The 69,991-nt window shown below is 36.2% G+C and overlaps 7 protein-coding genes across 11 annotated transcripts; 2 read left to right on the forward strand and 5 right to left on the reverse strand.

Moving 5' to 3' along the window:
* Window positions 1–1,965: 1,965 nt before the first annotated feature.
* Window positions 1,966–7,036, reverse strand: LOC117621050 (ATPase 9, plasma membrane-type). The gene is made up of 15 exons (XM_034351309.1): window positions 6,731–7,036; window positions 6,438–6,557; window positions 6,247–6,345; window positions 6,003–6,140; window positions 5,582–5,896; window positions 5,136–5,462; window positions 4,830–4,949; window positions 4,463–4,585; window positions 4,272–4,376; window positions 3,878–4,187; window positions 3,276–3,790; window positions 3,006–3,179; window positions 2,723–2,905; window positions 2,446–2,627; window positions 1,966–2,345 (listed from the first exon to the last, which is right to left on the reverse strand). The coding sequence occupies exons 1-15, from the start codon at window positions 6,785–6,787 to the stop codon at window positions 2,249–2,251; spliced, it is 2,865 nt and encodes a 954-aa protein (XP_034207200.1). The 5' UTR covers window positions 6,788–7,036; the 3' UTR covers window positions 1,966–2,248.
* Window positions 7,037–12,815: 5,779 nt separating this feature from the next.
* Window positions 12,816–13,903, reverse strand: LOC117622828 (ethylene-responsive transcription factor ERF003-like). Its single transcript, XM_034353606.1, has 2 exons — window positions 13,729–13,903; window positions 12,816–13,545 (listed from the first exon to the last, which is right to left on the reverse strand). The coding sequence occupies exons 1-2, from the start codon at window positions 13,809–13,811 to the stop codon at window positions 12,990–12,992; spliced, it is 639 nt and encodes a 212-aa protein (XP_034209497.1). The 5' UTR covers window positions 13,812–13,903; the 3' UTR covers window positions 12,816–12,989.
* A 13,175-nt stretch (window positions 13,904–27,078) lies between these two features.
* LOC117621733 (DCN1-like protein 4) lies at window positions 27,079–34,531 on the forward strand. 4 transcript variants are annotated; one of them, XM_034352285.1, is made up of 10 exons: window positions 27,079–27,243; window positions 28,853–28,934; window positions 30,079–30,153; window positions 30,240–30,276; window positions 32,200–32,283; window positions 32,401–32,461; window positions 32,584–32,690; window positions 33,162–33,227; window positions 33,997–34,145; window positions 34,223–34,531. In XM_034352285.1, exons 1-9 carry the CDS (start codon window positions 27,222–27,224, stop codon window positions 34,096–34,098), a joined length of 636 nt encoding a protein of 211 aa, XP_034208176.1. In that variant the 5' UTR covers window positions 27,079–27,221; the 3' UTR covers window positions 34,099–34,145; window positions 34,223–34,531. The 4 variants fall into 4 exon arrangements, with proteins under 4 accessions (XP_034208176.1, XP_034208175.1, XP_034208174.1 ...); XM_034352283.1 differs by having other exon boundaries at window positions 27,081–27,243; window positions 34,228–34,531; XM_034352284.1 differs by having other exon boundaries at window positions 27,080–27,243; window positions 33,997–34,531.
* Window positions 34,532–36,489: 1,958 nt separating this feature from the next.
* LOC117623614 (deSI-like protein At4g17486) lies at window positions 36,490–38,571 on the reverse strand. The gene is made up of 3 exons (XM_034354662.1): window positions 37,949–38,571; window positions 37,108–37,395; window positions 36,490–37,003 (listed from the first exon to the last, which is right to left on the reverse strand). Exons 1-3 carry the CDS (start codon window positions 38,079–38,081, stop codon window positions 36,750–36,752), a joined length of 675 nt encoding a protein of 224 aa, XP_034210553.1. The 5' UTR covers window positions 38,082–38,571; the 3' UTR covers window positions 36,490–36,749.
* Window positions 38,572–39,485: 914 nt separating this feature from the next.
* LOC117622441 (uncharacterized protein At2g39795, mitochondrial-like) lies at window positions 39,486–42,169 on the forward strand. Of its 2 annotated transcripts, XR_004584989.1 has the most exons (4): window positions 39,486–40,023; window positions 40,685–41,016; window positions 41,329–41,631; window positions 41,720–42,169. XR_004584989.1 is itself a non-coding variant. In XM_034353110.1 (3 exons), exons 1-3 carry the CDS (start codon window positions 39,760–39,762, stop codon window positions 41,489–41,491), a joined length of 759 nt encoding a protein of 252 aa, XP_034209001.1. In that variant the 5' UTR covers window positions 39,486–39,759; the 3' UTR covers window positions 41,492–41,693. The 2 variants fall into 2 exon arrangements, 1 of the variants encoding a protein (XP_034209001.1); XM_034353110.1 differs by lacking the exon at window positions 41,720–42,169 and having other exon boundaries at window positions 41,329–41,693.
* Window positions 42,170–45,643: 3,474 nt separating this feature from the next.
* Window positions 45,644–46,872, reverse strand: LOC117622723 (zinc finger protein 1). Its single transcript, XM_034353488.1, has one exon. It carries the CDS (start codon window positions 46,712–46,714, stop codon window positions 45,884–45,886), a length of 831 nt encoding a protein of 276 aa, XP_034209379.1. The 5' UTR covers window positions 46,715–46,872; the 3' UTR covers window positions 45,644–45,883.
* A 6,238-nt stretch (window positions 46,873–53,110) lies between these two features.
* On the reverse strand, window positions 53,111–57,138 carry LOC117623068 (Golgi SNAP receptor complex member 1-1). Its single transcript, XM_034353919.1, has 5 exons — window positions 56,859–57,138; window positions 55,382–55,621; window positions 54,490–54,657; window positions 54,124–54,237; window positions 53,111–53,732 (listed from the first exon to the last, which is right to left on the reverse strand). Exons 1-5 carry the CDS (start codon window positions 56,895–56,897, stop codon window positions 53,619–53,621), a joined length of 675 nt encoding a protein of 224 aa, XP_034209810.1. The 5' UTR covers window positions 56,898–57,138; the 3' UTR covers window positions 53,111–53,618.
* Window positions 57,139–69,991: the final 12,853 nt, after the last annotated feature.

Genomic DNA, 69,991 nt, shown 5'->3' on the forward strand with positions numbered 1-69,991 from the left:
GGAATTTTTTTATATAATTGTTTTAGACTTTGCGCGACCAATATGTGTTTTTCGTCGCACAAAAATTTAAAAATTTTGGCGGGTACCAAAAATGGGATGCGGGAATTTTTTTTTTGAAAAAATTATTTTTATACTTTGCGCGACCAATATTTTTATATTCGTCGAGCAAAACTTTGCGCGATTAACCCTATTTTCGTCGCGCAAAAGTGATACGGTTTTTAAAAACCGAAATAACTCCTCCACCATTTTCTCAATTTCTTTCTCTACTCTTACCTCTCCTCTCTCTTCCCCTCTCCCCAAATCCCACCCTTTCTCTCACACTCACTCCTCTCACTTAATCTCTCATCTCTCTCTTCACTATCTCTCACTCTCACTCACTCTTTCATCTATCTTTTCACTATCTCTCACTCTCTCATCTCTCTATCACTATCTTATCTAATTCTCTCACTTCTCCCTATCATTCTCACTCACTCTCAATCTTGCCAAAAGGTATATTCTCTCCAAATTTTAAATTTTTTTCATTAATATGTGTTTTTTGAGTTAGTTTTGAGTTTGTGTGGGGTTTGGGGTTGAGTAAAGGGGAGAGATTGGAGTTTGGGTTGGATTTGTGGTATAACAATTTTAGGGGAGATTATACATTCTTTTTTTTTGTTGTTGTTGTTATTTGACCATATTTGTTTTTTTTTGTAGGTAATCATTGAGACTTTGATGGCTAAAGTTGAGGATTAGGAAGCTATCAAAACATATTATCCACCACTACCACCACAATATGCTTGTATTAGGATTTTATTTTGTTAATTCATGTGTACATTTTGAATATTATATATATATAAATATTTATTGGATAATTTGATCACTATTTTTCATATGTAATTTTATTTTGAATATGTCAATTTAAATTAAAGTAATTAAGAAAAATCTTACAATTAAATTAAATTTAAAAAGTAAAAATTCGAAAAAATTAATATAATTAAATTAATATAAATTTAAATTAAAATGATTTAAAAAAAATCTTACAATTAAATTACATTTAAAAAGTAAAAATTTGAATAAATTAATATTAAAGAAATAATAAAACCAAAAGTCAAAAACCTTGCGTGACAAAATATTTTGTACCGCAAATTATTAAATTAGTTTATTTTAATTAAAAAATTTTAAAACACAAAAAATATTTCGTCGCTCAAATATTTGCGCGACGTTAGTTTTCGTCGCGCAAAACTCTAGAAATGTGGGCGGGTACCAAAAATGAAACGTGGGAAATTTTTATGTTTTATAAATTTTTTTGAGACTTTGCGCGACCAATATTTTTTCGTCGCGCAAAGTCTTTCTTCACGATCTTTGCGCGACGGATTCTGCGCGACGAAGTTTTTGTCGCGTTAAAATTTATGCGACTACAATGTATTTTGCGCGACGAAATTCTCTTCGTCGCGCAAAGTGTAAAATGTAGTAGTGAATCAAAGTAAAATATCGTTTGTATAAAAAAATTTATTCATATTCATACTTGGCCACAAAAATGAATAATTTATGATTAATGCAAACGTTATGCTTCACCAAGTATCATTTTTGTGATCATAAAAATAAAATCATGCGCGTAGCACAATGTTTTTGTAATAAGGCACATGCATATGTTGTGAACATGTATATTTAACTCTATTGTAAACACTGAAAACATATAAGAACAAACAATATTTGGTATTTAGAAAAGCAATTGCAATTTAGATTGAGATTTTGGAGGAAACTTAATGGAAAGATATAGGCTGTCTGGATTCAATCTGTCAAGTAAGAACGTGCGTTATTTATATCGATGGCTGCAACACGTGATAAAGTGTTTTTCTGTGATGCTTAGTTTAATTAGTATTGTGATACTAGTGCTAACCAATCCATTGTTATAAAAAGATTCACCTACAATGGTATTGTTGAGACAGGGAAACGATTTATATTTTGTACTCTGAACATAAGTTGATATGCTAGAAGCAAAAATAGAGAATTATCATTGAAAATGAACTAATTATTACAGAATAGCAGATTCAACCTCCTGATATCTATTTCCAACCTTAGGTTGTCTAAGACAACTCCCACGTTGGATTATTCCCAACCCCTTCATCCTTCTACAACATCAAATGAAGATAGAATAAATTTTTTATTTTTTTGGTTTTCCTTCAAGGATGAACGCTAAATTCTCATGCCTTGTGCTAGTTGTCTTTTGTCCCTCTCCAGACTCACTTTGCCAAAATTTCATGCCACTCACTCAAACAGTGTAGTGTTGTTGAATGGTGTCGATGTCAAGTCCTTTGAGTTTGACAACCGATTCGACGTGCCCCTTGAGTGTATGAAGCTCCCTCAACCTGGAAACCAAAAGCAGAACAAAGATTATGATCCATTTAAATTCAGGTTTCCATTACAAAGCCCATACTATATACTATACAAGCTTCCAGTTATAACTACCTAGCAACTTCAGCCCGCCTCTTTGCCTGTTCGGCGATTTCAGACAACTCTCTGTAGTTGTTCTTGTCACTGAAAAGCTCAGCTGTCTCAGCAGACTGCAGGCCATGCAGGGTTCGTTGAGCGGTAGCCCATTGTGCCTCCCTCTCACCCTTTCCATAATCCTTCTTTGTTGTGAAAGCAGTCTGGAGTATAATAAGAAAGAATCAAACATGAAAGAGAATGTTTTGGGATATGAAAATGAAAACATATTCTTTTAAGCATAAGATTGATCAAATACCTTTCTCTCAAGTACATTATCCCAGGCCTTGCCGCTCAATGCGTATCGAATAATGAACTTAAGAATGTCCAGAGGTATGTAGAAGACAATGCTGTAGAGCCAGATCACACCTGCCCATCCCCAACCAATACCATGGATTCTTGCAAAGCCCCAGTGTGCATAAACAGCAATGATTGTAGCAATCTTGATAAACAAACATGAACATAAACTTAGTTTGTTTTTCTTTCCAAAATATGCAAAGTTTACAGTATCAGCAACCAGAACTAAACTTTTTGAAACTTACCAGCTGTGCTATGAGAAAGGCTCCCACAAGCAAGAGACCGGGGCGTTCGATATAAGACCAGCCTTGGGACCGAGTAACAAAGATAAGTGCCTGGCTGACAATACTCACTTGAAGGTAGACAGCTGCTGTAAGCTCAGGCTCATTTCCTCTGATAGATCTTACTCCAAATTTTTCCTGCCAAATTTTAGCATAAGCATATTTGCAATAGGGATGATTTTACAATAGGGTTCAGAGTGTTTCTATTTGTTTGAATTGTAGGAATTTTCTTACTGTGAAAAAGTCAGATTCATTAGCAGCCCAGAAGAAAACAACAGTCATGACAGCCAGGTAGGTGCCAAGAACCACTCCAGTGGCAAAGATCTCCTTTAACTTCCATGAGTCGGGAAGAGGAGATGGCTTCACCCTGTCTTTAGAAATAGTCATGATTGTTCCATCATTGAGTATAGCAATAACCAGAACCATGAAAGGTGAGAAATCAAACTTCCAGATAAGAGCAAGAAGCATAAAACCAAGCACGACACGGATTGTTATCGAAACGGCATAGATGGTGTAGTTCTTCATTCTCTGGAAAATGGCTCTACTTGTCAATACAGCACTGATAATCACAGACAGTCCTGGCTCTGTGAGGACAATATCAGATGCACTTCTAGCTGCATCGGTTGCATCGTCCACTGCAATTCCGATATCTGCCCTCTTTAGAGCTGGAGCATCATTTACACCATCTCCAGTCATGCCACAAATATGCTTCTTCTCTTGCAGCCTCCTGACAATTTCATATTTATGCTCTGCATGGCTCCACATTGATTAGTTCTATTATACAACATCTGTAATTTTGGAAATAAAACTTTACGTGAAGGATTAAGTCCAAGTACCTGGGAAGACACCGGCAAAGCCATCAGCCTTTTCGATAAGCTCATCGACAGGGAGGGCAGCAATAGACTCATCCTTCGTTTCACCAAGGAGGGAAGAAGAAGGATACATGTTGGTTCCCATGCCAAGTCTGCGACCAGTCTCCTTACCAATGGCTAGCTGGTCACCAGTGATCATCTTAACGTTGACACCAAGGTTAAGGGCTCGACGAATGGTCTCTGCACTGTCATGCCTTGGAGGATCAAAGAGAGGCAAGAGTCCCACAAATTGCCATGGCGTTCCAGGGCTCTCTTTGCTTTTCTCGGGCACAGTCTGGAACCAAACAATTCATGAAGAAATTAACTTCATTTAATCATCAATAAGTAACAGTTCTTAGGAATGAGAACGAAAACTCACCTGTCTAGCAACAGCAAGAGAGCGAAGACCACGATCTGCAAACTTGCCAATGATAGCATGTGCTTTCTTCATAGGATCACCTTTTAGGTTGCAGAGCTCAATGATCTGAAATGGTACATACAATGCTGCAAGATTAAATAAAAAGGTACACATAGATTAATGACAAAAGCATTGCAGGGTGGACTTATGACCTGCTCTGGTGCACCCTTGCTAACCCGGTGCCAATTGCCTTCGGAGTCGATATATGTTATGGCTGTACGCTTCTCCACTGGATTAAAGGGTAAGAAATGGACCTCAGTTATTCCTTCTCTGGCCTGCAGCACAAAAGATGATGGTCAAATTAATCCTTAGCTGTCAAAATACAGTCCATAGTTGATGCTCCAAATCTAAGTCCAATCATTTATCTCAATTCCATTATGTTTTAGCTCCAAATAGAAAGAAAAAAAATTTGTATCCCTTCTGATTTGGTTAGCATTCCTAAGGGTTATGCTATTGTACGAGTAGAGCTCACAGCCAGGAATGACTTCATAGTTTACAAAGAAATATGTTGGCATATACCTCCTTGGGGTCACCCAACATTCCAACGATACAAGTATCGATAGCATCCTGATTCTCAACCCTCGAAGCCCTGGCTCCGAGCAAAATTAGACCATCCTTGTCCACATCCTTTACAAACACCTGTAAATGAAAACAAGTTTCATGAATGACATTTCCTTGAGCAATGAAATTATGTTAAAAAATCTTGATTTGTTTCCTTTTGTTTCCCTTTTCTGTACTTAAACCATACTGTCTTCTTCAGATTCATGAATTGTAAATCATTTTAACGTACTCTTTTTTCATGCTCATGTATGATGTATCACTGACCTCAACCATGGTCTTGTCTACTGTAAGCTTGTTGAGTGTAAGAGTCCCAGTCTTGTCACTGCAGAGGACATCCATTCCAGCCATCTCCTCAATGGCTGTCATCCTCTTCGTGATGGCGCCTTGCTGTGACAGCCGATGGGAACCAATAGCCATTGTAACTGACAACACTGTTGGCATAGCAATTGGAATCCCTCCAATGAGAAGCACAAGGAGATTGTCAATCCCATCCCTGTACTTCCTGTGCTGAATTGGATACATAACTACTATCTCTATTATCATTCCAATGGCGATGGAGCATATGCAGAAGTTTCCAATGGCAGTCAAAACCTGATCAAATACCGGTGCACATCAGAAACCAAAAGACAGCAAAATTAAAGGAATACTTGCTTGGTGTTAATTTGTGTAGTTTCAAACAAATGTTTTAGAACCTGAACTCAGAGTGGTACCTTTTGGAAGTGGCCTACTTGGTTGGTGCTGTCAACCAGGTGAGCAGCCTTCCCAAAGAAGGTATGAACCCCAGTGGCAATTACAACTGCCTCAATTTCACCTTGCTTGACGGTGGAACCCGAGAAAGCTTCATCACCGGGGTACCTTGTCACTGGCAAAGACTCACCAGTTAGGGCTGACTGATCGATTTTGAGAGGATCGCCATCCAAGAGACGAGCATCGGCTGCGATAATATCTCCCAACTTAATACTGATCACATCTCCTGGTACCAAGATTGCAGCCTCTAGCTCACACCATCTTCCATCTCTCAGAACCTACAATCGAAGAAGCATAAAAAGTTCATTCCAATGCATGTGCATGCCACAGTGTATTTCAAACATACATAAGTGCAAGACCAGCCATTTTTCGGCTAAAAATCACCTTAGCTTTTGGTGCAAGACCAGCCATAAGTGCTGCTGCAGCATTGCCTGCATTGTTTTCTTCGATAAAGCTTATCGTTGAGTTGATAATTAACAATGCAGTAATTCCAACAAAGTCTGGCCAGTCTGGTGGTCTTCCCTGCATTGTTTATTAGCATCATAAGAATATGAGAGAGAGAGAGAGAGAGAGAGAGAGAGAGAGAGAGAGAGAGAGAGAGAGAGAGAGAGAGAGATTTGTTTGTTACCTCTCCGTTTGCCATGGCAATGGCCATGATAGCTGCAAGCTCCATCACCCATGATAGGGGATTCCACATAAAACCCAAGAACTTCAGAACCTTGTTTTCCTGTTCCAAATTGTACCAACAGATCAGTTTTCTTCATTCCCAAACTAATACTTGGAACAAAAGTATACTCCAATAGTATGTTGAAAACTTACCTTCTTTTCTTCCAGCTTGTTTGGGCCAAAGACCTGAAGCCTCTTCTGCCCTTCCTCGCTGGACAAACCTTCTTTTGTGCATTGCAGTTGCTCAAATACTTCCAGCACGGGGATACGCTCCTGTGACACATAGAAACAAAGTTAATGACTCATATATATATCTCAACAACAACAACAATTTAATTGCTTGACACAGTTTTTCATTCTTCAATTAATATTTTTAAATTATACTTACAATGCGTACACAAAATATTTATAATAAAAATGAAAACAAGAATAATAAGAAGACTTACCAGGTCGATATTTTCCTTCTTGATTTCCTCCAAGCTAATGGATTTGCCTTCTGCCATGTTCTCTTTTGCTTTCTTTCACACCAAACAACCAAACCCAGAAGAGAGATTGTTCTGATTAAACACTTTTCTGCTCACACAGAAATAAATACGTATATCTATATGGTACTTCCACAACTCTCAATTTCCTCAGCGAGTAATTTTATTTTAAACTTAATAGTATACAATCTCAGTAGGCCAGGACTTTATTAATGCAAGCCAATCACACGCGCACACTTACACATACAGTGTTTTTAGTCTGGAAAACAAATGAAGTAGCTGGTAATATTGAAGGACTGAAAGTTGGAGGGTCTATTTATATAACGAAAAGGGAAATTGTCTTTTTATGGAAAATAGAAATTGAGCGAAGGAGCGAGAGTTTTGGTATTCTCTCTAGACTCTTAGCCCCGGTCATACGGCCAGTTACATCAAGCATTGTTACGCTCACTCTGCGCTTCATCATATTCTTTTTGTCTTAAACTATTAGGCCCACTCGCCTTCTGCGCCTTTGCACTCGGTGGCAGTTTGTTTCCCACGTCTCTGCATGCAAAGTAAAATGATACCCCAAAATGTGGGATACCGTTTTCACTGAACTAGAGGTGGTGAAAAACTAGTAGAAATTCTCCCCTACTCTTCTTAACTGCCATGGAGATCTCTAGGGGCTTTATTTTTTTTATGTGCTGCTTTAATATCGTTGAAAATTCATCTCACGAAATGCTTTAGCCCAAAAAATAATACTGGATTAAATCGAAATTTTGAAGAGAAAATTCGATTAAACTTAACTTTGACAGCTCTGCCAACCAAAATAGTAAGGCAACAATGGCATTATTATTTGTGACATTGATCATATATGTATGACTTTCGGATGCAACATTTGAGTTTTAAGAATGATCCAAATTAATGATATACGATTATTCAGATTTTCTTTGAGTTCCAACTCAAACAAACACTATACTCTATAACAAATAAATATCTCTTATTTTTTTTGTCAAATTCGACAAATATTATCTAGACAATCAACAAAAATCAATTTTCTTGATCCAACGGCCTAGGTATAATGCCCGATTTGACACCAAAAAATATATATATACCCGGTGCAACAAACATATACAGACAAATGAAAAAGTTACTATTGCACCAGGTTATACTAGCATATGATTTCACCCTTCAAATTCCAAGTGATCAAGTAGAAGGAAGACAGTGACGTGACAACTACAAGGTAACATGGCAAATATTGTTCCACCGTGCCATAACTTGGCTCAAGTGAAATGGCAGCTGAAAACCTACAACCAGGTGCGTGCATGCTCTCACAATCATGCATATTGAGACAAATTATTTGGATACAATGGTTGCTCATGTGAAGAAATTGGGTGAGACAAAATGAACAAAGAACTACAAGGGAAACAAGTACCAGGTATTCAGAGAGAGAGAGAGAGAGAGAGAGAGAGAGAGAGAGAACCATCTAAACCCTACATCATAAAAGGGGGTAGCTAAAACCATGTGCATGCTAACATGCATATATATGGAGGCACTCTCTGCATTTGAAGATAACATGGTTGTCCATGTGAAGGGATGGGAGTGGAGGGAGAATATAAAGAATTACATGCATGCGGCATGCCCACGTTGAGAAGAGATAGAGAGATTTGGCTGCTTCTACATGGTTCTGTTCTTTTCTAGAAGAAATAGAAAATGGGGTTGAAAGTGTTTTCTCTCTTTGGGAAGTTTGGCCACCAACCTGCAAGACTCACTTGATCCAGATATCTAAATCTAAAGATAATCGAATCCACATTAACTAGAATATAAGACTGGTGTATGTAATGTATGATTTAAAGGAAATATTTTTGCTCACCACTTTAACTTAAGGTGTACTCTCATTATCATCATTCTTAACACTTGATACGTGTTCATTGACATAATCATAGTTAGCTCTTTGCTTTGTATTCATGGAATAGTGGTTATGTCCATAAACACGTGTCAAGTGTTAAGAAATATGGTGAAAATACACCTTGAATTAAAGTGGTGAGCAAAATTACTCTCTGATTTATAGGGCTATTTGATGTCATAATTGCATCCTTATGATCAATTTGGATACATATGAGTTTCCTTGTACCATGATTAATCTTGACTGCTTTATTGCTTTCTTGAGAAAAAGAAGAAATAATAACTTCACTCATAATTTTGTGGGGGATAAAAAAAAGTGACTGTTCATATATTTTTGTTATTACAATTTCATGTGCAGGGGGGACGATTCATCAAAGTTGTTAGGCTCTTTAATTTTATTGTTAAATTTTTGTGTGCGATCGAATTCATGTTTTTGGATATTGATAATAATACTTTTGTTGTCAACCACAAAGACCAAATGTTTAGGATAACTCTCATAATAGCATTGATAGTTACCATATTGAATTGTGTGAAGTTGATAAAATGATCAGATAGATGGTTGCGGCGGGGGACAAAATCAATTCCAGAGATTCACATAATTTCAATTTCAGCAAATTTACTATAATTTTCTAACGTTTGCAACTCGAGGACAAATTCTTACTTCCATCAATTAAAAATATTAGATGATTATATTGGACACAGTGATTGAGTTATGAAAAATATTGGTGCAATTCATGTAATTAGGGAAGAGTGAAGAGGACGTGGGACCAATAAGTGGTATCAAATCCAATAGTTTGCCTTGGGACACTTGGCACATCATCATTTTAAGGTGGAACAAAACGCATGTTCAAATGGTGGCTCAATCCGATCCGCTCAAGAAAGGTGAAGTTGCACAGTGGAAATGGTATTACTTTTTTAAGGACTTCTCATTTGGGTGCTTGAGTGTCTGAGGAAGTGGTTTATCTTATTTCTCTTAATTAATTATTGTTATTGAGAGTGTTTGTGCCACATTGAAAAGATAAGAAACTTAGTTTGAATTTATAAGGAGTTCGGCTACTCCTTCCTTGTTAATTTCTTTTGGGGTGGAACCTCAATTTCCTTCAAGTGCATGGAGGTTTAACTTGCTCTCAATCTAAAACCTCATAGGGTATGCATATGTGAGTTGGTCCAGTCTGTCCTCTTGCACTTAAGTTCGAATCCTTCTCATGAGGTGTTTTTTGTGAATTTTTAAAAGTATATGGTCCAAAGTGAAAACACATTAAAATTAGGGATATGATTTCCCCATTCCCCTTTTTTCCACTTACACTCCCTTTTGCTTTTTAATCAATTTTGTTCTTTCTCTTTCCTATTCTACCCTTATCCTACATTAATTTATTTTTACTTCACTTTTATATTAGTTATTTTTCTTTATACTTAATTTTCCAATTTGCACTCCATTTTTAGTTTTTTTTTCCCTTCAACCAAGTAAGAAATTAAGTTTTTTTTTCCCTTTAATACTGAAAATGGAGTGTAAGTTGAAAGATTAAGTATAAACAAAAAGAAATAATATAAAAGTGAAGTAAAAAAGAAATTAATGTAGGGTAAGGATAGATTAGGAAAGAGAACGAACAAAATTGATTAAAAAGTATTAAAAAGAAAAATAGAGTGTAAGTGGAGAAAAGGGGAGTGAGAAAATCAGCTCCCTAAAATTAAAACAAAAATGGCATTTAACCTCATTAGAGTATTTGTTAATGATTAATTGGTCTAGTGCAAGAGACTTGTAACTTAAGTTGTTAAGAGCATTTACCCGTGTATCATAGGTTCTAGGTTTGATTTTCCTTTTTTACAATATCACTTCTATAAATTAAAAAATATGATTATTTAGTCTAGTGACACCCAATATCTACTTTATTAAAGAAAGTATTGGATCAAATTTCGTTCTTAACAGTGGTCGAATAAATAAAATAAACAGTAATTTCAGTCTCGCAATTGATTGGTAGTCTTACTTGTGGTTCATTCTATATTGAAAAGGTTAATGACAAAAAGATACAAATTTTGACACAAAGCATCTCTAATCACATTGCCTAATCTGGCGTGAGGTGAGCAAATCATTTTACAAAGACTATGACATGATAAGTTTAAAACAAAAATGACAGGTGGGCCCAAACTGTTGGGAACTGCAAGGCCTTTGTTTATTTAGCATGGAAGAGATCCACAAGCACACTCCAAAAGTAACGGAAGAAAGTGCATTTCCATGTTGACTGGTAATAATCTCTAGAGAATTATAATTTGATTATGCCTAATCTTCAAAATATGAAGCTAAAATCTCCTTTGAAGATATAATAATGATTACAAATATGCTAATTAGTGCAATAATAACATTTTCAATGGACGGTTTATCATCACACCCCCTTTAGGCTTTTGCTTTTGATATTGAACTGATGCCTGTCAGAAAACAGATATCATGTGTTTGATATATTGCTCATTGGAAAATAAATTTATCAAGTCTATAAATGATTAGCGGGCTTTTTTTTTACTAACCGGATAGCATTTGAGCGCTGCTGATAACAACAGGGTTAATTTGGCATTGCTGTGCTGTGAAAATAATCTCTGTCAGCTTTGCTGTGAGTGAAATCAGCTGTGAGATAAAACAGTTTGGTGTTTGGTAAAATTTTTGTTAAAAGTGTTGTTGGTATTGATTTTACGCATAATCAGAAAATGATTACCACATAATCATTAAACCCAGCGTCTATTCGAAACTGATTCCTGCATAATCAGAAAATAAAAACATTTTATTAGCTGCTTTTCCTTATAGCTTTCTCTCACAACAATTTTTAACAATACGTGATTTTCTTATAGTTTACTAAACGGGTTGGACTTATCAAATTTTTTTTAAAATCACTTATTAATGCTAAACGGGCACTAACTCTATCATCAAATCAATTATATTTATCAGTTTATAATCACACAATTACCAGATGTATAAATCACCTCATAAGAGTCGGATAAAACAAGAAATTGGATTGTAATTTTTTTGAAAATTTTTCCCTTTCGTTCATATGGGTCAAAAAGTGACTCTTTTGGCTAGGAATCAGTGGATCTAAGCTGGAAGGATAACAAAGTTGTCTAATCTACACATCAACTTAGAAAAGCAGTAAGAAAACAAATGAGAATGTTTCTGAAGAGAGAGAGAGAGTGAGGAAATCAAAATCTGCAAAAGCTCTGATCATATTTTGGCTGCATCTGATCATTGCGCATATATTGACTCGATATAATTGGATATTTCACTGTTGACACAATTGCCTCCGAAATTTCCAATTTGAAACCCCACCAAAATTAAACGTATGGTTGTAGCCTCTTACATATATAGAAAGCCTAGCTAATGGGCAGCTTTTATTTATTTATTTATTATTTATTATTTTCTCTTTTTGGAGAATAGTTTTGTGACAAATATTTCATATTATCATCAGGCAATTGTGGCTCAATCATGATATTTCACTCAAACTCTCTCTCTCAATTTGTGTTCTGGACTAATCTATTGAATTTGGGATTCTTGTTTGAAAATCTATTATTTTGTGATTCATGTTGAAGTTTATAATATGATGAGTGGGTACAGGACAAATTTTTTTTTGAAAATGTCTTCATCCATTCGACAATGAACACCAAAAATTCTATAACATATATGCTTTCACTCTCAATTTGTCGACTCTTTTTTCTTTTTCTTTTTTTAATTTTTTTCCTCACTTCTTTGTCTTTTCGTGTGTATTGTCCTTATCAAGAAATTCCATACGACGCATTCAAGTTTTGAATGTAATTTTCACCCTCAGAAAATTATAGGTTCCATACACACTCAAGCTGGTTTTCTACTTTGGTGTGTGCACCTTTTTTTAATTCAATAGTCTTTAATTTGTGCAATTTTGGTTTTTTTAAAAGTAAACTATTATTGATGCTCCAAAAAAAATCATCATGCATTATTTCTAGGAGTGCAATTTTCTCCTTATAATTTTATAACAGACGAGTGCATGATGACTTTTTTTGAAGTTCCAATAACAGTTCTGTTTCGAAATTGACCAAAATAGTGAAAAATGAGATCAATCTCTGTTTTTAATATGTGTTTCCATACATTACCCCAAAAGACTAAAAAAACCACTATAAGTTCTATTTCTCATAAGATTTGTGTGCTATATGTAGCTGCATATATATTTTTTGATTCTTTCTTTCTTTCTCATATAAGTTTGCAAATGGATACTAGTTAACCATTGAAACTCATCTAACTAAATTTTATTAGACATACGGCTAATAGCTATATAGCTAATACAAAAAAGTTTTAGAAGATGCTGATGACTTGATGAGTTTGTCTTGCCTATGTTGAAACACCAGGACAAATCTCAATGTGACCATAATCAAGCAGCTCCTCAATCATCTGCTCTATATGATCATCCTCAAGTCTCTCAATAAACTCCTGCTGATGCTGATGCTGATGATGCTGCTGATGATCATGTGGACTCTCGAGTACCTGATCACCATCACCAACCCAGCTCCCCTGTTCAACCCATTGCTGCACTCCACTGTACTCTCTGATCTTCTCGGGCCAATCGAAACCCGAAACGTCGCCGGTTTCGATAATGCAGGTGGCAGAAGGGGCTGCTGGCATGTAGTGTACTTGTTGCTGTGGCTCCTCCTTTGGAACTGGCTTGTTATTAGTAGTTTTGGCCATTTGCAGAGAAGCCATGTTGCATTTGTGGAGCTTTGCAATCAAAGCTGCCGAGAGAAGCTTGGATGAATGTGACATGGTCTCATTGGGATTGTATGAGAAATTGGTACGTGCCTTTGTGCCGCACATGAGCCTCGCTGCTTCATCGTATGCTCTTGCTGCGTCCTCCGCCGTTTCGAATGTGCCTAGCCAAATTCTAGTCTTCCTGAAAAAAAGAACAAAAAGAAACGCGTTTCTAGTTCAGAACTAATCAAAGTAACACAAGCATCAAAACTTCAAAAATGAAATTGCGTGAACTAAAAAACAAACAGCTTGGTTTGGTGAGAAACTGATTTGATAGAAACGTTTTGTCGGAGTGAAATAGAAACGGTTAAGATATGGGAATTACAGTAAAGGGTGGCGAATTTCGGAGACCCAAGAACCCCAATGTCTCTGTCGGACGCCGCGATACCGCTGGTGGGATCTAGCCATGGTGGTGGTTGTGGTGGTGGAAAGAGAAACGTTTCGAAAGTTTCAAGGGCCCAATGCGGGTTGCTTTGTGTGAGTGAGTGAGTGAGTGAGTGAGTGAGAACACAAGAGGAGGTGACTAGTGGGAAGGGAAAGGGGATTTATATAAGCGTTCATTTTGCGGCCTTTGGGGCATCTACTTAGTAGTGGGACCCTCTTGAGGGCTTTTAGTCCTTCCATTTATATTCTTTTCTGGTTTTGTTTAGCTTTATTATTACATGGTTATTTATATTTCTACCAAACAAAAATGGTTCAATCTTACTTATTAATGATACTAATAGTAAGGGTTGGGTTTTGGTTCATCATCAAGAATAGAAAGGGACTTATAACTCAAGTAGTTAAGAGTATTTATGTCTGCACCTCAGGTCTTAGGTTTGATTGCCTCCCACCTTCAATATCCCCTATATTAAAAATAAATAAATTATCACGTTATGAAAAAGATAGTCATATGATTGTATATAACTGGTTGTAAGGAAGACTTGTGCAAAACAAACGCAATTACTGGACCATAATTACAAAATTTCTGAAGCTTCAGTACTATCCTTGTTTTTTTTTTCTTTTTTATTCAAAAGAGGAGGAAGGCAAAAATCGAACTCTTGTTACGATTGTTAGAATAATACTCTATTACTATAATTAAAATCCTCACAATTTTATTTCTAGTTAAGACACATTACTACATCCATTATGTCATTTTTAAAATTTGTTATTTCTTGAATTTTTGGCTACTTAAGATTTTCATTGGATTGGTGAATATGATAGTTTGTAAGATATAAGTATAACCTTTTTTTAAAATGAGGACTTTGTTAAAATTGCTAACGAGCATAATTAATTGGTAAAATCTCCGCGTTCTCGTCATTTTACATAACTTTTTAACTAGTAACTATTAACATACGAAAATATACATACAAATTAAATAGAAAACAAAACCAGTATTTTTCTTTTCATAAACACTAACAAGTATAAACTGTTTCTTTATACCAAAAAAAAACAAAAAACAAAAAGAGAGAGTATAAAATAGTTGTTCTAGATCATGCATGTCTAGAGAGGGGGTTCATGGGTGTTTTTGTATTTATCGTAGTAGTTAAGAGGACATGGGTACGTGGCTTACATCACAGCTTCTAAACTTGGGAAACCTACCCATATGCCACAATGCAAGGTGAAGACACCACCCCATGTTTGATGTAATTTTCATGCCCATGCCCTCAATATCTCTCTCACAAATTCTCTCTCTCCCTCTCTCGTGGGCTTGTAGGCTAGCAGCTAGGTGTTATATTTGACCATTAATTTGTTTGTTGCATTAGGCGAAGCCAAAGTATATGCAAGGTAGTATATGCGAATGGGCTTAGTCAATGTATTCTTCATTTTACAATAAGTATAGATTCTTTTAATAGTTTAGATTAAATTAAAATAGAAGATGTTTTATAACGGCATTAACATCCAATTTGATACCTCCATTCACTCTATAAAGGCAGTAAGTAGTCATAGGTCATTCCCACTTACATGACATGTTATTTTGGTGTTATTGGTACCACTTGAATTGCCAAGCACAAGGCCTTTACTCATTACAATGCATGATTTTTAGCTGAGATGATTGATGAGGTGATGTTTTTGTGTGTGATGAAGGTCAAGGACGAATATTTGTCGCCTCTTGGATGTCCTTGGGATACCCTCGTACGGTATTATTAATTTAACCATGTTATAACGCGCATATACTTAATAATATTGTATCGTGAAGTATATGTAGAACATGTCATGTCATGTACCAAACCCTTTGGTGATTAATATTTGAAAATAAAAAAAGGTGGTAACTATGATAGTCAAGTCAACGAACAAAAATCCATAATAATAATGCAATAATTACATTATGTGATAAGTTAATATAACAAAAAATATGATACATTTTGTAGAGAGTTTACTATCATTACAAAGTTGATTTTAAATGGGATGTTCTAATTCTATCATGAATTGCTACATATTTTCATGCATCACCCAATATGCATTGTTCACGTTGAATGCTCTCACAATTGTTAATTTCTCAACACCAATTACCAACGTTTTTTTCTCCAAAAGTTTTCAGTCTCATCACTTGTTAAGTTTTAATTAGAAAACTAAACTGTGAGCTTCCACGAAAAAGCATGCATTTTACTCGTGATGATGTGGCACTTCCTCTAAGCTGGCCAAGTTATTATATAAATATGAATATATCTTGCAGCACCTGTTGCAAGCTTTGCGTGTGCGCCACATTTTTCAAAAGCCTTTATGCCTGAGAAAAGGTTTCTTTATTCTGAAGGCAATGAAATCTCATCACCCATTCTTTCTAATAAACAAACTAAAAGAATGTTTTCAGATGTCATTGTAAACACGAATTTCAAATTTCTTTGTCTACAGTCATTTTTTTCTAAGTATCTTTCTTAAAGCCTGTTGGGTATCAAGTATGGAACTCCAAGCAGCTTTATTTTTATTTTTTTTAAATTAAAAAAATAAATAAATTCGAATTTTAAGTATTTTTAATTACTTGTCTTCCTTTTGACCCCAAAAAAAGAAAATTACTTGTCTTCCCAACAGTGAAACAGGGTCATTGTATTTCTAAAATAAACATATTAAAGTGAGTGTCTGTTATTTAAAATGTATGATTTCTGATCTATTGTCAATTTTACTATTAATATAATTTTTTTCTCTTTTGATTAGATATGCAAAGGCCAAGGAGTTTTTCCTTTGTAGTTTAGTTCAAGTACAATGAAGGTAATTCAAGCACTTAACAAATTCTTACATCAAGTAACTTACATTTGCAGGGGAAGAAACTCACCCACATTTCTAACATCTATTATAGTTGAAATATAATAAATTTGGCAATTTTAGTCGTATTTCTCTTCACTTTGTTAGATGTAGTCTCAAGTTAGAATCTATCAGGATTGAAAAAAATTCAGTTAATTTTCTTTAAAAGACAACATTCTTGAATTAAAAATTCAGTGTAACCTAATTGATAATTTGCATCGGTTTGAATTGGTTGTTTTGATGGGTTCCAAGTTCGAACCATAACAAAATTTATTTTCTTAATGACATTAGTCCCAAATAAAGGTAATACACAAGGATTTCGATTGAGAATAAATTGTCGACATGTAACTTCAACTGAAAAATAATTTACCGAAAGAAAAAATAAAATAGAAAACCCTCCATCGGGTTTTCTTCAGCATTTAAAAAAGTGATTTTACACTAAAACTAATATTAGAAGGCTACAAGCCTAGAAAGCTTTAGTTTGGTAAATGGACAAATATTTATACAATTTGATTTATCTTTTGTATTTTTTTCTTATAAAAATCTTACAAGGGCTACAAGCCTAGAAAGCAATGGTTTGTGACTTACAGGGAAAAGTAAGATTACGCGTGCTTTGATATGTTATATAATTCCTAAGCTAGTCCAACAAAAAAAGCTTTTATGTTTTTTTAATTTTTCCTCAAATGAAGACATCTTTTTTTTTTTTTGGCCTTATATATGTTCCTTTCTTGACATTTACTCAAAGATACTGAGACTTTGTGATTCACTTTGGTTTGATTTTCATCCATGCACATCTAAGAATATCTGCGGGCCCATTCCTAAATCTGAGCCATTGACTTGGTGGGGGCTATACTTATTTTTAAACTAGAGCAGCTTAACTTTCTTTCATTGACTAATTTAATTATGGATGGCTTATAAATTTACTGTAATAACAATAATGATCAAATAATCAATCCGAGGAGTGGCCTCTTGTATTTAACATTTTTCTTTCTTCTAATACAAGCGGTATTTAACCGGAAAAAGAGGATTGAACACATGACACTACAAGGATGAATAAGTTTTAATTATTTGAGTTACAAGTCATTACACTATTTTTATGTGACAAAAGAAAAAGTGACATTTCTGTCATCCAAAGGCATTATCGATTTTGCAGACTAATTGTTAAACCAAAAGAGGGGGAAACTTTAAACCGACAGCAATTTGATATTGAAGAAGGGAAAACAAACAAAAACTCTTTAACCTCTCTATATATATTTGCTTATTACAAATATGATATCATTTTGCTTCTTTGCTCTTGTTATTTTCCTCGTTACATATGCTAATGTGTAAATCCAAAACTTCACAATGCAGCATTCACAAGAGTATATTAGTGTTCTCCCTACCAGTTTTTCTGACTATTTCAGCGTGTCAACAAATAAAATTCCTAGTCCAAAGTATATTAGTTTTAGGATATTTATCCTAAAATAAAATAACATATTAGGTTCTTTTCGTCCACAAATTAACCATAAAATTTCTTGATCTCCTTTGTACTCATCTCTCTTAAATCTTCTAGGTTAGTTTATAATTTTTGCATTAAAAACTCCTAAAGTTTTAACATTTCTTTCTCTTTCTCTTCCTCTTTTATTTTTCTCATTTTTTAATGTATGAGTTGGGTTCCTAAATATTGCGATTTATGAACTCTTTTTTTCTTTTTTTTTTCTATTTCTTTTCTATGTTGGAATCTAAATTATTAATTTTTAAGTCTTTAATAGTGTAGATGATGAAATTAGTATTTAACCAATTTAAAATATGAAATTCATGATAATTATGAAGAGAGACATGTTATTTATGAAGCACCCCTCAAATGTGAAATCCTAGCTCCACCACTGCTTATAAACTCATAATATTCATATTAGGTTACATCGAAACTCTAGATATGAATTTAGCTACTCATAATGTTAAAGTAACATAAGGCAATTACGATGAACCCATTAAGTTATGAGAACATTACAATAAGAGAAATAGCCTCTCCCACGCTCTTAAAATAATCACTTCCTCTCAACCCAAAGCTCAATATAGATTTCCAATATACCCAATCTCACAAGCTTGCAAACTCACAAATTTAATACCTCTAATTGTATCTCTCAATACTAACAGAGATCCAAAAACCTCAATTATTCTCTAATCTCCCAACGAAGAGAGCCCCAAAACCCTACATGCCCTAAATTTTCCCACACAAACATACATCACATAATACACTGTTTATAGACTCACACAAAACCCTAATCTTACAAGAATAAGTAAACCAAAACCTTGTCCACCAATCACACCAAAACATGGCTACATATAACTCTAATAGGAATAGGAAACGTGCAAACTACCTAGGCCAACTGGTCGTTCATCCATAGTCAATCTATTGACTTACTTAGAAAGTGATAGGTTCACGCACATGTAGCGGTCTAAACTACAGTAATTCCTTTCAAGACTATTGAAAGCTTTCTATGACGGTTGGAAATTTTTAAAACTTTATATCATTGGCCCTCAACTCCCATCCAGGGTCGCCGATGTTGCATCCAGTATGTGCTCACCAACATCACATCCACGATCGTTTCGCTGCAACCTTCACAAGAACAACATCAAAGGTCACAACGCTGCGTCGTATCATCACTCTGATCTAGCATTGTGCTCACCAATAGAGGTGTCAAACAGGTCGTGCCAGCCCGGCCTATGCTGTGTAGAGTCGAACCGTATCGGGCTTGTCCATTTATGAAAATCATCAATCTCGGCCTGAGTCCACGTCCCTAACCAATATGGGACCGGGCCGTGCTCGTGTTAGGCCACTAAACGGGTTGATATAGGCCCATACCAAATTTAACTTATGTATTGCATTATTTTTTTTTATTGTAATTTTATTTACAATTATGTATATATTAACAAGATTTTTTATTTGTTGGAAAAAGAGGCTAATATATTTATTTGAACTACATTTAAATAGAAAATGGCTAGATCTGTTCAGGTTTTAGAAATTGAAACTTGAAAAACAAAATTATTATTTTGTTTATAAAGATAACATTAAATTTTAATATATATTCTTAAAGAAAAAAAAAATACTTGAATTTAAGATATAAATATAATAATATTATGTATTATTTTTCTCTAAAGTAAATATAATTTAATAATTGGGCTTTAAACGGTGGGCTGTCCTGGCCATTAGGTCGGATTACCTTATTTCGGCTCATCCAAATATACAGATCGTGCGGTGTCGGGCCTTACATAATCAGGTCATGCTCAGGCAGTCCCTATTAGTTTGACACCTCTACTGACCTGCAGAATTGAAGAGTCGGCTTCCAACAAAGGCCAAGCCAACTCTCGACCATGTCCATCACTGACGACAAGTGAATGAGTTACGATCGGCGAAGATCTCTCTAATTTTGTTTTACAGAGAGACACATGTCAGGTTGGTTAATTTTAAGTCAATATTATGGGTTTTAATTGGTTAAGAGAGAGAGAGAGAGAGAGAGAGAGAGAGAGAGAGAGAGAGGTTCAGAATTTATGGATTTTTGTTGGGAAGGAAATGGCTGGGTTCTGGGTAGGTTTTTATTTATAAGATTTTTTATTTTATTTTTAATGTTATTATATATATATATATAATTTTTTTTTTTTTTAAGGAATTGGTTAATGGGTGGGTTTATTGTGCGGAAACACTCCAAAACCTAGTCGTTGATTGACTACATAAACATGTATGCAAGTATATTAGACGTATGCATGCATAACAATTGTTTTGAGGATATGAATGCATGTTATTATGCTCGGTTACTATGCATACCATTTAACTATGTTTATGCATATCAAATAACTATGTGGTTATTATGGTTATCACGCCATGATATCAAAAGAAAATAAGAAAATAAAAAATAAAAAAGCATAAGCATCATGAAGTCATGCGGGTGAGTACATGAAAACTCAAAACCACGTGATGACTTTAGCTCAGATAGAAAAAGAAAATTCAGATAAGGAAATAATATAAAGAGCAACATAATGCTGATAATGTGTTATAAAACTATGGGGAATTGTAGAGAGCAATAAGAGAAAGGGAAAGACAAAGAATTTGTTTTATGAACATGTATGATATCATTCATCTTTGATACCTACTATTTATAGGCTTCGAGGATAGACAAACATTCATGACCCATTATTGGTAGGTTACAAAAACATAATTTGTTAGTATGAAAATTGTATTGTTATTTCCTAGACTCTAGCATAGGTTGGGAATTAGTGTGTGAACATGTTTTACTAGAAGCTTTGGCGCAACACATTCATTCTGGATCTTTGAAGTATGACGTGATCGATATGAGAAACTGAGTTCAGGTAAATCATGACATAATCATGCATTCATTATAGGATTCTTAGTTGGAGTTATTTTCAATCAAGTATTTTCATGTTAATCCTATTTTTAATAGGATTAGATTTTATATCTTGAGATTACTTTCCTAGTTAAACTCTATTTTGATTTAAGTTAAAATATTATATTGATACCTAATTGGTCTCTTTGATAAAGATTGTTATCTTGAATAACAATCCTTGCATAAGTTGACGAATTGATTTGTATTAGTGGTCTTAATGTTTTTTGACGTTTTTCATCCTGTGCCCATTTTGAATCACAACAAATAGTCATAGTTGAATAGGTTTAGTGTGTGTTCATATTGCATCAGGTTTAGGAGTCTTAATTGAAGTGGGTTTGGTACTTGTGGGATGCCATCTGACTAGGCATAGGAAGCCTTGAATAAAAGAAGGATGCCTCTCCTTGGTTGTTTCACAGCTTTTGATATTTTGTGTGGGGCATATAGAATTTTGAGGAAAAAGCTGCTGTGCATTTATTTGAGATAAATCATCAAGTGTTTAATGTTTATTTGGTGATTTATCAAACACTTTAATCATTCATATTGCATTCATATGCATGTCGGTGACTCATATGGTAGAGAGCACCAAGATCGTTGTGGCGGTCTTTCTCCGGTGAGCTTGAATCGATCGTGACCAGTATCGGATTCAACATAAGGAGAGTTGGAAGAACTCCGGCGAGCTTGAAGCAATCGTGACCAGTATTGCGTTCAACATAAGGAGTGTCGAAGATCATCCCGTGACAGAAGTTGAGTTACGAAGAAGTCGGTAAACATTATCTAGAATGAGTCTAGGATAAGTGTGTGAGTACTTCTTGTAATCATTGTTCTATAGTGGATTTGAGTTGGACTGAGGAGTCCCGTAGATTTTCCCCAGAGGTGGGGTTTTACCATGTAAAATAATTCTCTGCGTGTTCTTTTATTTTAAGCTTTGCACATCTCAGGATTGATAGCTCATATCAATCCTGCTTCAAAGGTTGATCATTATTTATTGCAAAAAAATTCGAATTAGCTTGTTTAACCTTCTCCAGGCATATATAGATATCCTACAACAATATTATGATGTGTTTTATGGTAGGTATTATGAGTGATATTATGGTGGTCATCCACAACAATCAATAGATTTACAACTTTTTAATCAATTTTGTTCTTTCTCTTTCCTATTCTACCCTCACCCTACATTAAAGTTTTGATATGGGTACTCAATCAATGAAAGTGAACAAAACTCAGGCTTTTGGATTTCTCCATCATCACTGTAACACCACAATAAAACCCAAGCTTTTGGATTCCCCTATAGACTTGGAATGCCAAATTATTTTTATGCGAAGAATTCTTTTCCTATTTTCTTTATTTCTCTTCAATCCCTGGCTGTTTGTACTTTTTGAGAAGGTACCTAAACAAAACGAAAGTATGAAATGATCTCATATGAAACAAAGAGAACTCCATTAATGTGAAATTTGAAACTCATAGTCTTAAACTCAAATTCATTTTCTGAAATTCTGATAACTCAATTCATGTTTGCAGGTTCATCAATTTTGTTTTTTTCATTCAATGTCGGTTTTCCGAATGGTTATGACAGAGAAGAGAGGGAGAAGAGGGAGAAGAACATGGAAAAAGAAAATTTAAAAATGAATAGTTAGATGCATTTTTGTTTCTTTGTGGCCACCTAAAATTTGTTTCCTGTATAAATAAAAATAAAAATAACAAAACTATGGCTGCAAGGTTTATTCCTGGGGCATGAGTTTTTGTAGGTGGACCATGTAATTTTGCTTTCTTACTCGATTAAAGGAAAAAAAAAATTTGAAAATGGAGTGCAAGTTGGAAAATTAAGTATAAAGAAAAAGAAATAATATAAAAGTGAAGTAAAAAGAAATTAATGTAGGGTAAGGGTAGAATAGGAAAGAGAAAGATAAAAAAAGGACAAAATTGATTAAAAAGTATTTAAAAAGCAAAAGGGAGCGTAAGTGGAGAAAATGGGAGTGAGAAAATTAGCTCCATTTTTTATATATAGAAATTTAAGGATATGAATTTTATTTTAATTTTTTTGCCAATGTCCCCCCTGGCATCTATATCCTCGACATTTCATTCCCCCTGGCTCCCTCCATTTTCGCAACCCACCCCCCCTTTCCCTTTGTCGTCATCACCTCCCCTCTTGCAACCCACCCCAGACCCAAGACCCATTCGCAACCTATCCCACCATGTCAGAACCCAACGTAGAGAGGGGGAAGAGAATGAGGAGGGGAGGAGGGGAGGAGAGGGTGCAGTGGAGCTAGGGGTGCTGTGGGTCATGGGTTACGGTTGGGGATGAGGGTGGTCTGGGCTCGTGAGGTATAAATTGAATAGAGAGAGAGAGAGAGAGAGAAGGGCAACCCACCCACCCCTCTGTTTATTAAAATGATCTTTTTTCATTTTACATGTCAAAAGATTCTCCAATATGTATTTTATGTTAAGGATTGGTTACATACTTCTAATATTGGCCGTTGGATTGCATTCATTAAATGTATTGGCAGTCTCTTAGATGCAATTCAATGGTCGAGATTAGAAGTATGTAATCAATCATTTACTCAAATACTTATTAGAGAATCTCCCTTAGATCTCATATTATTTTATTTTACAGTATTTAATTATTTTTAACATATGAAATGACCAATTTGCCCTCATATTTAATGACAAAGTGGATGAAATGTTGAGGATTTAGACGATGAGGGGACATTGACGAAAAGAAGAAGTTCATATCCTTAATTTGCTATATAAAAAAAAGGATTCAGAGTCAATTAAAAGTTAAGTACAAGTTCAGGGGGTAAATCACAAGTTTACACAAAGTTAAAAACTTTGTTATACTTTTTTTATTTATTAAAAAAAAACAGTAACATATTAAATAGAGTCAAAGCTGGTTACAATCTTCGATGAGAACATTTTGAATAATTTCAGGAGGGTTCTCACTCCGTAGCACAAAATTAACAACTGACAAAACAGATCTAGCCAAACAGTGAGCAACTCCATTGCACTGATGAATCACATAAGAGATGGTCACCCCTGGAACTCAAGAGAAACTTAAGATCTTCAACAACATGACCAAGTGCTAAAGTTCAAGCTTCCAACTCAAATAGCATTCACATACTTAAGAGAATCACTCTCTAAGTCCAGTTGGGAATTTACCTAGAGAAGAACCCAACTGAATCCCTCACACACTGCCATCATATCTATATGGTAAGCTTAAAACACATATATGTGAACCTTATAGCATAAGGCGTCACAAAATTGCCACACCAATACACCCACACCCTCTAAAAGATCATTAAACCCAACCCTCACACTCTCACTTCATATCTGTCTCTAACTTCCTAACCCTAACTCATCCGTTTCTCTAACTACCTACACCATGTCCTTTTCAACATTTGTTTTGATTAATGGCTTTGGAAATTTATGGATTCACAACACGTACGGTGAATCATAGCCACACAACGGTTTATAGAAAACTGCATATGGTCAAGTTGTGTGGTCAACAACAACATATTTACAAATTATGTAGTTTTGATTCACTGCATGTATTGTGAATCCAAAAATTTTTAAATCTAAAAATCTAAGTAAAATGATGCAATAACATACTAAACACTAACATTTTCCTACTCAAAATTCTCATAGATGACGATTAGCTCGTCCTTTGAACTCTTCTTGTAGATTTCAATGTAGAACATAGAGAAAATGAAAATGAAAAAGAAAAAAAATAGGTATCTAAAAGAAACATGGTTTGGTAATGAAAAGAATGGGTATTCTTGGGACATTAGTAACTTGTTTCGGGTGTCAAGAAAATGTTGAAAATATGTGTCCAAGGAAACAAATGCGTCCAGAGTTGACAAAAAAAACCAAAACAAAACAAAACAAAAGTGTCCAGAAACAATTGTGTGTAAAGACAAATCTTTATTGAATTATATTACTTAACTATGGGCTCAAGGATGCAGCAAAAAAACCATGAGGTTTGGGAAGTGTTTAAAAAAGGCCTTGAGGATGTATTGGGCTTCCAATATCTAGACACCACAAGATTAGGGCCCAATTCAAATTAACTATCTTTTTCTTTTATGAATAAGGGAGAGAATATTTGAACTTACAATCTTTTTCAATATTAGAGAGAGAAGTATCACTAGACAAATTAATAGTTGGTATTTGAATTAATTATAGAGATATTTAGTCATATACTTCTTCTTAGCACTAAAACTATAGATAAACCCTACATTATTTAATTTTTATAAACATACCAAAAAAAACCCAAAAAATGACAGCTGGACTTATTGAATTTAATTTTGATTATTAAGTTACTTTAATGCCCTATTGAGTGTTTTAGGTTTTTTTATGAGGTTTTGGGGTTCTGTTTGTTTTAAGAAATCAATGACAGTTTTGTAATTTAAAAGAATTTAAAAGTTTTTTGTTATGTTGTAAATGGACTTTTGGTGTGTTTCTAAAGTCCATTTCATATAGAGTTTTTATTTTATTTTTATAATTTGAGCTCCTATATTGGGTATAATAGTGAATCTCCCTTAATTATATATACTATTAGTTAATTTTTATAATGACAAAGTCGGGATTTCACACTAAAGGGGGCTCTTCACAAAATTTTAAAGTCATTCGGATAGGCGCACTCAAGCGCTAATCGATTAATAAGTTAGTACGATACTAATTTCTCGGTATAGCCCACTTCATAATATCATTTCATATTGATTAATAATTTATTCATTCATTACTACCATAATTGTCATAAATTTCATATTTTAAAATCGTTGAATATTAATGTCATCATCTACATTACTAATGACTCAGAAGTTAATAATTTATATTCCAACATAAAGAAGAAATACAAAAGAGGTTCATAAATTCCAATGTTAATTAAGGTACCCTATTACAACATGTAAAAAAGGAAGGAAAAAATTCACAAAGTTTACGTTAAACAAAAGATGAAGAGAAAGAGAAGAAATTTTTTTAGCAGTTTTTAGTGCAAGTATCAGAACCTAACCTAAAATATTTAAGGGAAAATAGAAGAGTGATTAATAAGTTTTATAGTTAAAGTGTAGACAAAAAAAAAAAAACTAATATATATTTATTTTAGAGTAAATTTTCCAAAAATAATCTAATATATTATAATATTATATATCATATATAATATATAATATATAATATATAAATACAAGTAGTAAAACCATTAGGACCACTCTGGTCCCTACATGGCTCAGTCCCTTGGACTATTAGAATATGAGCATCCAACTTAAAATCAATTGGGAATGGGTGAAGAGGCTCAATATCATTTAGACTATTAGACAAATCTTTAATTCTCGATGTGGGGTTTGCTCTCAACACGCCCCTTCACTTGTGGTATCACTCAAGCTAAACACATGGACAATACATTAATGAGTGGATGGCATCACGTGTGACCGTCGGACCTAACATGTGAATAGCCTGCTCTGATACTATATTAGAATGTAAGCATCTAATGCAAAACTAATTAGCAATAAGTGAAGATGCCCAATATCAATTAAATTGTTACGCAAAGCTTTAATTTCTAGATATGATCATTACTCTCAATAATGATCGAACCTGATCTTCGTGGACATAGATTCAATTGGGCAAAGGTCAGACAACCCATTTTGTACAGCCTTGTTCAATCTAGCAAAACAAAAATAATTGTACGGCACTATTTTTGTGTGAAATGAGTATTGAAATTATTGTAATTCTTGATTTACTATGTATTTATTAACACATAAAAAATTAAAATATTATATGAGTTTCACAATTATATCCGTTATCCAATATCTGAAAATCAAGAAGTTAATTAATCGAAGGTAGTAGTTGATTCTATAACGACTTCCCCGGTTCGTAACTTCTCCCGATTCCATAAGTAAAAGTGACATTCATTTCGGCAAGCAAGACAGCCAGCCAGCAATTTAATTTCCTTTTTAATTCTTTTTATCGTACGCCGCTCACCAAAATAGTAAAAGTTTTTACCCAATCTACAAACGCCACGTCATCATCTTCTTCTCTTCATACTCGGAAAAAGCCAAAAATAGAGGCTAGAGAGAGCCTCAAATATAAGAGCCTGTCAATCCATCTCTTTCTCAATCAATTTCTCTCTCTAAGTCTCTCTCTGACATCGAAAACAGAGCTCTCGAGCGACGAGGCTTCCGCACTCGCTTGCTCTTGACTCTCTCTGTGTTTGTATCTCCGTGTCCGTTTTATGAAGAAGATGAGGCGCTCTGGTTCGTAATCGGATCTTTCCTTTTTCTTTGTCAATTCTGCTCAATTATCCTTCAATTTTTTTGTTTTTGATAGTTTGATGATTGGTTTTGTGGTAATTAGTATCGATTCCTTTGTTTTATGTTCAAAGCTTTTAAATTTTTTATTTAATTCTGCGACTTTTATATATGATCATGGAAATTGATGAGTGTTGGGAGTATGGATCCGGTTCAATTTGAGCTCCATGCTTTGAATTGAGTTGCTTTAGCTCAGGAACAGAACAATAATTTAAAATTACAGGAATACTAATAAATGAACATAAGAAATGTTGAATTTTTGTTGAAATCGAAAGCCGGAGAGCGGTGTAGTTGAATTACTAGAAGTAATGGAATGTTGTACTTGCATGAAAGGTTGAAAAGGTTTGAATTGTTGAAAAGAATGAGCTATTGAACCAGAAATTCTCATGATTGAACTGTGTAAGGCCATTTGATTATATTTTTGTTTTTTAAAATTAAAGATGGGATAAAGAGGAAATAAATGAGATAGATAGATAAAATTGGAAACTGCTTAAAATTATTCTAGTTTTTGTCTTTGGTTTTTATATTGAAAACCATTCCATGCATCCTTCCTGTTCTCTCGCTCTCTCTTTCTCACACACACACCCCTCTCAACTCTCTTCTTTTTCACATCACCCTTTTTAGCATTCCTTTAGTTAAAAAGGAAAACAGAAACATTACCAACTAAGGGTACAACTGATTGTCTATATCGCATTGTGCAGAAGCATTTGGTTTACAAATTTGTGTTGACTGTTGAGTTTTCAGGAGATGCTGGACATATTCTTGTATATCAACAAAAGATTGCATTTTAGATGGGTTTGATCCATCTTTTTTTTTTAGGACAACAAGGAGGATGATTGATACCTCTAGCATAAACTTGTTTAACTGACTTCTGCTTTGGAGAATCTACAATTTAAGCTTTATTCTCATTTCCATGGGATTTGCTAGTGAATTCATAATATTTTCAAATTCCCCATATAATTGAAGCACATCTTCATTCTCCCTCGAGGGGCAGTCAGATCCCAGTTCTTTAGCCTTTGTTCATGCTCTAATCAAAGAGATTGTGCTGCCGCTTTAGAGTCTCTGAGTTAGGAAGCTTCAGTTTTTCCATGGCAGGACAAAACATCTTCTCCTGTTTTTTCAACTGAGACATATATTCCCAGGTATCATATTGTATGGTTCTATGCTTTGTGTTATTGACCAGCTGAGCACTCCCCCTTTAGCATTATCCATATCCCCACTTATGGGTGTTTATAAGGAAAGAGAACCCAGCATTCTCACTAAGCTGGGTCTATTCTGGCTGTCTCTCACGAGTTCTGTAATTATATCCTAATCAAGTTGTTAGATACTTCCAGGAAGCACACATTACTTAGTGAACCTTGCTTTAAGTTGAAACATATTTCTGGTCTGAGGCTATTTGGTTTTCATGTTGGTTTACTACAGACATTAATAGTTGTAGAATGTGTTCTTCTGATGCTATAGATACTCACCTGTTTGAATATTGATTACTAATTTTTGTTAAGTTAGCATTCCAAACTGTCTGTGGTCGTAACTATTTTAATCTTTATCTTTTCAGCCATTAAAGCAGCTAATAAAGAGTTGGAACGGATTGATGCTTTTTTCAATACATATGCAAATATGTCTTCTGGTTTGATTGAGTAAGTCTACTGCATGAGAATACTTGTTTGAATTTGTGGCTTTAGTCATTGCTTTTGTTGCAACAGGTGAAAAGGTTGTATTTTGTGAATGTATGTGTTGAACATGCTCAATGACAGAATTGATTCAGCAATTCTTTTAGGTTATCAAGATGTTATTTGCCACCTTGTCACATATTTAGTTGCAAAAGTTATTTTTACGTCCATGTTGAGTTTTCACCTTCACTATATATGAGGGAAAAAAAGGGTACAAGAATAACCACTCAATTTTTAATCCCAAACCTGAGCTCTTATCCAATAGGATACACCCCTTGCACACCTTCTCTCAAACTCGTGAACATCACTCTCAAACCATTTGGCTCTCACTTTCAAACCTTTTGGCTCTCACTCTTAACTCCCATCTGTGTTACAAAAATCCACCCTTGAGTTGAATTTTTAGGCTTTCTGATAAATTCATAATTCTACTAGGACACATCACACAAGTCCAGTTGGAATAATCAAAACTTACGAAAACTGATAAATCAAATTTTACAAGGAAACCTGAATCAAGTTATTCGAAAGAAAACCTCCTCCATTAAGGAAGGACCAAATCCAACGTGAACAGCTGTCATCTCATAAATGTGGGACCTCTTTTTGGAAATAAAAGAAAATGCATGGTTGGTTCACCCTTCTTTTGAAACAATTCAAGATCATTGTTGGCTCTTCACCACACGGTGACAACTTATAAGCACAATTAAATAGAAAGGGTTTCTGTTCAATGAACAATTCTCCATTGTCCATAAAAACCTTCTGCACTAAAAAAAGTTGATTTATGGTATTTTCACTAACATTACACGAAGCAAATTAAATTCTTTTTAAGGACTCTAACCTGTTTGTTGCTCTGTTTGACATTGCACATCTCAAATATCAAACAGAACTCTCCTACAAATCATCGCATTTTTCTTGCTAAAAGGGAAAAGAAAAGGAATATTGTTTCATATTTAGGCATTGAGTCATATCCTATGATACAATAATTATAGTAGAAACTCCACCTTATTTAATTTTCTCATCGGAGAATATAAGCATTTTAAATTTGTGTACACCTTTTGTTTGGAAAAAATTTGATGTACTCGTATAACTTATAAGTTATTACTCACTTTTTGAACAGCCCAGAGGGAATTGAACGTCTGTGTTCAGACGTGGAAGTTGACCATACTGATGTAAGGATATTGATGCTTGCCTGGTAAGTTGTATTTATAGTCACTTGTATCCTCACTCTAGATTTTGCCTTGATCTACTGTGTCAATGCTAACAAACTACATATGCTAGGAAAATGAAAGCTGAAAAACAGGGATACTTTACCCTGGTAAGCAGCACTTTTCTTGTTTGCGCATCAAAATTCATAAATCTCTTTTTTTTGTTTTACTCATGGAATATGCATCCACACCAGTTATCATTGTGTTGGCCAGTTGTTCTTCCCGCAATTTATTGTATTATATCTAGCATCTACCTCTACCTTTTTAAGTTGATTTTTATGCTTAGATTTTCCTCTCAACTCTTTGCAACGTGTTGTCTTTGCTTCACATGACTGTGTTTACTCAAAGAGAGATACATATACACACACACACACACACACATATATAGAGAGGGTCAAGATCAGAGGACACACATTATGACACATTTTTAACCACTAGATTACCATTTTTATTTCTTTAATAATATCATCGGGAATATCACAATGTCATTATTTCTCCTATCCCTCTCTCTCTCTCTCTCTCTCTCTCTCTATTTGTTTCTTTGGCAATACACAGCAGTCACTACAAATTTTTAAGGAAAAGCTACAACAAATCTCAAACTCATGCTTTTAATCATAACAGGCTGAATTTGATGCAAAATTCTTTAACCAACGACTCTTCCTCCTTTTATGAAAGATGATGTCAAATTCAAGAATAAAATGATTTTCTGCTCTGTTCAAACTCTTGCTCTTGCAAATATTTTGAGATAAAAGGCTGAAATTATTTCAAAATTGTCAAATATTTGTTTAATTCAAAATTATTGAAGAACCTAAGATTTGCTGTTGCAAAATTCTCAAGGCTGACAATTTTTGAGAGCAAGAGTTTGATTAATTCAAAATGATTTTATGAAGATTCGATTTTCTTATTTGGCAATACACAGCAGAATTTATATGGGTACCTAAATGCTAAAAAAGAGGAGAGAAACAAGGGGAGAGAGAGAGAGAGAAAGAGAGAGAGAAATATGTATCCCTTGATCCTGACCCATATATATGTGTGTGTGTGTGTGTGTGTGTGTGTGTGTGTGTTAGAAATAAGGGATGTCTATTACATGCATACATACATATATATATATATATATGTATATATATATGTACATAAGGATTATATGTATGTACAGATATGTACATATAGAAAACCAGACACATGCATAAATACATACACATAGATCAGTGACACCAGTGTTAAATTATCAAAGCTTTACCGCAGTAAAACCTGTTATTGGATTGTTTTTCAATTAGTCATATCATTGGATTTGATGCTCCAAACCACATATGCCAAATCTGACGTCAAGTTATTTGAATCAATCTTAAGAATTTCACAGAAAAACCCATAGATGCATTTCATACCTCCTATGTCCAAATAATCACTTTTGAGCTTCTATTTCTCACTATAGGTTATCAATCCTCAAATATTTTATATGATCTGAAAGCTATTGTTACAAGCTTTGAAACCTATATAATATTGTGTGTTAAAACTTACATTTTACGAGTAAAAAGTAAGATTGAACATCATGGATTTGGCATGAAAACCCCAGATTTTCTGCAACTTGGGAGTTGTTGACGGATTGGAGTAACGGTTTAAACGGAATGAAACTACAAGGGCGAAACTGAAAAATAAAAAGTACTAAGGATGAAAGTGAAAATCCGAGTATTAATTTGGACCACTGATTTGTTGGGCTCTTGTTAATGTGTGGTCACAGTCTGGCAAGGGCACATTACCCTATATATATAGGGAGGTTCAAGTGTTAACATCCATGCTTTAAGAAAAGTGTGCACATCCTCCATTCAACTTGCGGTTTAAGAGTCATCCCTACAAAAAAATAAGCTAAATCCAAAGTAATTTAGTCTCTAATTATCGTCTTCATCATTTTTATTGGACAGACTGTGTTTGTCCACCTACCATATCTTTGCCCCTCATTTGAATTCATGTTTCGTTCGCTCTCCTTTTTTCTTTTTCTTTTTTTCTAATGACGTTGCCAATCTCATCTTTGATAGGAAGAGTGGCGAACAGGATTTAAAGCAATAAGGGTGAGCAATAAATATGCGTTAAAGAAGGCACTTCCAGAGCTGGAGAAAGAGGTAGTATCTTTTAAATTGTTTCCTTTTATAAAATTATGGCAATTTAATTGGTTCATCACATCCATATGATGGTCACAGAGAATCTGATCCTTTTCGCTTTAATTATATCATGAAAAGGTCAGGAGGCCCACAAACTTTGTGGATTTCTATTCCTATTCATTCCGTTATTGTTTAACAGGTAATGAGTTCAAGGTTGCTTGTCGTTTAATCTTGAATTGAAACCTAATTTTTTCTTTCCTTTGGTTTTACCCTTTATGCATGTGCTAATTTCAACCTTCTGTATTTTATTTTTGTTTTCAGAGGAGAAACAGAAGAGCATAGATATAGACAGCATATGCGAATTATTAAATATTGTTTTACGATCTCAATACCAAGCGCAGGTTGACTTGTTTGTTCAATATTTAAAGGTGAGTAGTATTGTACAGCATCTGTTTATGTGTATGGGCCTTTGTACTGCTGGAGTAATACAGCTGCAGCTTATGTGTACTTAAGAGGAAAGAGTTTACGGCAATTGAAGCATAAGAAATTTTTCATCAAGAAATTAGGCCTCTTTCTTGTTTTCAGCCTACTATCACACTGCTTCATTTTTAAGCTAGCAAACTACTTTTCCGTCTTAATGGTAAAAGATTCTTAAAATTGGTATATGCAATGTTCTACTCTTTAGTGAAGATGATGGGGTTCCTTCTGTCCAGACTTCTGCATGTATCATGTCATTGGTGACCTCATGAGGTTTATCGATTTGAGAGTAAAGAATTGCACATGTCTTCATATGTAGTCTAATATCTTGTAATTACTGACACCTTTTCCAAAAAAAAAAAAAAAGGACAAGGGACTGTAAAAGTAAATTTCTTAAGTGCTTGTTTGTTTTCAAAATGCAGACTCAGAATGATTACAAAGTCATAAACATGGATCAGTGGATGGGCTTTTACCGGTTCTGCGAAGAGGTAATCTTTCATTTTGGTTACTGATTTCAAAATTCCTGCCTTTGTTTCTTCTGTTCATTTTTCTACATATGATACATCTTATAAGATTTAAGTCAAGGTACATTTTGAATACATTGTGCTATAGTGCATGCCATGTGCACATTCAAACGCTCACACTACTAAGTCCTGTTTGTTCAAATTCCAAGTTTTAAGTTTGAGTTATACCCTTACCTCTGTGGAGGAATGCAACTGCCAACCTGATTTGGTATAAGTATTCTCATGTGCTGTGAACCACTTACAGTGAATTGTTTGCTGAGCTACCATGTTATAAACCAGATTTGGTTGCTCAGCACTTTTTTTGTTGGGGAGGGGAGCAGGGGGTTACAGTCAGGAGAACCTATTCTAACAATACCCTTCTTTGACAAACAAAGACTTCTTAAACAAGGAAGGTCTTGTTTTGTACGTATCTTTTGCTTTGCCTTCTTTTATATCCCCACTATGCGGGATGGTATAGTATGAACAAAAATATAATAGATGTTTTCAGGTTCAAGGGGCAATTGCTCCACATCGCCCAATGTTCCTTTACCTTTAGTATAGTTGATGTCACTGTTGAATTACAGAATCTGCAAAGTAAAGAGGTTGGGAAGTTTGGTTATCAAGCCGTGTCTTATATCACTAGTCTTTAGCATTTGGTTTTGCATATCAGCTGGCCCCTTTGCCTCCTATTTTTTTCCTTAAATGTTAATTACCTTCTAAGCTAATATTTTACCCCTCACCACCCACTGCACAGATAAGCTTTCCAGACCTAAGCAACTACGATCCTGAACTTGCATGGCCTTTGATCTTGGACAATTTTGTCGAATGGCTGCGAGAGAAGCAGACCCAAAGCTGATAATTTTTGGTCAACTTGAGTCTCTGCTGTAAACCCCACAATTGCTGGTGAAGTACTTTTCGAATCCTTGATTTCCCAATTTGACATCCTACCCAAATTTTTGTTGTGATTGGCCTTTTTGCAGGACAGTTAGACAACAAAATCAAATGGCTTCAGGAATTTTATTTCGTTTTTTTTTTTTTTTTTTTCCTTCCAAACATGAAAAGCTTCCTCAAATCTTTGGAAATTGCGTGTTTGTGATATGGATATCCTTGGGAAAGTCTTGTTGAATGTTATAGCCGCTTCTGTAATTTTTTCTGTTGAATATCCATAATGTTGTAAGTTATTTGAGCTGATTGATCAAGTTAAGGCTGTTGGATTATGCAATTTTAGTATGAAGAGATTGTATCATGAATGTTGTTGATAGAATAAAAGAGGCACTTTTCAATCATAATGGCCGTTATTTAGATGCCTCTCGGGCATCATTTTATATAGGCCAAGAAAATCTAATAACCATACACCAGTTCGAGAATTTTTGGGCTTATTTATGTAAGATTGTTCTTATATTTTGGTCTAAAAACTGAACCAAATTTTGTCTTGTGGCACATGATTTTGTTGCATAAATTTGTTTGAAAACCAGAAGAAAGATTGATTTAAGCAGTCTTTTTGGGGTTTGTTTTGTTCTTTTTATAACTCAGCTTGGGACCGGATTTTTGCAACCCGATAGATAGCATAATAATGAAATTACTTTGTTATTAGGTATATTGTCAGGAGGAATTATTAGGTATATTGGATATACCATACCATGTGTCAATGTTTGATATTTGGCAGGTTCCCAATGGATTAGAGTTACTTCCTTTAACCAACAAAAAATATTATCGCATGCAACCGTTGTATACAACGTACTTCTCATGATTACCCGATCATACAACAATAATCTCTTGGACTAGTGAGAGCAGTAAAGTATAAGCAATGCCTCCATTTTACGCTGATCATTCATCCTTGGACTATTGAAACCAATAAAGTATAAGGAAGGCCTCCACTTTGCACAGAAAGTTGCCTTCTTTGTTCCCACAAGTCAAAGGAGTTGTTCTATATTTGTTTACCCACTTGAGTCAAGACAAGAAAAAGAGGACAATGGGATGAAGAAAGTGACAGATTTCGACTATAAAGAGGGGCTTTTGCACACACACCCGTCCTTGGAGCATCTAGTCTAGACCTCCATGATTTGCCCTACATTTTAATGAGGAAGAAAATTATGATAAAGACATGGACACAATTTCATTTCGAATACCAACCCAGGAATAGTAAAAGAACGTGAAGGCACATTGTGGGTGTGGGGCGTTCAACTTTTTTTATTTTCCTCCCAAGAAAAGATACTTTAAACCAATGACGAGTCAGAAAATCTATCCAGAAGGTCATCCTCAAATGATAAGATTCAGAAACGAAAAAAAAAAAAATCATCTGATAATAAAATCCTTTGTATTAATTTCTATATCATTCCAAAATATTTACAACAGAGCTTAGGTTGGCAATCTTCAATTTGAATTGTCATGCTTTTGAGCTTGTTTTTTTTGGTAAGATGTCATGCTTTTAGTTTTAGGTAATTAGGTAAATAATTATTAAGTTATTACAAATAAAGAAATAATTAAAAAGGTAAGTAGCATAAGTTAGGGACATGCGAGACAAAAGTTTTCATCGTTACTTTTGTAGTTTTTTCAAAAGGTAAGATGTTGAGAAGGGTCAAATTTCAAAAATATTGTATAAAAAAATCAAGTACAAAATATGTAAAAAGATCAAATATGCTAAACATGAGAAGGGTCACTTGACCTCTGCGAGCCTTCATTGGCTCCACCCATGCTTTAAACACCTGGCTTGGCTCTAAATTGAGAGAAATCCTGAAACAGGAATAACACTATTTTGCTATTCTCGGGCAATCATGACATACCACGCATGATAAATTTTTCACATAGCAATTTGTAATTGTTTAGGGATGGCAAAACAGTGCTTTCATACTAGTTTTTCTGCCAAACTGAAGCACTCCAATGAGAGCACAAGGTTCATATGGTTATAACTTCTAAGCTTTCTTTTATTCCAAAATGAAAACATTAAAGGAAAGACAGACACAGTTTTCAGATTCCTTGATCTTGAGGACTTGGTATATAGCTTTTACTTTCTTAAAGCAACACCTTTAGACCAATGGCGAATTGGATACTAGTCTGCTTTGTGACTGTAAGTATAGTCAGCAGCACCTATTTGCAATCACGTGTCGATAATATGTCGATAACTTGTCGATGTTTATTTGTTTCAATAATTTGTGGATACGTTATTGAAAAAGGACGGACGTCTTGCAGAGCGAAAACCACATGAAGTGTGTACACTGTCAATTTATCATCCTAAGAAGAGCCAAGATGTCCAAGGAAGACAATTTGATACGTAAATGTTGAGCCAGGTACCACAAGAAAACCAAACAAGATGAGGCCAACTTGAATAATTTTGCAGAGACAGATGATCACTTGCCAAAATATTGAAGCATGCACATGTACACAGATGTTAGCATTAAGAGCACAGCAAAAGAATGAAGAAAATAAGTAGAAACAAGAATCTGACTTTGCTTCTTTCCTTTAAGCAAAATTTGAGAAAATGAAAAACTGTGCTGCAAATCTCAACCATCAAGAGGATGAAGAACCAATCATCAAAGGCGAAGATGGAGGACGAGCGCGTCTTGTTCTGCTTCTTCCCCTCCGGGTTGTTGTGCCAGAAGGAGAGGATGATGGAGATGAAGAAGAATTAGAAGACGTTGCCAAATTGTTTGACTGGCTTGTTAATTTCTTCTTGTCTCCTTCATCTGCCTTATCTTCGATACGATGATGTCGAACTTTTGTTGAATTTATAGTCACAGGAAGAACACAATTGCAGAGGAAGCCTGCAAAATAACAAATGGTTATCATTTGTTATGGATCAAACATCATAACATTAAATGTATGATCCAAACAGGAAAATAAATAAATAAACCAAACCAATTCTTACCAATTCGGGCAAGACGATTAACCCAACTTGGAATTGAATTTCCAGTCAATCTAACACATGCATCATTGCAGAAATGGTTGCAGTTTTTAGTGATCAAATTGTAGGCATTTCCTTTGTATTGCTCTGCAAGCTCTTCCATCACTGCCCTCACCTCTAAAGGTCCAACATCCGTTTTCCCAATCAGAATTGATTTTCTAAATGTAAACCCATCACACTTTTTTGGTTCTCCTTCAAAAATTCCAGTTGTTGGATACTCATGAGCTCCAAATGCATATTCAACACCGTGAACTGCAAAAGCATCAAAACCTCCATTAACATTGAAAGAAAGAAGACAACGAAAAGATTTTTTTTTTTCTCTCTGTTCCTTTTCTTTTGCCCATACCATTAGATAGGGCAAATCCCAAATGTAAAAGGACAAAAACAAAATATCATGTAAAGCTCATTGTAATTAGGAAAAAGAAATAAAAGAGAATTCATGAACCTTTGGTTTCTTACCAGAATCTGATACGGGGTTATGAACCACACAAACAATTATGTTTTCGGATTCGAGAAATTGAATAGACAAATTTTTATATCATATATTTGCAAATCATTCAAAACCCAAAAAGTTAACTCAATTTTTTTTCTGTATTTCCTCATCAGCCAAAGAAAACTTGAATCTACCAACCAAACCCACCAAACCAGTACAAATAAAGAGAACAAAAAAAAAACATGGATTTAACTACAGGATAACTTGAGCAAACTCAAGCACAGATCAAAGTCACACCAACAAAACTTCAGATTATGAAAAGAGAGAAGAGCAAGGAAAGAACAGGATGATGAGCAAAGAAGAAGCACTAACCCTGTACACCAGAATGGTAAACTCCAAGGCCAAGCCAATAAGCGTAGCCATTGAAAGGTGTCAGATCGTAGACGTTGAGGTACACAGACACCGATCCACCGTCCTCAGTGCAGACACTCTTTCTGCACAACATTCTGGCGTTTCTTTCTGCATTTAGAGACTAAATGCTATAGCGGCAGTGTCATTTTCAGCTACATAACAAGCACCATGGGAACGAATTGCATCAGAATTTGAGTTGCTTTTTGGATTTTAAATTATGGGTTTTTGATTTTATTGGGATTTTTAATTGTTTCAAGTTAGAGAAGAGAATTTTGAGAATCTTCTGCTGATGCTTGATGGGTTCCACCAGTGAAAGGTGGTAGTGCTGCTGCTGCTTCTGCTGCCCTGTCTTTAAATTTAAAAAAAAAAAAAAAAAAAGAGAAGATGGAGAAGAAGAAGAAGATGGTGGTTGTTGCTATGTTATACAAATCTGGATCTGTGGATAATTGGGCTTCGATTTGATTGGAATTACAGGGGGGAAAAGCTGGAGTCTTGGTTGGTTAAAATCTGAGCTGGTCTCTCTCATCCCATTTAAAAATTTGAATTTATGGGAGAAAGTAACGTACACTCATTATGGAACATAGTGGGATATTTAAATTTGAACTTTTAAAGAGAAAGAGGAAAAAAAAAATCCTTTCTTTTGGCTTTTGGGTGCAGAGAAAGAGGGTGAAAGGGCCCAGCCAGATGAAATGAATACTCATAATACTCTCATAGAATGTGGATTAGATTTTTTTTAATTTTTTAATTTTTGGTTAACTAGTATTTAGGCGATCATCAGTCTTTAAAATTCAGTTGCCCAAGTCAAAGATTTGATGGTTGGGCTTCATCTTGACCTTAGACTAGAGTGGTTAAAGTGATCGGCCTTTGGAATTTCAGAACCGTTGTGAAGATTTTTAACAGTGAGAGTTTCACCATGAGATTTGATACACTCCTCAGAAGGTCTTGCGAGAGTAGGGGTGTTTTTCGGCCGGAACGGATTGGAAATTACGGTGTCGAATTCCATTTCATCTTTTTTTGGAATTACTGCCGAGAGCAAGGTATGCATAATAATCTCAGAGTTTTTTTATTCTTTTATGATATTAGTAAGTGATTGTACATGTCTATTAAAGGGAATTGTAAAAATAAAGGTAGAATAAGAAAGAGAAAGAACAATACTGATAAAAAAATATTAAAAAACAAAAAGGAGTGGGAAAATCACCTCCCAAAGTGTTAATTGCAATATTTATACTTAATAATAATAATAATAAAATAGCAACATTATGATATGTTTATATTTTTATTCTAGTGTATAACTATTAGAAATAAGGGTGAGATTGTTAGTTTAGTGTTAGTGAATACAAATTATTTCAAAAGTTCCACAATATATATCGGTAAATATTTCGGTTTTTCAGTAATAATCGGTTTGATAAAATCTAGTCCGTAATAAATTAGTTTCGGCACTTTTTAGTATTTGCAAATGGTCAGAAAGTACCCCGAATCTGTTGATATGCGGAGGAAGCTTGATATGGTTCAAATGGTGAGTTGGTTAACTCGAATGATTTTTGGGATTGGTTGATAACGAATCACGGGGGGGAACACGAACACCCTTGTTTTATGAAGCTTCAAACCAACTTCTATGGATATTACTTGGGCTGGACTTTTTCAAAAGGGGCTTTTTCACTGCATAAGCCTTAGGCCTCGCCAATACCCATTCCCTCTTTCCATCAACTTCTAGCAAAAGCGTCTCCGCTTAAGCCCTTAAACCCTAAAAACCTCTGAAACGCAACAACTCCATGGCACGGCTAATCAGACCCTTAAGAAAATGCATTCTTTCTCCTCTGTCTTCTTCTTCTTCTTCCAAAATCCTAGTTCAGCAAATACCCACTTTGCATTTTGCACATGAAGAACAATTCTCCCTCTTAAACCCCAAGCTCCTGCCACCACAATGCCTTAGAACTTACATCTCTGAAATGCGCAAATCGGCCTTCGAAGGCCACGTTCTCAGACTGTTACGCAATGAGATACAATATGAACTCGATCGCTCTCCTCCTAATCAGGTGCCCACTTAATCCACTCCCCCTCTCTCTTGTTTTTCCCTTTAAATTTTAAAACTTTCAATTTATGATGAGAACATGGGTTAGGCTTTGTTTGGTTACTGAGAAATTGAGGGAAAAGGGAAAGAATTTGGAAATGTATATGAGCCTTAGGGTTTGTTTCGAGAATGGGGTTGTTGGGGATTTTTTTTTTTCTTTTGACATTCGATGGGGAGTTGTTCAGAAAAATGACATATTATTAAAAAGTCTATATCTTTTTCTTTCGAATAGGTTTCTAGATAATGAAAGGTGCATTGGAGTCCATTTGATTGGGTTCTAGTAAAATCTTATGCAACCTAATAAGAAGTATTTCATTGTTTAAGATCCATCTGTAAACAAGCTAACTTGTGTGCCTGACATACTTTTTGGCCTGCCTATGAATTGCAATCTTCAAGGCTAGGTAATAGGTTGTATGCACGATGTTCTCGTCCCTTCCTGAATTGTCTCAGCCATCGGTCATAGGATTGAAACCGTATTAAGTCATCGTCAGTGGTTAGTTTTTTGAGTTAAAAGTGCTTTTATATAATCTCTAGAAAACCTTTCCGTAGAAAAAGCTTTCCTTAATGAATAGGGAGTTAATTGATTTTTGGATTGTAATGATGAATTCCTTTTTTTTTCTTTTCAGCCAGTCACAAAATTCAAATCATTTACAGTTAACGACCGTCCTGGTGAGCAATGGATAAGCTTGAGGAGAAAATTTGAAGAGAATGAAGACATAAAGATTGAAGCCACCATGTTTGATGGAGCTGTTCCTGCTCCAAAATCCAAAGGTGGTAGCGGCCTTGGCAAAGAAGTGCAGCTTCACATTACCATGATTGTCAATATCTCCAAGAAGGAAGGTGGTAATGTGTTGGAGATTATGTGCTCAGTTTGGCCAGATACTATAGAGATCAACAAGCTATTCGTCCGAGAGCCTGATAACATGCCAGCTCAGGCTTATGTGGGTCCTGAGTTCAAGTATGATGATATATCTTATTATACTAGTTCTTATTAATAACTTTAGTAACATAAATGTGTTAGAGATTTAGCAAAATTGTTTATTCATTCAGCTGAATTTTGTAGAACTCTTTTCTTCTTTTTGTTTTTTTCCTTTTCTCCTGCCATTTGTTTTTCTCTGTGCATGTTGCGTTGTGGTTTTTTCTAATGATGTGTTATTTTCTTTAAATTCTATATCTGCAGAGTCTGAATGGTGATTTATGCTTTGGTCTAATAATATTGCTTCTGCCTTTATGGTAGTATTGATTTGTTTTTGTGGTTGGTTGTGCACAGGGAACTTGATGATGAGTTGCAAGACGCACTTTATGAATTCTCGGAAGCAAGGGGTATAAACGATGATCTTGCTGTTTTCTTGCATGAATACATGAAGAACAAAGATAAAACTGAGTTCATTAGATGGATGGAAACTGTGAAATCAGTTATTGAAAAGAAGTAGAGTGATTAGTTGTGCAACATTTTGGATGAACTTGATTTATCGATCCTATTTGTGTTGGGTAATGAAATTTCAACTGGTTGCAATTGCACATGATCTTGTCCACTTGTATTTAACTGAGGGGAAGAAACTAGCACGATTATGTAAGTGGTCCTCTAATTTATTAAAATGGTTATTTGGAATCTCATTGTTGTTTTTAACTTTCCATCTTTGATTTTTTAAATTATGCAGCTTTTCATTTGAACTCTTTAGGCAAGTTGTTGCATTGGGCCATCCAAAGGAATAAAACAGCCCTCTAGTGGTGGCACATGATTCTATATGGGTTCTAGAATTTCTTGAAAATGTCGTCTTCTTCTTTTTTCAGTCAACACGAGGATCCATTCTTACATTGTAACCTAAACTTTCACCTGTTAACCAAGCCAAAGTGCAGTGATTGTTCTGTCAATAAGTATAGCTGAAAAGATATATAAAGCTTTACTTGTGGATCTGTAGAGTGAGTTTGTTCACCATTGTTTTTCTGTCCTACCAAGTTTTGGGTAGATTTACTCAATCCAAGTACTAGGTTTTTGTTATGTGACTTTCCAGCAGTTTCATATCCAGTGGGAGATTATTGCTATTCAAAATTTTCTGCCTCAACTAGAGAGCAGCTCACATCATTATGACAACAATACTTGCTGCTGGTTATGCATTGAGATTAACGGGTTAATTTATGCATATTGCATATGGCTGGTGCTCTGCCGGTTGTTTTATGATAAGATTTCTGAAGCAAAATATCTAGCCTTACCAGTTCATGGTACAGTGATTTGATTTTGTCATGACAGATTTTGCTATTTTCTCTGCTCTTTTTGGGAGCTGCCCTTGTTGGTTGAAATGGAAATCTTTTAAGTGGAAAAATTACATTTTCTCTCAAGTTTTGTTCTACGTCTGGTGGTTCTGTCATTGTATTTATCCACTGAATCAATTACTTAATACATTACGTAGCTTTTGGTTTATCTTTTTTCAGTCCTACACACTGGCTTTTGCCATATTTTGTTTCTCAGACTTTGGTTTAGTTCAGGTATCAGGTTAGAAATGTGCATCTGCCCTGAAAAAAAGACCTCTATTGAATTTTTGTTGTAGCTCCATAAAATTTGAACGCTCTCTTTGAGATAATATTTGATCTCGGAAAGTGAACGAGTTGTTGCAGGTCGTAATCTGGTTTAAGACTACTTTTGGTGGTGTGTAGATGGTTATGCTCCTTGGATTATGCTGCTTGCTGAAGGTGTGTGGCCAGAATTGCATTCTCATTGAATGTCTGCATCCACTTTTACCAGTTCTGTTAACAAACATCAATGTAATGTCTTCATCCATTCCCCTTGCTTTTTAAGTTTTAACCATATATTCTCCTTTTCCTGCTGATTGAGTTAGGCAACTCAAGTTCATGGAGTAATGTTTGTTTCTAGCTTCATAGTCTAAACTAAATTGCAATCAAGCTGAAATTATCAAGGTCTTGATATGTTGGTGTGTTCAACTAGTGGTCCTAGCTTTATTGAAAGATGCTCTATAGTACTATCTAGTCTGGTGAACTCACATTCCACTACAATTGCTTTGTCATTGCTAGACAGCCATGTTGATGGTGTATATTTGGTCAAACCCGGGATAAGATGAAAGTCTTATCTCTTTGGCTTGATTGAGCAATATGCATGAGTTCTAACCTTATGTCATGTTATTTTGGGTATCTTGGCTGGTCTACATCGTACTTTGCAACCCCTAGATCGAATTGGCCTAGACTATAATTCGAACTTCCTAGTAGGAGCCCTTTTTTCTTAACCAGAATTATGATGGCACTGATTATGACACTTCTAGGCACAGGTACTATACCAAAATCAATGAATACATTGCTTCAAGAAAATAATAAAAGAGTAATCCTTTAATTAAGTGGTCAAATGGATTTGGATTCAAGTGATTTTTTGTGGAGGGGATTTTTGAATTTATACCTAAAAAATAGATGATTTGGATATTGAAATACAATGCGAAGTGAGTCCCACAAGTCTGTGCCTCGTAGATATATATTATGCTCACATAATTGGTTTTACAAATTTGAAAGGAAACGAGAATTCAACTTTTGTGGTCCACTTAGAATATCAGACTTGTCTTTCTTATTGTTATGTGCCATGCTGATCTCATCTATAGAACTTTTTTCCCTCTTATCTGTTGCCAAATTGTGTTGATTTATTTATTTTTTATTTTTTTAAAAAGTTTGTTTTTCAAACAATAGTTGTACATAAATGAACTTTCTTGAGACAGCCTTGAATATTCAACTTTGTATTTATTGAAGTCATTTGTATTCAGAAACTATCTGGCAGTTAGTATGTATCTTTGTTGAGAAGTTTTTTTTTTCCTTTTTGTAATTTGAAATTTAAAAAGGCGCTGCCCTTTTTTCCTTATGGTATGTAGAGTTTGAAATCATAGAACTATTGATTTTAAAGATCTTAATTTGCACCAACAAACAAGGGGCTTGTAACTCAAGTAGATCAAAACATTTATTCATGCACCGAAGGCGAGATTCCCCCGGAAAGTGATCATCTACCATTCTAATGGATTAATTTGGTATTTGCGTTTCATCGTTCTGTAGAGCATGCATAGAGCAACAGTTTCATTCTAATAAATAAAAAGGGCACGTAGAATTATCTTGTACACAAACTGCAGCTTTGCAGTGAGTGAGACCACAATTTTCAAATTAGGTGAAGTCTCCAACCCTGTAATTTCAAGAAAGCGAGAGGAGGAGAAAATATGCATGAGTATGAAATGCTTGTGCCTTAATATTGTTTAAGGGTTCAATTAAGCTCAGATTGATGATGGATTCTATTTTCTGTTTCCCTGTCTATTGAATGGGACAAACTTAAACCCCCACTAAGCAAGTCTAAAGCTTAATTTTCGGATGCAACCACGTTAAATAATCTTCTCCTTAATTATTATGAGATCCCAATAGAGAAAGACTTGTTCTTGGTTTCAAATTCTTCACCTAATCTCAGCAACATGATAGCTACACATTCACATGCATCTCTTTCTAGCTTGTGTTGTTTAAGTGTTTCTTAATTTATAGGCAAAATGAAAGGCTCTTGCAATATTTTAAAGCCAAAATGGTAAAAGAATGAGGCAGTGTAACACAAAAAATATGGACAGCACAACTGATTTTTCCAAAAGCAAATTGGGCAGAAACTCCAAAACCCTAATCCTTCGTTTTCAAGACTTGACATTCTGTCTTCCTCAAAACCCCTTTTGCTAATCTCTGATTTCAATTATAGTTAACTGTCACAATGGCCAAAACCTCAATCACTTTTACATCTTAATTTTGGATAATCATGTTCTATTATGACTAAGATGATATAGTAAACATCAGATGGATCTGGACCCACCATTTGTGTGGGAGAGGTTTTGTAGCTAAGAAATCAAGGCAATCACCCTAATTTAAAAATATTGAGGAAAATTTGATGGGGGTGGGCAGAGATGAGGGTCATTATGTTTCTCTCACATGGCTTGTCACCAACCTCTTTGATCCCAACAGAGATGGTCTATTACTTCAACTGCAGGTGGGTCAAAAATGGTGCCATCTAGGACGATCTTGACCGTCCAATCTGTATAGGTCCTCGTCCATGTCAAATTAAAAGTAGGAAATGGCAATCACAAGAATCCAAATCTTTGCACGTTTTGTGGACCATAAATTCAAAAGTTTAAGATAGATATGACTCTAAAAGAGTGCCAGATTAACACACCTGGGTGTTACAGTGTGACATATTATCACAACATTAGCTGCCAAAATATTGTGTCCGTCTTTTTATATTTGAGTTCGATCTTCTTTTTTCGTATATTATTCTAGTTTAGAATATAAATTGTAGATTTATTTAGACTTATTTAAAGTGGATGGTTATCAGTACAATTTATTCTAACGCATATTGGACATAATCACTGCAGAATGAGTTTGATTTCGTACCGGCTAAAAGTATTGGGAAATTGCCTCCCCAATTAAAAGAAGAATGGCTGTCTTCATTTAATTAATTAGAGTATTAATTTCCAAATTAAGTGCATCAGCATTTGCAGAATGAAAAAATGCTACTTCCCCAACTTTCTTTTAGCAAGATTAATCATTGAATTATTGGTATATCACATGCCGCTTCAACTTCCAACACCTAACCTACAGCATTTGGCAACGTCCAAGCCAAGAATTTCAAAACAACTTCCCAAACAACTATAGCCAAAATGAATGTACAAAAGTTACAACGCATACATGAAATTCCAGAGGGAGAGAGAGAGAGAGAGAGAGAGAGAGAGAGAGAGAGAGAGAGCCTATAGATCAGTTAAATTTGAAACTGAAAAGAAAAAAAGAAGAAGAAAGAAAAGTAATTGGGAAAGTGCTTAGAGCTTGAGGGACAAGTCAAGCTTCTGCAATTCATCTTGCTTAGTCTTGAAATGGCCAACACTGCTATTCCACCACAACCCTCCAATTCCTTCGGTCACCGGAGAAAACTTCCGAACACTAGTACTATTCACAAACCTTCCAACGCCACCGCTCGACGACGATGACGACGATCCAACTCCCCCCTGCACATGAAAAACATTGTTCTGCGGTACAACAAGCCGCCCAATTGCAGGTTGTTGATCAAGAGACTTTCTCAGGCATCCATTACTATTACTATTATGCCCTTCATAAAGACTAGTATTTGTGGAACCGAAGGTGTTTGATAATTGGTAACAAGGCTTGTGAATTGTAGAATGCACTTGAACACCAAGTGACCTGTTGAAAGAGCCATGCAGAGGGAGAGAGGCCATGCTAGAGAATCTGTGTGAGAGTAAACTTGGAAGCCTAACAACGGCATCTGCTGAGGCTGCAGTACAATTACTCTTGTGCCCTTTCTTGGCTAGTGTTCTCTCTCTCTTATGAGCATTTTGGTGCCCTCCAAGTGCTTGTGAGCTGTAAAATTTCCTCTGGCAATAATTGCAGGAGAAAACCCTTGGCTCAGCAGCATCATGAGCAGTTGTACCTTTAGGACTAGAAGTCTCTGGTGAAGAGTTTCCTGATGCGTTTGAATCAAAGCAGTTGATGAGATTGAGTTCTGGATTCGACCCGTGATCGCGTTCCTTGTTGGAGAGGCTTAGATCCAATAAAATATCAGTGTTTGGAGCTTGTGGTGGGTGTTCTTGATGATAATCATGTGCTTGTTGCATTTGTGGCTTTTGGGTTTCCATAATTGAGACTTTGTTCTGGCTTGGTGAGAGTATTTTGGAGCCTCTGAGACTGGGATGATGCTTGAAATTTTCAGGAGTGAGATATTGGTTCAGATGTTTGAGGCTTCATGTAGTAGTTTTGGACTAAAGAATGTGAGAATTTTCTCCCTCTGGGGTGATGGGTCTATGTAAAAAAGGCATTTCCAAATTACAGAATGATACAATTTATAAGGAAAAAATCTGATGTGTAAGGTAAGGAATTGCAATTCCTAAATTACAAACGTACAGACCATAAAGTAAAAGTGTTGACTATCCAAAACAAGGTAACAAAATAAAACTTATTGCTTATGAATCTTTACATATCTTTCAATAGTCTATTATTATATACGCAAGAAGAATACTATGTTTTTTATATATATAAAAGTAATAAATGTTTGTGTTCCTATATGTAGAAGGATACACCACTGTTTTACAGTTAAAAGGTCTTAATATATATAGCAAGACTTCAGAAAGAAGACTACTTGGAGGAGAGCGAGAGAGAGAGAGAGAGAGAGAGAGAGAGAGAGAGAGAGAGTGGATTCTATAAAGCATTTTTGATTGAAACCCATGAGGAACATCCATGTACCCCCCCAATTGGATGTTTTTTATACTTTTGTTTGTCTAATTCTCACTCTTGTCTCCTTAACATTTCTTTTTCTAGACATACTATACACTCGTGGGTATAACCTATGATAGACTAGAGATCCAACATAAAGGATTTTTTCTTTTTCTTTTTTGGTCTGAGTTTTAGAAAAGTTTTGGTTTTTTTTATAAAAAAAATACAAACCAATTTGGAGGATTTAGTAGATGCATGTTGAAGAATGTAAATACTCGAGCTAATTAGTTGGAACATTTCTTGGTACATAATCCCATTTAGTTGTTGGAAGCAAACCACACATCTAAGTTCCAATCTGGATTACTTGGAAAAATTTTCTTGACAATCCTATTCATATCTAGGATTTTATTTGAAAAGCAAACCAAACATCTAATTTCCAAACCACAAACCTTTTTTTTATATTTTTAATACAAGCGATAGTCTAAATTACAAGGGAGATAGAGTTTCTCACACACACGCTATCAAAATGTCATGGGGGTTCAAACATGATAGCATTGTTATGCAAGCTTAGTCAAGATCATTTTTTACTCAACTAGACCTCGTTAGTCCAAACCACACACCTTTAACAAACTTTAGATGTATTAGTTTGAGCCAACCCTATTTCAGCATTCCTAGCTTTTGAGTCTTATATGCTTTTGAGCCTACCTTTTTTAAAACATACATGCACAAATTATTGAATTACAATGCGGAGTTAACCCTATAAACAATTCAAAGCAAAATTATCCTCGTAAACAATCCTCATTTCTTAAAAAAGAAAGGTCCTGTATTTGTAAGTATGTGCATAATTAAAAAGGTACAAATTGTTTATTGATTTTGACATGTAGTTGAATTCTCCACTAGAAATGTTAGGTATGCTTCCAAATTAACTTGGAAAGTTAAGGCCAATGGCTTTTCTTTTTCTTTTTTCTTTTTTCTGAAATATTGTCCTAAGAATCTGTTGCCACCCAGGATACTAGCAGCAATGCCTTAGGAATGCCAATGGTATAGTTCATGTAGCCACTTTTGCTCCCCTTCTTCTTCTTTTTATTTTTATTTTTGTAATATTTAAATCTTTCCCATTGCCTTAGGAAAGAATTAATTCTTTGACATTTGACATACAAGTGATAACCATCTTTAAAAACCACATATATCTCTTTCACTTTCATTCCCAAAATGGGTTTTTCTTCTCTATTCGGACTCGCTAAAATAGGAAAGTGAAAAGAATAGTGTAACTCGATTAGGTCCTCGGCATGGTCAGAAACAATAAATAAAATTCAGTGAAAAATAATATTGAAAAGTTCTCTCTTGAGAAAGTTTTGAAAAAAAAAATATCAACTAGTCTTTGGTCTAGTTGTATTTGTCTTTAGTTGATTGGAGGAGGTCTCAAGTTCGACTCACATGGATGACGAGGACAATATATATTTGTGATCAGTTCAATACCTAGTTATGACTGTGTTGGCCCGTTACATAGGTTTATTGGCCCATTATAATTGAAGTATCGAAAAACTGACAAAACTGACCATATATATCCCCTTTCCTTTCATTCTCAAAATGAGTTTTTTTCTCTCTATCCCCACTTGATTATAAAAAAATTATAAATAAAAAAAAGTAAAAAGAAAAGGGTAACTCGATTTGGTAAACGACATGGTCAAAACAGGAAATAAACAGTGAAAAATAAATTTGAAAACCTCTCACTTGCACGATCTAAAATATCAATAATAGCAACGAAATATCGCGGATATTATCATTTTTTTTAGGAAGATATTTTGGAACCTATCCATGCAATTATCGTATAATATCGATAATTTTTGTGTTCGTTTTTGTTCCTTGTACTGTAAACACCATGGCACACCTTGTTGCACGTTTTAGTCTATGCTTGGAGGAGCTTTGTTTTTGGTTGGGTGATGGGCCTCCTTGGCTTCTAGATGGTGTTAGGGAGTCAATAGCATGGGTGGCACTCTTCCCTACCTCGGGGTTTTATCCCATGTGGTTTTCTCCTGGAAGGTTTTAACGAGGCTACCGTTAACATGCTCGATTTTACCATGTAATGTTCCTTTTGGGTTGAATGAAATACCTTTTCCTCTTTAAAAAAAAAGTATCGATAATTTCAACCACAATATCAAGGAAATTTCGGATCTAAGAATTTCGCTCTCTCTTCAACATCATATGGACAAAATATAGGGATATTATTGATAGGAAAAAGAAGAAAAACCCACAGCTGCGCGCACACATAAAGGGATTCAATGCCTTTTGGGATGGAATTGAGCCGCTCATGGAAGAATCTGAGACCCAATCTTCAATTGATTTTGCTTATGGGCAACATCAACCGATCTCGTATCCATATAGGTGACATGTTAACGATTACTTGTAAAACTATTTTGGGGATATATCATTTGACGACTACTCTTCATAGTACGCGTACTCTGCACATAGAGATGATGAAGACAATGAAAATTTTGAATCTCATAGGAACTCTATGTGGTATTAAGTCACTCATGTATCTTACGATGTAATGTATAAAGTGTAAAATATTGTAGTAAATCATTATAAATAAATTATTATATGGTGTGTTTAATCTTCTTTCATTAGTCACTACACATTTTCTACACTCACAATGTTTGTCAACTTGCTATATAATCATCTTAGATCAGTCAAACCCATCATGCAATGCATTTCCTTCCAATTTTTTGTGACAAAACAATAGATAATTGACTAAATAAACATCCTCCAAAGTTTCAATCAAAATTTCCAAGTTTTTTCTTACAATTCCCATGGTTTTTGTTCAACTTTTACTGATATCGATATTTTCCAGATGTTTCCATGTTTTTGGACCACCGATATTTCTAAAACCCCTGAAAATTTTTGTTTTCACACAAAATTTTGAGTTTTTTTTTTTTTTGGGGGATGCATGTGATTAGTTTTTCTTGGACTTTGTGTTTATTAATTACTTTGATTAATGGTGTTGAGTTGACATAAGCGACTGACCAAGTTGAATCTACCACTAATATTCCGCCACATGGATCTGACTCTACACGTGGCCATGCCAACCGAGACAGACCCTTGCTGACCGACCACTCAATCTGGACAGGCATCGAACCATACACCTTGGGTGGCCGCTTGGCATACACGCCTATGCCAACGACCACCCACCTCATGATGTAAACGGTGTAGCTAGGGATCGGCCCACATGCTCGGAATGAACTAAGGCTGAATCATTATGAACTCGGGACGACTCACACTTGACCACCACCATGAGGGACACCTCGACTCGAAGACTTAGTCACGAAGGGATGAGTGTGTCCACATGTCAAACCACCATTGGGCCACTTCAAGGATGAGACTCTCCTTTAATGGAAGAAGTATCACCTCCTTGATGTGTCACTCCAGTCGCCTCCCCGTCACGTGTCAGCTACTCAATGGACCTCACCCATGACAAGACGGAGATCAGAGCATCTTAGAGCATCGTTGACTCAGGAAGTTGAGCAAGCAACTCATGATTTCCACATGTCGACACGACACATGATTGGACCTCAACTCGGACACGACTACTGTGAGACCTCCACTTGTTCAGCCTAGTAGGCTGCTCCTCCCCGAGCCACTAAGAACACCTCTGCCGCTCTAGAAAAACTTATATGAAACAGGGATAACATTATTTTTTTTATCCCCGGCCAATCACATTATGCCAAGTGAAAAAGTTATCACGTGTGGCATAATGTGATTGGACAGGGATAGCCAAATAATATAATGCTATCCCCGTTGCACAAAAGTTTTTCTCCTCCACTCCCTAGTAAGATCTTATGTAATGAAAAAAGGACATGATTTCTCCTATTTCACTTAGATTTTCTACCTTGTTTCAAGTCCTCATAGCTTTTAAAAGCTCTTGTGTTATCCCTAGAACATCAATGGAAGTTTTTGTTCAAACTCCATCCAATTCTTGCACTTGCACTGTCTTAACATTATCTTGGTCTTTGATCACCGGTACCTTACAACAAATGTGTTAAGTTTTCACATGTAAGATGTATAAAAAAAAGATTTGTAGTTGAGTGACAGTAATTGTTACAAAAGAAAAAGCTCTATTTGTTGATAAAACTGTATGAAACTTCTAACAAATGTATGCTCCAACCATTTTTAACATTCTGTGATAATGTACCACCATCTTCCATTACTACTTAATAGGAAATTTTAATGCTAAAGAGCAGTTTTGCTGCTTCTGTTCGAGGTGATTTTGCTCTTGTGACTCGGCTAAAAACAATTTTGACTGCCTTTGCTAACCCCCATTAGAGGGCTGCATCAATAAACCTAAACCAAGAAAGAGCAAATGAGACGTTGCCACGTATTAGCCAGGAAGAGATGGGGACTGGGACAAGTGGCCGACATGTAGATGATGAAGAAACAGAAGCTGATATGAAGAGCTCATATTTTTTGCTCTCTGTGTAATCTCCCATATTCATTAACAGAGTAAGACTTTTTACATGCATTATTATCAGTGATGTATAGCATTCATCACTCATCACATTCCTAAGGTGTGATTTTGACACTTACTCATGAAACACAACATGGTTTTGATGGTTTTGGAGAAAATGATGTGATTGGCTATCAGTGGATATGTCTTTAAGATTGTTTGTTTGCTTTGCCTACTCTTGAGATAACTTGATTGGATGAGTCAATGTTGCATCTGTCAAAACAAATTCCAAACTTTTGAATTCAAACATATTGCAATTCAATTTAATTCTCGTTTTTAACGAGTAAGATAATATTGTCATGTCATTTGTCTTATCATTTTATTTAAAATTTTATTTTTAACGAATAAGATAATATTGTCATATCATCTGTCACATCATTTGGCATTTTGAAGTGTGTGAGTGCCTTTAGTATTACTGTAGCTCAATTCCCTTTCGTTGGGGTTTGCTTGCTCTTCGCTTGTACAGGGTTTGCTTGCTTTGTCCCATGGAAATGGACCCAAATCTTTTCATAGATTTCTTTGTCAAGTGTTGTGTAGAGATGAGTGTTTGAATGTAGTTTGAAGAAAAAGTAATGAACTTTTCTATGGTACTATATATCAACCTAACCCACATGGAATTATTAAATTACTCAAACATGAAACTCTGAATCTTCACCCCACTTCAAAAAGTCTAACGTAAATCATAACCTATTTTTCCTATCCATGATCTAGTGGAGTAATGGACCCACTAACTTTTTTTTTTTTTTGGGTCTTTTTTTGTTTTTGTTTTTTTGCATTGAAAGTAATCGAACCATTAACTTATTATCATAATACACCCTAATTTTAAATCCATTCCTATTCTTAACTCTTCCTTCCAAGTGTAAAGGACTATTATGATGGAAAACTTCCGGAAATTTCCTCTTTTACATTCGTGAAACAGAAAAGTTAAAAATCAAACTCTAATCGTGAATGTGAAGATCTACGCTCTATCATCAGAGTTATATTTTGTCTCTTAAAAAGAAGCCAGCACCATCATCACCATCACCATCACCATCACCGCAAACATTCTTTGACCTATGCAAATGGAGGTGGCACTCGAGCGGAAAATGTGGCATGATTGTTCATGTAAGCATCTCTATAACTTCTGGAGGACGACAGCTAAAATAGTTTATAGAAAAATTCAAAAACAAACATTTCACTTATAAGTGTACATTTATTTAACCAAGTAACTCTGAAATTTAACTAGCGACGGCGACGGTTAGAGAAAACAAATAATAGACAAGTGATTTGTGATAAGTGATTAAAAGAGAACATTGATGAGGAACGAACATATTGGGAACAATGGCATCAACCTTCTTCCTCTTACTAATTCAGTTCTAACCATAATCATGGAATGTCTTTGTAAAGTGAAGGAAAACATATCTAACAAGGTTTCTCATTCTGTGTGGTGCTGGCTTCCTTCACAAAAGTTCATACAACTATGCTTCCATCTCTTTCGACTGGGCGCGCCCCGCCACGGACTGTGATATTATTCAAGACAAAAAAAAAAACACAAACTATTTCTGGAAAAGAAAATTATGTATTAATACATCCAATCACTTACATATTACGCCAGTGCCATGCTGTAACCCTGCTGAAAATTCGAAACTAAAATTGACACTCAAACCCAATAAAGGAACATGCAAGAGCCTGGAATGCCTGCATCCATTGAAATTGTTTTTTCGTACTCTTATGAAACAAATCACTTACAGTAATACTGGTTTGCTCGAGAAAATTAAAAGAAAAAATCATAGCTGTTTCTCTTTCTCACTTACACATGAACAACACAAATGCCTGTTCCTCTCGTATCCTCACTTTGTCAACCAGTAGATAAATATTAAAAATGTGCATACGGAAGCGACAAGAGAAAGAATGATGGTATCCATGGACTTTTTACGCTTTATAGCAGCGAGGATGTGATTTACCTGCGCCATCAAGTCATGGAACATCAATAAATAGAACTACAGCGATTGTAAGATGACAGATTTACACGTTAAAAGAGTTAAATTAGAGTCCTCTTTTTTGTGCATTACCCTTTAAATAAACATTTTTATATACCAGAGTTTGGTACAAGGCACTTTCTTAGCCTTCATGCATACACTAACAGGATTCATTAAATTTAGCTTTGGTTTCAAATCATTCAGTAAACTTTGTAGTGGTGACTTACTTTTCTGCAATTAAGCCATTGCATGCATCTTATAACTCTTATTCATAGTTCAAATATAAAACTAAAACAATTGATTTCCTTTGATAACTGACCCTGTGTGACACTGACACTGACACCGGAATACCACAAAACAATTACTAGTTTCGTACCGATGGAAGGCGGCTGCCAATGTTGCTGAGCTTTGAATTAATACCACCAAAAGTTGAACGTTGAAGAACAAGCGTACCGAGTGTTGCTTGAGCTTGAGAGATTACAGTATCCATCTGCAGCAGAATAGACTTGGGAACTCAATATAAAGCACAATTTTAGTGCTAATCAAGCAGCACATCTGACTATCATCATCTAAGAGAAGTGCCTCCATGAACAGTACATTTTGCTTTCACTTCCTAGGCTCAAATATTTATTCACGCAAACCAGAGTTGCAGTAGAAAAGTTTCCTTTCTTTTCCGTTAAAGCCTAATGAAATATACCTTTTTTTTGTTTTTTTTTTTAAAACTGCTTTTTATTAAGCGTACCTGTCCTGTATTTCGACTAACAGCAGCATGCTCTTTAAGGAGAGCATTTTCTGCAGAGCCAACTCCATCTTCCAAATCTACTCTTGTTCGATCAAACTCCCTAAAATCCTCAAGGAGTGAAGCATGCTCTTGCTTAGCTCTAAAGCTGGAGCGGAGACGATAGAACTCCTGCACTTCAATCATGTCTAACAAAAAGTTAGAGTCTGCTAGGCTTAATCTAAGGAATATGGTTTTATAGCAAAAGGGTGCACAAATGATTCAAGTACTATACAAAATTTTGAATTGAAGGTGTTTGTTGCTTTTCCAGCATATAGCATGAGGCTAATCATAAGGTATCTAGTTGAAAACATAATTGTAACATTAAATCTGTAACTTAAAGTAGAGCTCAGAATGAGGCTTTGTTCAGAAAAATTGACCATCCATATTTAAACTTTCAAGCTCTCGAATTCACATTGAACTCAGAACAAAAAGATGAAAGTTTCTCATCTCTTTTCCTTTAATTTCATATTTCTAAAACAGAAGGGAAATGGTAAATGGAAATAATATGGCCACACCAAATCAGGGCCTAGAGGTTCTTCATCCTAAAAATGCCGCACAGAAGGCAGCCATAAAGCTGAAATATTAACAACTTGCAGTTAAAAGAAAAATGAAGAAGAAGGATTTAGATAATGATCTGTAACACAGATCCCTTCTTAAAAACATAGGGTCTTGACTTCAAATAGAACTATGAGGAGGCATGAGAGCTCATAACTGCATCCATCCATGCCTGTTTGCCTATGAAGCAACATAAAACACCTTTGAGACACCTTAACACGATAAGGGTCACAAAATTAAATACTGCCATCTAATGTTCACCTATCAGCATTATTAAGTGGCCAGATTGGCAGAATACCTGAGTGAGATCTTGAAAAATTTCTTGATGTCTAGTCAAGGTATGTGAAACCATTTCTGATCCTCCTGATGATACCCATGCTTGCATTTGCGAATTTACTTGTTGCAGTTTCTTTAATAGTCTATCTATCCCAGATTCAAGATCATTCTCTGCAGTGTCAAATTTTGCAGTACCCTTTGCAGAGACAAACTTACGATAAGAATGCATCAGCTCATCCAACTGAGCTTCAATTTTCCTTGCCTGAAATTACATATAGATAAAAATTCATATTAAGAAAACAAAATTGCCAGCTATCCAGAGTTAGTATGAAGGGAAATGTGCATGAAATAGGCAACAAATGAAAACAATTAGCATAGCAAATGCACGATCATGCACTTTACAGTAAAAATGAAATTTTTCCTGCAATTTAGGTTGAGCCCATGCGATTATGTTCTATGAGGTGTAAACAATTACCATTGAACAAATAACTAATGCCACTCCGTACAAGAGGAAAAAAAAAAAAAAAACAACTAAAACTCTTGGACTTGGACTAGCCATTTTTTTGAGGAAAGGGTCCAATACCATTGCAGTATGGCTATACAGCTGTTAATATGACCAAGCAAGTCATGCTGCCTTGTAAGAAAGATTTGGAACAATAGAATCTGGCACTAGTAGAGTCTTTTAATTGAATCTTAGGAAGGACATGCAGATTGATTCACACATTACCTAATAATGTCTTAAGGTTAAAACCCACAACGAAATTAGAAAATCTTATAGTTTAGCATCATAAAGACCCTATGCCTCAAGTCCTTTTTGCACCACATTTCAAGTAGAGGGTGGTAAAACTCCTTTTTGCACTACATTTCACTTGAAATAGAAGTCTTTAAGAGTCAAAATTTTTATAACGAAGGCTATGTTGAAACTTTTCACTACGATTTCTTTTAGTTTCATTATTGTCCACCAAATAGAACTAGTAACTGCGGGGAATTGAGCGTGACTCAACTACAACTCTTTAACCTTCCATATTCTTTTCCATACGATCAATTTTCTCTTACTAGCAATTATCATTCGAATCAAAGCTAAAATTTACCCTACATTTGTAGAATAGAAAGAATTTCTCAATTTAATGCATCAAACTACAAACCGCATGAAACAAATCCAGTAACTGACCATAAGAAAACTCAGAGAAAAACACAAGCTGATCTCATGCACCAACCGCCGACAACTTGAACAAAAACAAAAACAAAACAAAAAACCAGTAACTCAAACAGCACCGGCTGCAGAATTCAACTGATATCAAATTCTGCCAGGCAATTTCTCAAAAACCAAACAGAATTCAGGATTACGTGGTTTACAAAATAATCAAGTTTCCAGAGAAGTCCAGATTTTCATCTCAATTCCCGCACTTTCTCATCAATCAAACAGAATTCAGAAGAAATCCTACAGAAATCGTCAATTTTGTTCGCTAATTTTTCAACGACGAAGAGAAAAACAGTACCTGTTTGCGAAGCGCGTCCCATGAGCTTGGCACTTCCATTTTCCACCCACACGAAAACAGAGGTCGATCTTCCAAAATTTCGCTTCTTGTTTATGCCTCTGTAATCGCAGTCAGTTTGTGCCTTCACGAACCTTCTCCTTCTTCTTCGTCGTCTTCTTCGTTTTGTTTCAGAGATGGAATATTGAGAAGGTAGGGAATTGCGGTTTGTTTGGAGACGCAGACAGGCGGTCTGCTCTCAACGGCAGTTTGGCGTGCTTATTAAGACTTAACAGGCTTTGGGAATAAACGAGATTCATAATATTATCCGATCCAAATGTGCTTCTCCCTGTTGTACCTTTCATACTAAATTGTCCTTCCCAATGGTGAGTCCCCGTAGCAAAAGACCAAATGGTATGCGTGTCCCAATCCAAGATCAGAATTACAAGGAAAAAAAATAGTAATAATAAAACCTAATGACACAAGACAGTTTGGGGTCATTTTCAATATCGGATTCTGAAGTTTCAATTTTATCAATTTACACTCCAATATTTTCAAATCTGCCCAATTTAATCATTCCGTTAAGTAGACTGTAAGGTCAAATGTTAACTGCTGACGTGGCTACTGTGAGACCCACCTCTTAGAACATCTCAAGGGTATTTTCAAGTTGGAAATAGGAAAAAAAAAAATTCCTTTATCAATTTGCCTTTAACCCCACAGTCATCCTTTCTCTTCCCTTCCCATCCACCCCAACCCAGCCCCACTACACCAATGCTCCCACCCTCACAAGCCACCACCCATCCCTAGCCGCAACCCACACCTGCACCCGCTACCTAACCCCGAAGATCACATACCCGACCCACTTCTCTCTCTCTCTCTCTCTCTCTCTCTCTCTCTCTCGTAGTAGTAGTAGTAGTAGTAGTAGTAGTAGTGGCTCACAGAGTAGGACATTGTGTAATAACCCAAAACAAAATATCAAAGAAATAACAAAAATATTTAAAAAGTAAGATTAATATCTTCTAGCAAAAAGACAAGTTTGCCCTCATATATTTTAATAGGGAAAAATTTGACTTTTTGATTGAGAAAGAATTTGGGAATTTCGCTTGCACCGTTGCGTAGAGCACGGCGAAACGAGTTCGTAGACACGGAGTAGACCCGAATCGGACTTGTAACGAAGAAAATACGATCAAAATACCGAGAAGGGCAAAACGGTAATTTGGGGAAAAGTCATATTTTTATCCCTTTCCCTCTCTCTCTCCTCAGCTTTCTCTCTCTCCTCTCTCTCTCTCTCTCTCTCTCTCCCTCTCTCCCGTCGCACCCCAGCCGTGCGACTCTTCATCTTCTCGACGTCGGCCCGGCCACCACAGGCCGAGCTGATCTCCGCCGTAGGTACCGTCGACTCCGCCTCCCTCTCGCCGTCACGACCTGACCGTCCTCCACCCTTGGGCCGCCCGGATCTGGTCGGAAAGTCATGATTTCCGACGGATGTTCATCCGAGTTCCACCCGATCTTCCAGCTCGATTTTCTCCTTCGTTTCTCCACCAAATCAATCTAGTAAGGTATGGTTTCTCAGCTATTTTTCGTGTTCTAGCTGACGGATGTATGGGTTTTGATCGGTTTTAGCTCTAAAGCGATCAATTTTCGACTTGAATTCTGGCCAAAACTTCGGCTGCCGAGATCTACTGTTTCTGGTCACTTTTTGGGGTGTGTCCAAGAACAAAAGTGACTCCAAATGGGGTGTTTTACCTAGGATAGGAGTTTGGAGTCTTGGTTCAGAGATTTTTCGGCCACCCGAAATCGCTTAGGACACCCAAATCTGCCCGCGCTTGCTGGGGTGCGTGGGCGAGGGTGGTGAAGTGACTCTGGACAGTTTTGAGATCCTCGTGTCGTCACGAGCGCGTAGGATTTTGCGGATCTCTATTCGGAGTCCGTTTGGGCCCGAACGAATTTTTCATATCGCGCGATCCTTGGGTGCAGTATTGTCAGATCGCTGGATCGCACTGAATTTTGGATATGTCGGTCCACATGATTTCAGGATTGTGTAGGATTCGACGGATTGCGAATCGGAGTCCCGGATACTCCGAAATCGCGAACCCTGGGGCTAGGGTTTGGATTTTAAGCGATAACGCGATTTTGGCTAATCCGACCGTCCGTTTCGGACCAAACTCGCAGAACATGGTTCCCTCTCTATGAGGAACCTTCAGAGAAGCCCAGATTGGCCATCGGAGACCGTGGACCCACGGGGTCCCGGATTGGCCGGTCTGGTGGTTTATCGCTTAGCGGAGCGTCGGATCTTCCAAAACTGATCTAAGTGTCTGAAAGGGCTAACGTGGGCATAGGAGTAACTGAAACGAGTGCACGTATTTCTAGGAGCCGGGGGCAGGGTGTTTAATTTAAATTCTTTTTATTCAGCAGTTTATTGATTTATTATTCATGGATAATCAGGCACCAGAGGTCCAGTCGACCCGCAGCAGGAACCTTCGAAGGGTCCAACTAGCTCGGACCATCAGTGAGTGGACTTTCTTTCATAAACGATTTTATTTGCATGAGTTATATAAATGATTTATATAAATGAGATTACTTAAGTGATTTTTATAATGATTTTATACAAATAAGCTTTTATAAATCAATTTATATGGGTTAATGTCATTATTTGATCTTGAAGAAGTTTTATGAACTATTCATTTCGAACGTGATTTGTGCTGTACAATGCTTTGATTTACGTGTTGTTTAGTTACTGAAGCTCATTAATATATAAAAAGCAGAGTTTGAGAACTCTATCAGAGGAGATAGCAGCAAAATTTCAGTTTCACAAAAAGGCAGTGAGTTATTAGATTTTTCTAAAAATAGTTTATTTTAGAACCACCATGTACCCACCCTTTATTTGGTGATTACCCAGAGTTGGACCGATGTCTACGGACATCCAGTCCGATTTCAGTTTACGTCAGTGCACTTGACTTTGCCTCACGAGTTACGGGGACGCTCGGACCGTGAGTGCCAGGATTTGCGGCTCGGCAGACTTGGTGTCCCGAGACCTGCCAGGATTGCGGCTCGGCTGACTTTGTGTCCCCGAGACCTGCCAGGATTGCGGATCAGGCTGACTACGGTCCCCTGCATTCTGCCTGAGCGACTCGAGCTGACTTGGTGTCATCGAGGACCTGCCGGCGGATCAGGCTGACCATAGTCCCCTGTATCCTGCCAGTTTGCGGCTCGGATAGACTGCGTGTCATCCGAGACCTGCCAGGGGAATTGACGGACTTACAGGGGTACTTCTAGGTGGTACTTTTCAAGGAATTTCAGTGTTTTATGAAATTATTGTTTTCAGAAAATTTTATATCAGTTTTCTTAATATTCGTGCCGTTTTATATCTGTATATATATACATATACGTATACCTATTGATTTACATGCTTTATATATTTGATTACAGATGAGCTTTAGATTTACTTACATATTTATTTTGACTACGGGGGTTAGTATTTTTATAAACTAGTTTGAGAACATTCTTTTTGTCCACTCACATTTTCGACTTGTTTTTCGCTCCCAGGCCGTAGAAGTACGCGGGATCCACCACCGGGCCATTCATAGCTTCCGCGTCACCACGTAAGGTAGAGTTTTGTAGAAAATCCTTGAAACCCTGAAAACTTTAGAAAATGCTCTGATATCTAGTTGAAACTGAAAAACTGGAGTTGAGATCTGTTATTTGAGATATTCTGGCAATTGGTGTGGATTTATTTGATTGTTTAACAGGTGGAAAATTTTTGGGTTTGGTCAAAATACAGGGGAGACTCTGCCAAATTTTCGGCAGAAGTTTAAGGGAAAATATAAAAAGAATTTGAAACGAGAAGGGTAAAAAGGTCTTTTGTGCCCGACATTCGCCAGGTGTCGAACACGCACAGGACTTGGCTCGAATTCCAAAGCGAAAATTGGGTCGGGTCCTGTCACATTGGATCTGGTCGTAGTGGCGTGCGAAAGTCTGGGTGGGTTTTCTGCAGAGATATGGCGAGTTGGGCTCGGAGTAGTGGTGGTGGTGTTGTGGAGAAGATCTGGGTTGGATTATGGGTAGGGCTGGCAATGGGTTGTATCGTGTCATGATTATATACGTGTTAAGAATGTTAAACCCAAACCCAACCCGTTTAATAAACGTGTCATTTTCGAGTTGGCCCGTTTATTTCCCATGCGGGTTTTGGGTTGACCCATTAAGTGGTAGCAAATAATAAATAAATAAAGAAATCTAAAATTTGATAAATTAATCAAATAATTGCATTTTTTATTTTTTATATAAAATAATTATTGCATTTTGCCTCTCTCTCTATATATAAAGATTGAGAATGAGAAATAAAATAAAAAAAGCAAAATTTTTTTTTTAAAAAAATAAAGAAAATGAAGTAAAAACAAAGAAATGGGTTGGTGGGTTACCTAGCTATTTTAGAAGATTGGCGGGTTGACCCGTTTAATAAACGGGTTAAACAGGTGTCAGGTTGGCAGATTACATAGATATTTTATCGGGTTGGCAGGTTATATAGGTATTTTAGCGAGTTGGCGGGTTGACCTATTTAATAAACGGGTTAAATAGATGTTTTAGTAGGTTGGCGAGTTGACCCAAAACCCACCCGTTTATAAAAGGATCATTGGCGTGTTGACCCGAAAATGACCCATTTTTTTATTGTGCGGGTTCGTGTTGTGTTTTTTCCGTGCGGATTTCGAGTCGTGTAACGGCTCGTATCGAAAATTGACACTCCTAGTTACGAGTACATATGTGGGTTGTTGGTACAGGTGTGGGATGCTAGTAAGGATGGGTGGTGGCTTGGGGCTGGGGTAAGTGGGTATGAAGGTGGGTAGGTGTGGGTGCGGTGGCTGGGGAGAGTGGGGGCTAAGTTTAGGTTTTTTTTTCCCCCTTTATATTTTATGTTATTTTATCATGCTGTTTAATTGATTTGTAATTTTTTTTAAGTATTTAAGGGTACGTTGGTGTGGGTTTATAAAGGATTTTTTTTTCTCCCTATTTTCACCCCAAATACCCTTGAGATGTTGTAAAGGGACCGATCAGTTAGTTGAGTGGTGGTCCCACAGTGGCCACATCAGCCGTTAACGGTTGACCTCACAATCAACTTAACGGAATGATTAAATTGGATAAGTTTGAAAAACATTGGGGTTAAATAGATAAAATTAAAATTTCAAGGCCCATATTAAGAATGACCCCAAACCTTAAGGGGGTTTTTGGTCGTTAGCCCAAAAAAAAACTCTACAACAAAGTAAAATAAAAACATGCAATATATGTTGCTAATGTTTTGTTGTGAATCAATGCTAGAAAAAAAAAAACATAACAGCAAGAATAGTTTGACTAATAAGAGAGTTTCTAGGAACCTTCGTATAACTTGTGGGAACATGATTTTTGGCAACCAATCAAACACGCAACATAACATAAACCCTAGAGAAACTCTCTCTCTCTCTCTCTCTCTCTCTCTCTCTCTCTCTCTCTCTCTCTCTCTCAGCCACTTTCTCCCTCTCCCTTTCTCACGGCTCCAACCGCCCCTCCATCTCTCTTCCCGAAGAGAAAAATCTATCCTTTTAATTATTTATGCATCTCCCCGACACCATTTAATTGACTTAGGCGTCGGAGGTCTTTTGGCCAACACCCTCTGGGTGTGCTCTATTGATCGAATCTATTTCGTAGAGATCGTGGAAGAAGAGGTTTGAGTATGAAGAGGATCATCTACGAAGATTCTCCCGTCATATTATTTTCACAAACAAATTGATGTTTTCATTGAGAGATTTGTGATATACTCAAAGCATTGCTCTTGAATCCAAACCTAAGGAAATCCATTTCTTTCCATTCATCATTCAAAGCTTTCCAAAGAACCATGGCCAGAAGTATACGCACAAGGAGCAAGGCCACCGCGACAACCTAATNCCGCTAAAGGTCCGAGCCACCACTGTGGGGCGGGGTCGAGCCAACCACCACGCTTCACCGCCGAGACCGCTGCTCCTCCTCACAGCACCATGGCTGATAGCACTGTCCTGGCGCACGCCACCCCTCCTCCTTACTGTAATGACCCAAACCTAAATTCATATTTAATTAGTAATTTATTAAGAGAAAAAGACAATTTTGCCCTTGAAATAATTTAGTAAAGAAAAGTTGACTTTTTGATCGAAAAGGAATTTGACAATTCCACATACACCGTTGCGTAGAGCACGACGAAATGAGTTCGTAGAACACGAAGTGGACTCGAATCGGAGCTTTAACGAAGAAAATGCGGTTAAAATATCACAAGGGGCAAAATGGTAATTAGGAAAAAATCAGAATTTTAAAAACCCTCATTCTCTCTCTTCCCTCAGTTCTCTCTCTCTCTCTCTCTCTCTCTCTCTCTCTCTCTCCCTCCCTTCGACAGTCTCTCCAATTGACGTCACCTTCCTCAGTGAACCACCGCCACCGGCCACCCCAAGCCTTAAGACCGGAGCCAAAACGACCAGCGTAATGCCACCACCACACCCCACCCAGCCCGCTACCAGCCGCCGCCGTTCACCCGTCGGAAACTGCAAAATCGAGCCGGTTTTGCACAGTTTTGCAACCGCTCGTTCTCCCTCAATTCTTCTCCAAATTTGTCAAGTAAGGTATGGATTTCTACATATTTTCCATGCTCTAGCACATGGTTGGGTAGGTTTGCATCGATTTTGACCGTAACTAGCTCAATTTTCAAATTGGAATTCGGTCGATTTTCGGCCTCCGTGTTCGGCCACTTCCGGTCAGTTTTTGGGGTAGGTCCAAGAACAAAAGTGGCTCCAAATATGGTGTTATACCTAGGGTAGGAGTTTGGAGCCGTGGTTTTGAGATTTTTCGGCGATGCGTAAGCGCTTGGGACACCCAGCGCTGCCGGCATTTGCGGCGGCGCGTGGGCGAGGGTAGTACAGTGGCACTGTGTCTTGCTGAGATCCTTAGGCTGTCACGAGTGCGTAAGAATTCGCGGATCTCAATTCGGATACTGTTTGAGCCTCGAACGGATTTTACATATTGTGCGATTTCCGGGTTCAATACTGTTGAGCCTTTGGATCGTAATCTTTTTCAGATATGTTACTCGAGATAATTTCAGAATCTTGTTGGATTCGACGGATCGTGAATCGGAGTCCTGGATACTCCAAAATCGCGAACCCTAAGGCTAGGGTTTAGAAATTATGCGATTGCACGATCGTGATCAATTTGACCGTCCGATCGAGACCAATACCCTCTGGACATGTGTCCTAGACATATTGGAACTTCTAGCGGCTTCCGGATCATATTGGGAGGTCATGGACCCGCGAGGTCCCGGATTGACTTTTTGGGACTTTAACGCTTTTTGAGTCCCAAGATACTGCTAAACTGGAAGGAAAACTTTTATAGGCATAGGAATAACTTTAATTTGACGCACGTACCTCTAGGAGCCGGGGGTCAGGGTTTTTAAATTAATACTATATGTATTAATAGAATATTTTAGTCATTGACTCAGGCACCCGGGCACCAGTTGACCCGCAGGAGGGACCTTTAAGAGGTCCAGTGAGCTCGAACTACTAGTGAGTGGACTCTTTGTTTTTATAAATGAATTTAAGCAGTGCAGTTATAGTATTTGATCTTGAATAAGTTTTATTCAAAGCTGTTATATGCTTTTAAATATTTTATTTTGCATGATGCCGAGTAAAATCTCCTTTAAAGGATATAAGAAAAGAAATTCTAGTTAATTATCAGATAAATGGCAGTAGTATTTGAAAGTTTACAGAAATGTTATATGTTCCTAAATCACCTTGTACCCAGAGATTAAATGTTGTCTTCGGATTATATTTGTTGCCTTCGGATTATATTGGTTGCCTTCAGTTTAGTCAGCATGCTTGACAGTTGCCCCACGAGTTCTATGGTACCCGAACTCGTGTGGAGCGAGTAATGCGGATCAGGTTGACTACGGTCCCTTGAATCCTGCGAGTTGCGGCTCGGACTGACCTTGTGTCACTGAGACCTGCGAGTATGTGTCACCCATGGTGATGCAAGGAATTGACGGATATAAGGAATTGACGGAAATAAAGGGTACACCTTGGTGGTAGTTTTAAACTGTTTTCAATGCCTTAAGAAATCAATGTTGACCATGAGTATGCTTGGCTTATATATATATATGTATACTTATATGAGTGCATTGAATTCAGAAATAAAGAGAATAATTTAGTTTGTATAACTGTTTTTACAATGGGGTTAGTATGTTCATATGCTATTTGCTAAACTTTGTTTTGGGTCCACTCACCCTTTTTAATATTTTGCGTTCCCAGGCAGTAGACGTGCACAGGAATCCACCACCGGGCCGTTTTCCATCTTCCGCGCCTTTCTTTTGATATAGGATTTTTCTTTTGTAAAAGGATTGATTCCTTTGTAAATTCTTAGTAGTCGCTATGATGTTTTGCCCTAGACTTAGAATGTAACTGTTGGAATGTATATATATGTATGCTGGCAGTTGGTTGTATATATATGTATGCTGGCAGTTGGTTGTATATATATATATATATACTTGTTTTGGCAAGTGTAAATGATTTGGTATTGAGCCAGTTACAAGGGAAACTCTGCCGGTTTTTCGGTAGAAGTCAACCTTGTTATTTTATCGTGGTTTGTATAGAAGGGCAAATAGGTCATTTGTGCCCGACATTCGCCAGGTGTCGGACACGCACAGGGTCCGGCTCGGATTCCAAAGCAGAATTTGGATCGAGTCCTGTCACTTACGGCTCCATTGCCGAGATGACCAAAACAACTTAGTTAGTCAACTCCTCAAGCAAATTGACCTCGTATGTGACCATAGACTTTCATCTAGTGGTGAAGAGAAAAGAATGGATAAATGGACCAGTTGACGGTTCAAGACAAAGAGAATGAGATGAACGCACTGCTCAAAATGCATACATGTCATAAGGATTTGCGAGCCCCGACCAAAGTAGAATGAGTGTCCATTCGAGATTAAGTCCACAAAGAATGGGTGTCCGTTCGAGAGGTTGGTTGAGCAATCAGATTTTCATGTCGGCCTGGGCCCGCAAAGAAGTATTCATGCGAGACTAGGCCCCCAGGGAGATCAACCTCTCACCCCTCCTTATGGAGAGCGTGAAGAAGGACGTTCACCAGCTCACACCGAAAGAGCAAGCTCTCGGCTACTCGATGCAGAAAATCCTTCACAAGCTAAATTCACTAATACACCGCACCATCAGGGCAGCCAAGAAGAGCAGCTCCTTAGCCAACAATGGTTTTTTCAAGAAATAGACGACGGTTTTTATTTACCGTCGTTTCAAAATGTATAGGACGTCAGTTTTTTCAGGAAATAAACGTCTAGATTGAATTACCATGACGGTTTATATTTCTGAGTTAGACGTTTTATTTTAAAAGTTTTACAACTATCTTCATTTACTCACACACACACACACACATACTCTCTCTCTCTCTCTCTCTCTCTCTCTCTCTCTATTTCTCTGCAATTGGTTTTTACACTATTTCTAGTAAAAATATTTTGAAGTACAATATCTTTGTTCTTTGTTGGATTCTATGCGGGTATAAGAACATAATGGTTGGGAACCAAAATATGAGGAGCTGCCAACTGTGGGTGATGAGACTAAATCATTAAAAGAAGAAGCCCCAAAGTCTGAATTTCCTCTTCCTGCTGGACTTAAATATGCTTTTCCGGGAGAAGATGAGACGTATCTTGTGGTAATATCTTCTAAACTAGAGCTTATGCATGAAGGTGTGTTACTTAAAGTTTTGAAACATCGTAGGATGGACTTTATCTGATAGTAAAGTTATTAGTCCTTTGGTTTGCACACACCAAATTTTTCTTGAAGAAAATGTTAAATCAGTTAGGCAGGCTCAACGCAGACTTACCCAACAACTAAAGAAGTTGTGCAAAAGTACTTAAACTTTGGGATGCAGGTATCATATATCCAATTTTTGACAGCAAATGGGTAAGTCCTACACAGGTTGTTCTCAAGAAATCAAGAGTCACAGTAGTCGAAAATAATAATGGAGAATGTTTATTGATTACCACAAATTAAACTCAGTCATAAGAAATGATCATTTTCCTTTACCATTTATTGACCAAATTTTAGAAAGAGTTGCAGGGTATATGTATTATTGTTTTTTATATGGTTTTTCAGGATATTATCAAATTGGGATTTCATTGGAAGATCAAGAAAAAACAACTTTTAATTGCCCATTTGGAACTTTCACTTTTAGAAAAATGCCTTTTGGTCTTTGCAATGCACCAGCTACAACATTTTTAGTGGCATGGTAGAAAAATATTTAGAAGTTTTCATGGATGATAATACTGTGTTTGGTGATTCATTTTCTGATTATTTATCTAATGTGGAGAATGTTCTTATCAAGTGTAAGGAGAAAAATTTGGTGCTTAATTGTGAGAAATTCCAATTCATGGTCACATCTGGCATAGTACTTGGACACATTGTTTCTCACAAAGGAATTGAAGTGGATAAGTCAAAAATTGATTTAATTGCAAATTTGCCTATTCCTAAAACTGTTAAAGATATTGGATATTTTTGGGACATGCAGGTTTCTATCGGAGATTCATACAAACGTTTAGTGCAATTGTAAGGCCATTAAAATGCTAACTCCTATAATGCAGCCCCCATATTGGTCCATGCCCTTCGAAATAATGTGTGATACTAGTGATGGTGCTATTGGGGGCAGTGCTAGGCCAAAGAAAAGACAAGAAGTCTATTGTTATCTCCTACGCAAGTAGAACTTTGAATAGTGCACAGAAAAATTACACTACAACTGAAATAGAATTGCTTGCTGTGGTTTTTTCATTGAAAAAGTTTAGATTATATATTTTGGGCTCACAAATTGTTGTTTTTACAGATCATTCGGCTTGAAGTTTTTGTTGACAAAGAAGGAAGCCAAAGCACAATTGATTAGATGGATTTTGCTTCTCCAAGAATTTGATCTTACAATCAATGGCAAGAAAGGAGTGGAGAATGTTGTTGCAAATCATCTTTCTAGGATATCTTTTGAGGAGCCTTTTGAGCATTTGCCTATTAAAGACTCATTTCCTAATGAACAATTGTTTGATGTCTCTAAATTACCATAGTTTGCTAACATTGTGAATTTTCTTGCTACAAGTCTTATCCCACCTCATTGGACCTCACAAGAGAAAAAGAAATTTATGGTTAAGGTGAGAAAATTCTTTTGGGACGACCTGTATCTCTTTGAATATTGTCCCGACCTAGCAATCCGTAGATGTGTTCCTGATGATGAAATATTTAGTGTCATATCTTTTTGTCATTCTAAGGCTTGTGGAGGTCACTTTTCTTCCAAAAAGACTTCGGCCAAAATTCTTCAATATGGTTTTTATTGGCCTAGGCTTTTCAAAGATGTGTATGAATTTTGCAAGACTTGTCCAAGTTGTCAAAAGTTGGGAAAAATTACTCGACGTAATATGATGCCTTTTAATCATTGAAATTTTCGACTATTGGGGCATTGATTTTATGGGTCTTTTTTCCCAATCTTTTGGTTACTTATATATCTTTGTTGTTGTGGATTATGTTTCAAAATGGATTGAGTCCATACTAGGTTGGAAGAATGATCATAAGACTGTTTTGAAATTTTTGACAGAAAATGTATTGTCCAAGTTTGGTACTCCTAGAGCGATCATCAGTGATGGAGGATCACATTTTTGCAACCCACCATTTGAAGCGTTGATGAAAAGATATGAGATCACCCATAAGATTTCCACTCCATACCACCCACAGACAAGTGGTCAAGCTAAACTTGCAAACAGGGAAATCAAGCAAATTTTGGAAAAGACGGTGAATCCGACTCAGAAGGATTGGTCATTAAGACTAACTGATGCTTTGTGGGCATACCGTACTGCATACAAATCACCTCTTGGTATGTCCCCATATAGGCTAGATTTACCTGTTGAATTAGAACATAAAGCATATTGGGCTATCAAATTGTTTAACATTAGCCTTGGAGATGCGGGTACCTTGAGAAAACTTAGGGGTTTAGAGTTTTTTTTCCTCTATACTCTAACACAAAAAGTGAAAACTAAAAACTAAAATTGAAATGGTTATCAAATGGGCCCTAAACTACAAGAGGGAACGAGGCTTCCCACACACTAACAAGATGCTCCATGAATCCGAACTTGAGACTACTTATATGGTCTGAAGTTAATATCATTTTCCAAGAAACTAGACCACCCTCACACCATCTAAATGCCACTTGAAACGTATGCATTTTTGCATGAAAGATTGAACTAAATTATGAAAAATTGAAAACACAAAGCATAACCCAAAATATTGTAATTTAAAGTTGGGCCAGGGCTGAGAAAAGCACGGCTTAAGGCCTACCATTTACAAAAATGAGTGAGTCCAAGCTTGTCCATACAATCGGGCTAACCCGTGGCTCAATACATCATATCAAGCTTGGGCGGGGCCAATTTTACAATGTTAGCCCAAATACATTCGGTTGGGAAGGGCATGGTCAATCACCGAACTGGATTCAATAATGTAAACTACAGATACACAAGCTGATGAAACCGATAGCAAAAGTGAGTGGTAAAATAGCAGTCACAAAGTTTCCCACATAAAACTTTAGGTTCATAAGTATTCAAGGTACAATTAATCCAAATAAAGCAAGTTCTTATCATAGCATATATCCATAAGAGGAAGCCCCATGAAAACATGGTCTTGCCATCCAACCAGTTGATCCATATTTAGTCTTCCACTTTTGCTACCATTGCCTAGCATAATAAACATCACAGAGTAAGAAAAACCTTAACAAGATGTTCGTGTGCATAAATGATGGTTCAGGGAATGGTTTTGATTTAGCTTGTCCGACAGTTGATTCTATATGCAGATATTTTACTCGAATCTCGAGATTCTTAGTCTTGGTCATCTAAATGCAATCGAGTGTTTGCAACAACAATATGCTGAAGCTGCGCAAGATGCATAGAGATTAAATGAACTTAAGTTTATGTTAGAATTCAATATTTTCAGCATTTTGGATGTTTTGGGAGGAAGGAAGAGATCACAGATAGAGTATGAGGAAGAGAACGTTGCTCTTAGAAAATAGAAAGCTTCAGATTACTAATCATCATATTCCACATTTCATGTATATTCGTATGAGTGAGAGAAGTGAGCTACTTCTCTAAC

The sequence above is a fragment of the Prunus dulcis genome, chromosome 3, assembly GCF_902201215.1.
Source record: "Prunus dulcis chromosome 3, ALMONDv2, whole genome shotgun sequence".
NCBI classification, from domain to species: Eukaryota; Viridiplantae; Streptophyta; class Magnoliopsida; order Rosales; family Rosaceae; genus Prunus; species Prunus dulcis.

What these genes read in the sequence shown, in the direction of transcription:
- LOC117621733 (XM_034352285.1), top strand. Translation starts at nt 27,222, where the DNA reads ATGAAGAAGATGAGGCGCTCTG. An exon ending in ATTCCGTTATTGTTTAACAG is followed by an intron (nt 32,462 to 32,583) that starts GTAATGAGTTCA and finishes TTTTGTTTTCAG; the next exon opens with AGGAGAAACAGAAGAGCATA. An exon ending in TGTTTGTTCAATATTTAAAG is followed by an intron (nt 32,691 to 33,161) that starts GTGAGTAGTATT and finishes TTCAAAATGCAG; the next exon opens with ACTCAGAATGATTACAAAGT.
- LOC117623068 (XM_034353919.1), bottom strand. Translation starts at nt 56,897, where the DNA reads ATGGAAGTGCCAAGCTCATGGGACGCGCTTCGCAAACAG. An exon ending in TTTTTCAAGATCTCACTCAG is followed by an intron (nt 54,658 to 55,381) that starts GTATTCTGCCAA and finishes ATTGAAGTGCAG; the next exon opens with GAGTTCTATCGTCTCCGCTC. An exon ending in TTAGTCGAAATACAGGACAG is followed by an intron (nt 54,238 to 54,489) that starts GTACGCTTAATA and finishes ATTCTGCTGCAG; the next exon opens with ATGGATACTGTAATCTCTCA.
- LOC117622441 (XM_034353110.1), top strand. Translation starts at nt 39,760, where the DNA reads ATGGCACGGCTAATCAGACCCTTAAGAAAATGCATTCTTTCTCCTCTG. An exon ending in ATCGCTCTCCTCCTAATCAG is followed by an intron (nt 40,024 to 40,684) that starts GTGCCCACTTAA and finishes TTTTCTTTTCAG; the next exon opens with CCAGTCACAAAATTCAAATC. An exon ending in TATGTGGGTCCTGAGTTCAA is followed by an intron (nt 41,017 to 41,328) that starts GTATGATGATAT and finishes GGTTGTGCACAG; the next exon opens with GGAACTTGATGATGAGTTGC.
- LOC117622828 (XM_034353606.1), bottom strand. Translation starts at nt 13,811, where the DNA reads ATGGCTAGATCCCACCAGCGGTATCGCGGCGTCCGACAGAGACATTGG. An exon ending in GAAATTCGCCACCCTTTACT is followed by an intron (nt 13,546 to 13,728) that starts GTAATTCCCATA and finishes TCTTTTTTTCAG; the next exon opens with GAAGACTAGAATTTGGCTAG.
- LOC117622723 (XM_034353488.1), bottom strand. Translation starts at nt 46,714, where the DNA reads ATGGAAACCCAAAAGCCACAAATGCAACAAGCACATGATTATCATCAA.
- LOC117621050 (XM_034351309.1), bottom strand. Translation starts at nt 6,787, where the DNA reads ATGGCAGAAGGCAAATCCATTAGCTTGGAGGAAATCAAGAAGGAAAAT. An exon ending in AAGTAGGCCACTTCCAAAAG is followed by an intron (nt 5,463 to 5,581) that starts GTACCACTCTGA and finishes GTATTTGATCAG; the next exon opens with GTTTTGACTGCCATTGGAAA. An exon ending in AGGCGGGCTGAAGTTGCTAG is followed by an intron (nt 2,346 to 2,445) that starts GTAGTTATAACT and finishes TTTGGTTTCCAG; the next exon opens with GTTGAGGGAGCTTCATACAC.
- LOC117623614 (XM_034354662.1), bottom strand. Translation starts at nt 38,081, where the DNA reads ATGTTGTGCAGAAAGAGTGTCTGCACTGAGGACGGTGGATCGGTGTCT. An exon ending in TTACCATTCTGGTGTACAGG is followed by an intron (nt 37,396 to 37,948) that starts GTTAGTGCTTCT and finishes ATGCTTTTGCAG; the next exon opens with TTCACGGTGTTGAATATGCA. An exon ending in TAATCGTCTTGCCCGAATTG is followed by an intron (nt 37,004 to 37,107) that starts GTAAGAATTGGT and finishes GTTATTTTGCAG; the next exon opens with GCTTCCTCTGCAATTGTGTT.